The 72,089-nt window shown below is 40.2% G+C and overlaps 4 protein-coding genes across 5 annotated transcripts; 2 read left to right on the top strand and 2 right to left on the bottom strand.

The window, feature by feature from the left end:
- Nucleotides 1-20,923: 20,923 nt before the first annotated feature.
- On the bottom strand, nt 20,924-40,247 carry gba2 (glucosidase, beta (bile acid) 2). Its single transcript, XM_080897642.1, has 18 exons — nt 39,888-40,247; nt 39,094-39,761; nt 34,068-34,159; nt 33,684-33,799; nt 32,741-32,959; nt 31,733-31,972; nt 31,449-31,551; nt 30,063-30,216; nt 28,612-28,737; nt 28,089-28,273; nt 27,691-27,795; nt 27,486-27,593; nt 26,950-27,101; nt 26,736-26,842; nt 24,500-24,642; nt 24,150-24,265; nt 23,073-23,264; nt 20,924-21,821 (listed from the first exon to the last, which is right to left on the bottom strand). Exons 2-18 carry the CDS (start codon nt 39,285-39,287, stop codon nt 21,621-21,623), a joined length of 2,553 nt encoding a protein of 850 aa, XP_080753768.1. The 5' UTR covers nt 39,288-39,761; nt 39,888-40,247; the 3' UTR covers nt 20,924-21,620.
- A 495-nt stretch (nt 40,248-40,742) lies between these two features.
- Nucleotides 40,743-45,940, top strand: rgp1 (GP1 homolog, RAB6A GEF complex partner 1). 2 transcript variants are annotated; one of them, XM_080905574.1, is made up of 9 exons: nt 40,745-40,905; nt 41,099-41,214; nt 42,115-42,248; nt 42,565-42,648; nt 42,833-42,982; nt 43,327-43,473; nt 43,740-43,867; nt 43,982-44,159; nt 45,607-45,940. In XM_080905574.1, the coding sequence occupies exons 2-9, from the start codon at nt 41,099-41,101 to the stop codon at nt 45,828-45,830; spliced, it is 1,161 nt and encodes a 386-aa protein (XP_080761700.1). In that variant the 5' UTR covers nt 40,745-40,905; the 3' UTR covers nt 45,831-45,940. The 2 variants fall into 2 exon arrangements, with proteins under 2 accessions (XP_080761701.1, XP_080761700.1); XM_080905575.1 differs by lacking the exon at nt 41,099-41,214 and having other exon boundaries at nt 40,743-40,905.
- On the bottom strand, nt 45,832-47,996 carry msmp1 (microseminoprotein, prostate associated 1; the record flags this gene model as incomplete). Its single annotated transcript, XM_080899895.1, has 4 exons — nt 45,832-46,744; nt 47,512-47,620; nt 47,745-47,847; nt 47,949-47,996. The coding sequence occupies 4 exons, from the start codon at nt 47,994-47,996 to the stop codon at nt 46,552-46,554; spliced, it is 453 nt and encodes a 150-aa protein (XP_080756021.1). The 3' UTR covers nt 45,832-46,551.
- Nucleotides 47,997-52,280: 4,284 nt separating this feature from the next.
- Nucleotides 52,281-66,254, top strand: pik3c3 (phosphatidylinositol 3-kinase, catalytic subunit type 3). Its single transcript, XM_080875754.1, has 25 exons — nt 52,281-52,701; nt 54,140-54,328; nt 54,503-54,646; nt 55,706-55,835; nt 57,527-57,613; nt 57,821-57,916; nt 58,014-58,085; nt 58,195-58,299; nt 58,904-58,996; nt 59,130-59,315; nt 59,639-59,769; nt 60,215-60,296; nt 60,404-60,471; nt 60,564-60,669; nt 61,147-61,263; nt 61,564-61,695; nt 62,549-62,677; nt 62,846-62,915; nt 63,017-63,081; nt 63,161-63,245; nt 63,334-63,408; nt 63,855-64,023; nt 64,496-64,586; nt 65,686-65,811; nt 65,964-66,254. The coding sequence occupies exons 1-25, from the start codon at nt 52,637-52,639 to the stop codon at nt 65,976-65,978; spliced, it is 2,628 nt and encodes an 875-aa protein (XP_080731880.1). The 5' UTR covers nt 52,281-52,636; the 3' UTR covers nt 65,979-66,254.
- The last annotated feature ends 5,835 nt before the right edge of the window (nt 66,255-72,089 follow it).

Below are 72,089 nucleotides of genomic sequence, written 5' to 3'. Positions count from 1 at the left end.
TATAAGATAGTTGGTTATAACATGCTTATGACATGGTTTAGTTATAACATGGTTATAACATGGTTGGTTATAACATGGCTGGTTATAACATGGTTGGTTATAACATGGCTGGTTATAACATGGTTGGTTATAACATGGTTATAACATGGTTGGTTATAACATATTTATAACATGGTTGGTTATAACATGCTTATAACATGGTTGGTCATAACAAGGCTGGTTATAACATGGTTGGTTATAACATGGTTATAACATGATTGTTATAACATGGTTAGTTATAACATGGTTATAACATGGTTGGTTATAACATGGTTATAACATGGTTGATTATAACATGGTTATAAGATAGTTGGCTATAACATGCTTATGACATGTTTGGTTATAACATGGTTATAACATGGTTGGTTATAACATGGCTGGTTATAACATGGCTGGTTATAATATGGTTATAACATGGTTGATTATAACATGGTTATGAGATAGTTGGTTATAACATGCTCATAACATGGTTGGTTATAACATGGCTGGGTATAACATGGTTGGTTATAACATGGTTATAACATGGGTGGTTATAACATGATAATAACATGGTTGGTTATAACATGGTTATAACATGGTTGTTATAACATGGTTATAACATGGTTGATTATAACATGGTTATAAGATAGTTGGTTATAACATGCTTATGACATGGTTTGGCTATAACATGGTTATAACATGGTTGGTTATAACATGGCTGGTTATAACATGGTTGTTATAACATGGTTATAACATGGTTGTTATAACATGGTTATAACATGGTTGTTATAACATGGTTGGTTATAACATGGTTATGACATGGTTGATTATAACATGGTTATAAGATAGTTGGTTATAACATGCTTATAACATGGTTGGTCATAACAAGACTGGTTATAACATGGTTGGTTATAACATGGTTATAACATGGTTGTTATAACATGGTTGGTTATAACATGGTTATAACATGGTTGATTATAACATGGTTATAAGATAGTTGGTTATAACATGCTTATAACATGGTTGGTTATAACATGATTATACCATGGTTGGTTATAACATGGCTGGTTATAACATGGTTGGTTATAACATGGTTATAACATGGTTGTTATAAAATGGTTGGTTATAACATGGTTATAACATAGTTGGTCATAACAAGGCTGGTTATAACATGGTTGGTTATAACATGGTTGGTTATAACATGGTTGGTTATAACATGGTTATAACATTGTTGGTTATAACATGGTAATAACATTGTTGGTTATGACATGTTTATAACATGGTTGGTCATAACAAGGCTGGTTATAACATGGTTGTTATAAAATGGTTGGTTATAACATGGTTATAACATGGTTGATTATAACATGGTTATAAGATAGTTGGTTATAACATGCTTATAACATGGTTGGTTATAACCTGGTTATACAATGGTTGGTTATAACATGGCTGGTTATAACATGGTTGGTTATAACATGGTTATAACATGGTTGGTTATAACATGCTTATGACATGGTTGGTCATAACAAGACTGGTTATAACATGGTTGGTTATAACATGGTTATAACATGGTTGTTATAATATGGTTGGTTATAACATGGTTATAACATGGTTGGTTATAACATGGTTATAACATGGTTGATTATAACATGGTTATAAGATAGTTGGTTATAACATGCTTATAACATGGTTGGTTATCACCTGGTTATACAATGGTTGGTTATAACATGGCTGGTTATAACATGGTTGGTTATAACATGGTTATAACATGGTTGTTATAAAATGGTTGGTTATAACATGGTTATAACATGGTTGGTTATAACATGCTTATAACATGGTTGGTCATAACAAGGCTGGTTATAACATGGTTGGTTATAACATGGTTGGTTATAACATGGTTGGTTATAACATGGTTGGTTATAACATTGTTGGTTATAACATGGTAATAACATTGTTGGTTATAACATGGTAATAACATTGTTGGTTATAACATGATAATAACATGGCTGGTTATAACATGGTTGGTTATAACATGGTTATAACATGGTTGGTTATAACATGGTTATAACATGGTTGGTTATAACATGATAATAACATGATTTGTTATAACATGATAATAACATGGTTGGTTATAAAATGGTTGGTTATAACATTGTTATAACATGGTTGGTTATAACATGGTTATAACATGGTTGGTTATAACATGATTGGTTTTAACATGGTTATAACATGGTTGGTTATAACATGCTTATAACATGGTTGGTCATAACATGCTTATATCATGGTTGGTTATAACATGGTTATAACATGGTTGGTTATAACATGATAATAACATGGTTGGTTATAACATGGCTGGTTATAACATGGTTATAACATGGTTAGTTATGACAAGATAATAACATGGTTGGTTATAACATGGTAATAACATGGTTGGTTATAACATGGTTATAACATGGTTTGTTATAACATGGCTGGTTATAACATGGTTGGTTATAACATGGTTATAACATGGTTGGTTATGACATGATAATAACATGGTTGGTTATAACATGGTTGGTTATAACATGGTTGGTTATAACATGGTAATAACATGGTTGTTATAACATGGTTGGTTATAACATGGTTATAACATGGTTGGTTATAACATGCTTATAACATGGTTGGTCATAACAAGGCTGGTTATAACATGGTTAGTTATAACATGGTAATAACATGGTTGGTTATAACATGGTTATAACATGGTTGTTATAACATGGTTATAACATGGTTGATTATAACATGGTTATAAGATAGTTGGTTATAACATGCTTATGACATGGTTTGGCTATAACATGGTTATAACATGGTTGGTTATAACATGGCTGGTTATAACATGGTTGTTATAACATGGTTATAACATGGTTGTTATAACATGGTTATAACATGGTTGTTATAACATGGTTGGTTATAACATGGTTATGACATGGTTGATTATAACATGGTTATAAGATAGTTGGTTATAACATGCTTATAACATGGTTGGTCATAACAAGACTGGTTATAACATGGTTGGTTATAACATGGTTATAACATGGTTGTTATAACATGGTTGGTTATAACATGGTTATAACATGGTTGATTATAACATGGTTATAAGATAGTTGGTTATAACATGCTTATAACATGGTTGGTTATAACATGATTATACCATGGTTGGTTATAACATGGCTGGTTATAACATGGTTGGTTATAACATGGTTATAACATGGTTGTTATAAAATGGTTGGTTATAACATGGTTATAACATAGTTGGTCATAACAAGGCTGGTTATAACATGGTTGGTTATAACATGGTTGGTTATAACATGGTTGGTTATAACATGGTTATAACATTGTTGGTTATAACATGGTAATAACATTGTTGGTTATGACATGTTTATAACATGGTTGGTCATAACAAGGCTGGTTATAACATGGTTGTTATAAAATGGTTGGTTATAACATGGTTATAACATGGTTGATTATAACATGGTTATAAGATAGTTGGTTATAACATGCTTATAACATGGTTGGTTATAACCTGGTTATACAATGGTTGGTTATAACATGGCTGGTTATAACATGGTTGGTTATAACATGGTTATAACATGGTTGGTTATAACATGCTTATGACATGGTTGGTCATAACAAGACTGGTTATAACATGGTTGGTTATAACATGGTTATAACATGGTTGTTATAATATGGTTGGTTATAACATGGTTATAACATGGTTGGTTATAACATGGTTATAACATGGTTGATTATAACATGGTTATAAGATAGTTGGTTATAACATGCTTATAACATGGTTGGTTATCACCTGGTTATACAATGGTTGGTTATAACATGGCTGGTTATAACATGGTTGGTTATAACATGGTTATAACATGGTTGTTATAAAATGGTTGGTTATAACATGGTTATAACATGGTTGGTTATAACATGCTTATAACATGGTTGGTCATAACAAGGCTGGTTATAACATGGTTGGTTATAACATGGTTGGTTATAACATGGTTGGTTATAACATTGTTGGTTATAACATGGTAATAACATTGTTGGTTATAACATGGTAATAACATTGTTGGTTATAACATGATAATAACATGGCTGGTTATAACATGGTTGGTTATAACATGGTTATAACATGGTTGGTTATAACATGGTTATAACATGGTTGGTTATAACATGATAATAACATGATTTGTTATAACATGATAATAACATGGTTGGTTATATCATTGTTGGTTATAAAATGGTTGGTTATAACATGGTTATAACATGGTTGGTTATAACATGGTTATAACATGGTTGGTTATAACATGATTGGTTTTAACATGGTTATAACATGGTTGGTTATAACATGCTTATAACATGGTTGGTCATAACATGCTTATATCATGGTTGGTTATAACATGGTTATAACATGGTTGGTTATAACATGATAATAACATGGTTGGTTATAACATGGCTGGTTATAACATGGTTATAACATGGTTAGTTATGACAAGATAATAACATGGTTGGTTATAACATGGTAATAACATGGTTGGTTATAACATGGTTATAACATGGTTTGTTATAACATGGCTGGTTATAACATGGTTGGTTATAACATGGTTATAACATGGTTGGTTATGACATGATAATAACATGGTTGGTTATAACATGGTTGGTTATAACATGGTTGGTTATAACATGGTAATAACATGGTTGTTATAACATGGTTGGTTATAACATGGTTATAACATGGTTGGTTATAACATGCTTATAACATGGTTGGTCATAACAAGGCTGGTTATAACATGGTTAGTTATAACATGGTAATAACATGGTTGGTTATAACATGGCTGGTTATAACATGGTTGGTTATAACATGGTTATAACATGGTTGGTTATGACATGATAATAACATGGTTGGTTATAACATGGTTGGTTATAACATGGTAATAACATGGTTGGTTATAACATAGTTATAACATGGTTGTTATAACATGGTTGGTTATAACATGGTTATAACATGGTTGGTTATAACATGCTTATAACATGGTTGGTCATAACAAGGCTGGTTATAACATGGTTAGTTATAACATGGTAATAACATGGTTGGTTATAACATGGTAATAACATTGTTGGTTATAACATGGTTATAACATGGTTGGTTATAACATGGCTGGTTATAACATGGCTGGTTATAACATGGTTATAACATCGTTGGTTATAACATGGTTATATGGTTGGTTATAACATGGTTATAACATGGTTGATTATAACATGCTTTTGACATAGTTTGTTATAACATGGCTGGTTATAACATGGCTGGTTATAACATGGTTGGTTATAACATGATAATAACATGGTTGGTTATAACATGGTAATAACATGGTTAGTTTTAACATGGTAATAACATGGTTGGTTATAAACTGGTTGGTTATAACATGGTTATAACATGGTTGGTTATAACATGGTGATAACATGGTTGGTTATAACATGATTATGACATGGTTGGTTATGACATGGTTGGTTATAACATGGTTGGTTATAACATGGTATAACCAACATAACTGTCATAAGAGTTGCACTGCACGTTTGTGCAGCATTCTGAATTACCTGGCAATAACAGTGATATCGTCCCTGGGTGGGCTTGAACCACCAACCTTTCGGTTAACAGCCGAACGCGCTAACCGATTGCGTCACAGAGACTGACAACTCGTAACACACAGGTGTAGGGAGTTGACGGGGGAGTGGGGGAGGGTGTTCCAGTCTTTTTGGTTGTGGGGTAAACAATTGTGCAACAGAGACTGAATAAAGCCAAGCAGGGGCGTCGAGAGAGGACCGGGTGAAAGGCAGAGAGACGCAGACTGACGGAGGATACAAAAACGCAGCGAGACACAGATGAATGCAGAAAAGCGCGGAGGCTGGAACAGGCGAAGCTGATGAGGACGCTGAAGCGGAGGCTGGACCAGGCGATGCTGAAGCAGAAGCTGGACCAGGCGATGCTGATGAGGACGCTGAAGCAGAAGCTGGACCAGGCGAAGCTGATGAGGACGCTGAAGCAGAAGCTGGACCAGGCGAAGCTGATGAGGACGCTGAAGCAGAAGCTGGACCAGGCGATGCTGATGAGGACGCTGAAGCAGAAGCTGGACCAGGCGATGCTGAAGCAGAAGCTGGACCAGGCGAAGCTGATGAGGAAGCTGAAGCTGGACCAGGCGACAGCGTGGATGAAACTGCTGCTGCAAGCGTGGATGAAGCTGCTGATGGAACAGCTGGTGGCTGGACGGGCTCCTCGGACCCCCCAGCGAGAACAGTCTCAGGACCAGTGGGCACAGGGGCCTCTGGCAGGCACAGGACAGGACCAGCAGGCACACGGGCCTCTGGCAGGCACAGGACAGGACCAGCAGGCACACGGGCCTCTGGCAGGCACAGGACAGGACCAGCAGGTGCGGAGACCTCTGGCAGAGACAGAACAGAACCAGCAGGCGCGGGGACCTCTGGCAGAAACAGAACAGAACCAGCAGGCACAGTGGCCCCTGGCAAACACATAGCAGACTTCAGCTGCCCAGAGCGTTGACTCTGCTCAGGCAGTGACAGCTGGGTGCAGTCCTCAGCTGGCTTCTTGACCTCCAGGGATCCAGAGTCAGCTGGGGGCTGAACCCCGGCCTCTGGGGAGGCCCTGGAGTGTGTCGCAGTCTCAGAACTGGCCAGCTTTTGAGGACTGTTGACAGTATTGTTAGATTTGTCTCTCTGCTTGGAGTGAATGGGCGAGGAGCAGTGTCTTTCGGGTAGAATTGACTTGTATGGTTTTACAGGTGGAACAACTGACACAGGATGCAGGGCTGGTGGCTGCTGAACAGGAGGCTGAACTGAGGGTGACTGACATAGTGGTTGTGATGACAACGGTGGTGGAATTAGAGACTGAGCTTGAGGCCGTGCGGCTAACTGAGCTTGAGGCCGTGCGGCTAACTGAGCTTGAGGCCGTGCGGCTAACTGAGCTTGAGGCCGTGCGGCTAACTGAGCTTGAGGCCGTGCGGCTAACTGAGCTTGAGGCCGCGGTTCAAATGAATAAACAGTCCTAGTATTATCAGAGCTGGTGTTAATGGTCTCTGGGTTATATGTCACAGTTTTAGCAGACCCTGGGTTGGCTGACACGGGTTTAACAGTTTCAGAAGAACAACAGCCCTTTGCTTTCACTGAAGTCTTAAAAATGCCAACCTGGGAGAGATCGGTTACCACGAAGGTAGGTAGGCTTAGCGAATTAGCTCCCACTGACACACCCCGAACAATCCCGGAAGAAAAAGTCTTAAGGTTCGAATTGGAACCGTTATCCTTCCTACTCACCTCAGTCGGCCGCTCTGATATCCTGGGGTCCGACTGTGGCGAGGGGCGTCGACGGCGTGAGTGCTGTTCCCCATTTGAAGGCTGGACCGACGGGCCGGGCAGGACGCTCTCCGTCGGGTCAGGGAGTGAAGCATGAGTTGCAGGGTGGGTGGTAGCAAGGGGGAGAAGATGAAGCTCGTTCAGAACAAAATTCTGTGTGAGCGGGTGAAGTGAGCTGAGCAACCAGGGGAGACCAGAAAGTAAGCACTGTAGCCGAACAGCTATGCTTTGGCGGAATTCTCTCCCCTCATGCTCCAGCCATAGGTTAATTAATTTGTCCACTGAGTACATAATGTCCTCCCGGAGCTCCTCGGGCGGGTTGACTGCTGCTGGGTCCATAGTGGCCGGTTCGTACTGTCACGGCTGCCGAGGCGAGCCGTGTGGAGTTGGAAAAAGGACCCAAGAGCAAGCAGTGTATGAAAAGATTAGTGGAGTTTATTTACAAGGTGTCAGTGGCAGGAACAGAAAACGAATAATGAGACAAACTAACGGAAACCTAAACTGGGAAAACTAAAGAGCAACTAGAAATCCACAGGACACGGGGTGAAAGGCAGAGAGACGCAGACTGACGGAGGATACAAAAACGCAGCGAGACACAGATGAATGCAGAAAAGCGCGGACTTACATGGAGTAATACAGACGAACCGGCAACAGGTAGGAGAACACACAGGGCTTAAATACACACACCAGTAATCAGGGGATAAGAGACAGGAGGGCAACACAGCTGGGAGAAATCAGAGCTGACGGGACAGGGGAAATGTAAACTGAACACACTCACATCAGACATGAACCTTCAGAATAAAACAGGAAATTAACAGACAGAGAACCAGACAGGACACTGAACTTGACAGGCAGACTCATGAGCAGACACAATAACACCGTGGACAGACAGAGGGAACACAGAGAAGTGGGAGCAGGCAGGCAAAGAACAGAAACCTAACAAATGGCAAAAATCACAACAGAATACACACTCTGAATGAACAAAAGCATAAAGAAACACAAAACACTGAGTCCTCAGACTCAGGACCATGACACTTGGTGGTTATAACATGGTTGGTTATAACATGCTTATAACATGGTTGGTTATAACATGGCTGGTTATAAAATGGTTGGTTATAACATGGTTATAACATGGTTGGTTATGACATGATAATAACATGGTTGGTTATAACATGGTAATAACATGGTTGGTTATAACATGCTTATAACATGGTTGGTCATAACGTGGTTATAACATGATTGGTTATAACATGGTTGGTTATAACATGACTGGTAATAACATGGTTATAACATGGTTGATTATAACATGGTTATAAGATAGTTGGTTATGACATGATAATAACATGGTTGGTTATAACATGGGAATAACATGGTTGGTTATAACATGGTTATAAAATGGTTGTTATAACATGGTTGGTCATAACAAGGCTGGTTATAACATGGTTAGTTATAACATGGTTATAACATGGTTGGTTATGACAAGATAATGACATGGTTGGTTATAACATGGTAATAACATGGTTGGTTATAACATGCTTATAACATGGTTGGTCATAACATGATAATAACATGGTTGGTTATAACATGGGAATAACATGGTTGGTTATAACATGGTTATAACATGGTTGTTATAACATGGTTGATTATAACATGGTTATAACATGGTTTGTTATAACATGCTTATAACATGGTTGGTCATAACAAGGCTGGTTATAACATGGTTAGTTATAACATGGTTATAACATGGTTGGTTATAACATGATAATAACATGGTTGGTTATAACATGGTAATAACATGGTTGGTTATAACATGGAAATAACATTGTTGGTTATAACATGGTTATAACATGGTTGGTTATAACATTTTTGGTTATAACATGGTTGGTTATAACATGGTTATAACATGGTTGGTTATGACATGATAATAACATGGTTGGTTATAACATGGGAATAACATGGTTGGTTATAACATGGTTATAACATGGTTGTTATAACATGGTTGATTATAACATGGTTATAACATGGTTTGTTATAACATGCTTATAACATGGTTGGTCATAACAAGGCTGGTTATAACATGGTTAGTTATAACATGGTTATAACATGGTTGGTTATAACATGATAATAACATGGTTGGTTATAACATGGTAATAACATGGTTGGTTATAACATGGTAATAACATTGTTGGTTATAACATGGTTATAACATGGTTGGTTATAACATTTTTGGTTATAACATGGTTGGTTATAACATGGTTATAACATGGTTGGTTATGACATGATAATAACATGGTTGGTTATAACATGGGAATAACATGGTTGGTTATAACATGGTTATAACATGGTTGTTATAACATGGTTGGTTATAACATGGTTATAACATGGTTGGTTATAACAAGGCTGGTTATAACATGGTTAGTTATAACATGGTTATAACATGGTTGGTTATAACATGATAATAACATGGTTTGTTATAACATGGTAATAACATGGTTGGTTATATCATTGTCTGTTAAAAAATGGTTGGTTATAACATGGTTATAACATGGTTGGTTATAACATGGTTGGTTATAACATTCTTATAACATGGTTGGTTATAACATGGCTGGTTAGAAAATGGTTGGTTATAACATGGTTATAACATGGTTGATTATAATATGGTTATAAGATAGTCTGTTATAACATGCTTATAACATAGTTATAACATGGTTGGTTATGACAAGATAATGACATGGTTGGTTATAACATGGTAATAACATGGTTGGTTATAACATGCTTATAACATGGTTGGTCATAACATGATAATAACATGGTTGGTTATAACATGGGAATAACATGGTTGGTTATAACATGGTTATAACATGGTTGTTATAACATGGTTGATTATAACATGGTTATAACATGGTTTGTTATAACATGCTTATAACATGGTTGGTCATAACAAGGCTGGTTATAACATGGTTAGTTATAACATGGTTATAACATGGTTGGTTATAACATGATAATAACATGGTTGGTTATAACATGCTTATAACATGGTTGGTTATAACATGGTAATAACATTGTTGGTTATAACATGGTTATAACATGGTTGGTTATAACATTTTTGGTTATAACATGGCTGGTTATAACATGGTTATAACATGGTTGGTTATGACATGATAATAACATGGTTTGTTATAACATGGTAATAACATGGTTGGTTATATCATGGTTATAAGATAGTTGGTTATAACATGCTTATGACATGATTGGTTATAACATGGTTATAACATGGTTGGTTATAACATGGTTATAACATGGTTGTTATAACATGGTTGATTATAACATGGTTATAACATGGTTTGTTATAACATGCTTATAACATGGTTGGTCATAACAAGGCTGGTTATAACATGGTTAGTTATAACATGGTTATAACATGGTTGGTTATAACATGATAATAACATGGTTGGTTATAACATGGTAATAACATTGTTGGTTATAACATGGTTATAACATGGTTGGTTATAACATTTTTGGTTATAACATGGCTGGTTATAACATGGTTATAACATGGTTGGTTATAACATGATAATAACATGGTTTGTTATAACATGGTAATAACATGGTTGGTTATATCATGGTTATAAGATAGTTGGTTATAACATGCTTATGATATGATTGGTTATAACATGGTTATAACATGGTTGGTTATAACATGGTTGGTTATAACATGGTTATAACATGGTTGTTATAACATGGTTGGTTATAACATGGTTATAACATAGTAGGTTATAACATGCTTATAACATGGTTGGTCATAACAAGGCTGGTTATAACATGGTTGGTTATAACATGGTTGGTTGTAACATGGTTATAACATTGTTGGTTATAACATGGTAATAACATTGTTGGTTATAACATGTTTATAACATGATTGGTTATAACATGGTTATAACGTGGTTGGTTATAACATGATAATAACATGGTTTGTTATAACATGGTAATAACATGGTTGGTTATATCATTGTTGGTTATAAAATGGTTGGTTATAACATGGTTATAACATGGTTGGTTATAACATGGTTATAACATGGTTGGTTATAACATGCTTATAACATGGTTGGTTATAACATGGTAATAACATGGTTGGTTATAACATGGTTATAACATGGTTGTTATAACATGTTTGGTTATAACATGGTTATAACATGGTTGGTTATAACATGGTTATAACATGGTTGATTATAACATGGTTATAAGATAGTTGGTTATAACATGCTTTTAAGATAGTTGGTTATAACATGCTTATGACATGGTTGGTTATAACATGATTATAACATGGTTGGTTATAACATGGCTGGTTATAACATGGTTGGTTATAACATGGTTATAACATGGTTGGTTATGACATGATAATAACATGGTTGGTTATAACATGGGAATAACATGGTTGGTTATAACATGGTTATAACATGGTTGTTATAACATGGTTGGTTATAACATGGTTATAACATGGTTTGTTATAACATGCTTATAACATGGTTGGTCATAACAAGGCTGGTTATAACATGGTTAGTTATAACATGGTTATAACATGGTTGGTTATAACATGATAATAACATGGTTTGTTATAACATGGTAATAACATGGTTGGTTATATCATTGTCTGTTATAAAATGGTTGGTTATAACATGGTTATAACATGGTTGGTTATAACATGGTTATAACATGGTTGGTTATAACATGATTGATTTTAACATGGTTATAACATGGTTGGTTATAACATGCTTTTAACATGGTTGGTCATAACAAGGCTGGTTATAACATGGTTAGTTATAACATGGTTATAACATGGTTGGTTATAACATGATAATAACATGGTTGGTTATAACATGGTAATAACATGGTTGGTTATAACATGGTAATAACATTGTTGGTTATAACATGGTTATAACATGGTTGGTTATAACATTTTTGGTTATAACATGGCTGGTTATAACATGGTTATAACATGGTTGGTTATGACATGATAATAACATGGTTGGTTATAAAATGGGAATAACATGGTTGGTTATAACATGGTTATAACATGGTTGTTATAACATGGTTGGTTATAACATGGTTATAACATGGTTTGTTATAACATGCTTATAACATGGTTGGTCATAACAAGGCTGGTTATAACATGGTTAGTTATAACATGGTTATAACATGGTTGGTTATAACATGATAATAACATTGTTTGTTATAACATGGTAATAACATGGTTGGTTATATCATTGTCTGTTATAAAATGGTTGGTTATAACATGGTTATAACATGGTTGGTTATAACATGATAATAACATTGTTTGTTATAACATGGTAATAACATGGTTGGTTATATCATTGTCTGTTATAAAATGGTTGGTTATAACATGGTTATAACATGGTTGGTTATAACATGATTGGTTTTAACATGGTTATAACATGGTTGGTTATAACATGCTTTTAACATGGTTGGTCATAACAAGGCTGGTTATAACATGGTTAGTTATAACATGGTTATAACATGGTTGGTTATAACATGATAATAACATGGTTGGTTATAACATGGTAATAACATGGTTGGTTATAACATGGTAATAACATTGTTGGTTATAACATGGTTATAACATGGTTGGTTATAACATGGTAATAACATTGTTGGTTATAACATGGTTATAACATGGTTGGTTATAACATTTTTGGTTATAACAAGAAAGCTAAGCAGGCACACCAGACATGGAACCGCTGGGCTCCACCTGCTGAGAGGCGAGATTGTGATCGTCGACTAATGGAGCTCGAAACCTGCCTTCCAAAGTTGGTGTCAGGGAAGGCAGTCCTGATCAAAGCAGAGAGGCTGCCAACCAAGCAGTTGTCACAGTCCGCAACGCAGCCTCGGTCGCAGCCATAAAACTGAAAGCCACAGCTTTACCAAAGTTCACCGGCAGCCAGCGTGAGTTCTACAGATGGCGGAAGGAATGGGAGGCTCTGCAAAAGCAAGGTGAACCAACCGGGTCCGTGGAAGTAAAGAAATTCCAACTTCTCGATAGCCTCGATGATAAAGTGGCCAAAGATCTGCGCCTGTCCACATACACCTCGGCCGATGAGATCTTCAGAGTCCTCGAGAACCGCTATGAAAATCAAGCCACCATCGCCATTGAAATCATTGAGGAGCTTCAAGCTATCCCTCCTGTTCGTAGCAACCAGCCTAGAAGAATTATAGAGCTTATCCACGCAGTTGAAAAGGCCCTCTATGATTTGAGTGAGCTGGATGAAGCAAATGCCATAAAGAACCTCTTGGTAATAAAGTCTATTGAAAGCAAGCTGCCTGAGTCCCTAAAGAAAGACTGGCTCACCCACGCTGCTGATCCAAAGAATGCTGTGACTCATCAGAACCGGTTTGACAAGCTGCTCGCTTACCTCCAATCTCAAGAGTCCATCTACGAGCAGTTAGACCAACTGAGAGACATCGACCCTGCCAAGGAGAGAACAAAGTTCCCAGTAAAGTACGCCCGTACCAAGTCAGTTAAATCCAGTACTGATCCAGCAGGCTGCATCATCTGTGGGGACCCAAAGCACAACAGAAAGCTCTACATCTGCAGACGGTTTAGAACCAACACAAAGTTACAGGAGAAAAAGGATGCAGTGCAGCAACTTGGAGCCTGCAAGAGATGCCTCGAGATCCACGATGAACCCTGCAGAAAGACGACTTACCTGTGTGGAAAACCAGAGTGCAAAGACCAGCATCATTACCTTCTTTGTCCCTTGCCACGACCCTTATCACAAAGGCCCAAGTCTGGTCCGGCGAGAGCTGAGGGGAGGAGGTACACAGAGGTTCAAGAAGAGTTAATCTCAAAACTATCGCCAGAGCTAGCGCAGCAGTGTCGGAAAGCTTTCTGCAACGTCTCATCACGAGCCTTCAACTCCATGGCAGCAGAGAGAGGTCTACTGGAGGAGACTGGTCTAAAAGAGTACCCTGTGATCCTGATGCTCCTTGACGTCATCGCCAATGATGGGCAGAGAATTGGGACACTAATTGATCTAGCATCTGACACAAACTACATAACCCATAAAGCTGCAAGTAAGCTCAACCTCCGCAGTGAAGACGTCATGCTTGTCATCCAGGGTATCGGAGGTATGAAGGTGTCTGTGGCAACCAAGCGCTACCTTCTCAAGATCCATGTCAACACCTCAAAAGGAACTTTAAAGCCTCACCAGTTAGTCTGCTATGGTCTTGACAGGATTGCTGAAGTGACAAGACATGTTCCACCTCAAAAGCTACAAAAGATCTTCCCTGACATCCCTCTCCAAGACCTCATCAGACCCAGAGAGATCCAGCTTCTAATCAGCCATAAAGAAGGCCAGCTGGTGCCCCAAAAGATCCGTTCCATCGGTGACCTGGTTCTCTGGGACGGTCCACTTGGCAAGACAATTGGGGGCGCACATCCAGACCTCTTTGAGGAAGTCACCTTGATGGCCCACACCTCCAAGACTCACTTCGCAAGATCAATGAGAGCTGCTGCATTCAAGTACCAAGAATTCACTAAAGACCTAGCTTCCTGTCAGCATCCTGATCACCCTGAGACTCTATCCACCACAGCTACAAGCAGCAGAGACTTTCTGAAGTGGTGGAGGTGGGAAAGCATCGGAGCCGCTTGCCAGCCGAGATGTGGACGGTGTCGTTGTGGGAGCTGCCAGCCAGGTGGCAAAGAAATGACGCTCGCAGAAGAGAGGGAGATGGAGATCGTGAGGAACGGCCTGACTTATTCAACTGGAGATGACCACAGCAGTGAACCACATTGGCATGCCAAATACCCATGGGTAGAAGATCCAGCAACCTTACCAAATAACAGGAAAGCGGTAGAAGCAACATTCATCAGAACCGAGATGAAGCTATCTAAAGAACCTGAATGGAAGACGGCCTATGCTGCACAAGTTCATGAGATGGTAAACCGCAGAGCTGCAGTGAAGCTGTCCAAAGAAGTCCTGCAGAGTTGGACTGGGCCAGTATGGTATATAAGCCACCTCATCGCGCCAAATCCACACTCTGTCTCTACCCCAGTGAGGTTGGTGTGGAACAGCAGCCAGAAGTACAGAGGCCTCAGCCTGAATGACATCCTCATCAAAGGTCCTGATGTCCTGAACCCGATAAGAGCTGTCCTGCTGAGGTTCCGAGCTGGTGTCTACGCCGCCCTTGGTGACATCCGCAAGATGTACAACTCCGTCTGGCTGGAAGATCGAGAAGTCCACTTGCACAGATTCTTGTGGCGTGACACAGAAGATGCAGACATAGAAGACTATGCCATAACAAGAGTCAACATTGGAGACAAACCTGCTGGTTGCATAGCCCAAGTCGCCATGAGAGAAATCGCAAACCTACCTTCATTCAGTCACTTCACAGAGGAGAAACGTGTGCTGGAAGAAGATGCTTATGTCGATGACATCCTGACATCACACAATGACCTCGACCATCTGAGACGCCTAACAGCCAACATTGAGCACATCCTGAGAGCTGGAGGATTCTACATGAAGCCTTGGGTCTACTCCAGTCAAAGTGGGAGGGAGGAGTCAAAGAAAGAGTTGCCTCGATCAGAGCCAAAGACTATGATCCTGCCGAACCAGCTGACAGAAGATGACAACAAAGCCCTTGGCCTTGGCTACACCATCAATGATGACAAGCTTCATGTCATGGTTGCAATGAACTTTTCAAAGAAAAGGAGGAAAATGCTCCTTGGTCAAGACCTGCTCAGAGAAGAAGTCAGAGAACAAACACCTGATCCACTCACCAGGCGAGAACTGCTAAGCCAAGTCTCCGGCCTATATGTGCAAAAGTAAAGCGCTGCCTCGAAGACACATGGGACGCAGCCTTGTCTAAAGGTCTCCGAGAAGACGCCATAAAGCTTCTGGAAGGAGGAACATGGTTATAACATGGTTGGTTATAACATGGTTGGTTATAACATGCTTATAACATGGTTGGTTATAACATGGCTGGTTATAACATGGTTGGTTATAACATGGTTATAACATGGTTGGTTATAACATGATAATAACATGGTTGGTTATAACATGGTAATAACATGGTTGGTTATAACATGGTTATAACATGGTTGGTTATAACATGGTTGGTTATAACATGGTTGGTTATAACATGGTTATAACACAGTTAGTTATAACATGGTTATAACATGGTTGGTTATAACATGGTTGGTATTAGATTATTCTGTTATTATATGTTATCTTATATATGTAGTTAAAGTAGTTGAATTATGTTAACTGCTGTAGGTCATATATTATCCTTTAGTTTAGATGGTGTGCTGTGTATGTAGTTTAGTTCTCATTATACTTTTGAGTTAAAAGAACATATTCACTTATTAGTTTATTAGATAAGTGTGCATCACTCTGTATCCTTGATCTGCGGTGAATGTATTACACTGTTTTCTTGACATGCTTTATTGTTGAATCATAAAAAGAAGGTTGTAAGCAGGAGACTCTGTGTCTAAGACAGGGGAGATAGACCACATTCCATACCCCCACCTTTACAGAGAGCAGAGAAAGACAGGGAGCCGAGGTCGTAACTTGGGCGCCGTAACAGAGAAAGAATGTTAATGTTTGGGCTTTTACGACTAGGTGGGGGCCACTAGCGGCTATAAGAAGCTGAGTAACACGTTACCATTTCGAGACTCGCTGTGACCCTCTGCAGGCAGGTCTCCCCATCATGATGGTTCTAAATGCTCTTTGTGTTGAATTGTATGGAAATAAATGATTGTTGATTGAGCATTTATACACCGAGTACTGTCCTTCCTTCAGCCCAAAGATTCAAAGAATTGGGAGATGCCAACATTGGTTATAACATGGTTATAACATAGTTGGTTATAACATGACTGGTTATAAAATGGTTATAACATGGTTGGTTATAACATGGTTGTAACATGGTTGGTTATAACATGGTTATAACATGGTTGGTTATAACATGGTTATAACATGGTTGGTTATAACATGGTTATATGGTTGGTTATAACATGGCAATAACATGGTTGGTTATAACATGGTTGGTTATAACATGGTTGGTTATGACATGATTGGTTATAACATGGTTATAACATGGTTGGTTAAAACATGGTTATAAAATGCTTGGTTATAACCTGGTATAACCAACATAACAGTTGCACTGCACGTTTGTGCAGCGTTCTCCAATACCTGACAATAACAGTGATAACGTCCCTGGGCGGGCTTGAACCACCAACCTTTCGGTTAACAGCTGAACGCGCTAACCGATTGCTTGGTTGGTTATAACATTGTTGGTTATAACATGGTTATAACATGCTTGGTTATAAGATGCTTGGTTATAACATGGTTATAACATGGTTGGTTATGGTTGGTTATAACATGGTTATAACATGGTTGGTTATATAATGGTTATAACATGGTTGGTTATAACATGGTTATAACATGGTTGATTATAACATGTTTATAACACGGTTGTAACATGGTTGATTATAACATGTTTATAACACGGTTGTAACATGGTTGGTTATAACATGCTTGGTTATAACATGGTTATAACATGGTTGTAACATGGTTGGTTATAACATGTTTATAACATGGTTGTAACATGGTTGGTTATAACATGGTTGGTTATAACATGTTTATAACATGGTTGTAACATGGTTGATTATAACATGGTTATAACATGGTTGGTTATAACATGGTTATAACATGGTTGGTTATAACATGGTTATAACATGGTTGGTTATAACATGGTTGGTTATAACATGTTTATAACATGGTTGTAACATGGTTTGTTATAACATGGTTGGTTATAACATGTTTATAACATGGTTGTAACATGGTTGATTATAACATGGTTATAACATGGTTGATTATAACATGGTTATAACATGGTTGTTATAACATGGTTGGTTATAACATGGTTGGTTATAAAATGGTTATAACATGGTTGGTTATAAAATGGTTATATGGTTGTTTATAACATGGTTGGTTATAACATGGCAATAACATGGTTGGTTATAACATGGTTATAACATAGTTGGTTATAACATGGTCGGTCATAACATGGTTGGTTAAAACATGGTTTTAACATGCTTGGTTATAACCTGGTATAACCAACATAACAGTTGCACTGCACGTTTGTGCAGCGTTCTCCAATACCTGACAATAACAGTGATAACGCCCCTGGATGGGCTTGAACCACCAACCTTTCGGTTAACAGGCGAAAGCGCTAACTGATTGCACCACAGAGACTGATTGTTTAAAATATGTGACTGGTGGGTAATGAACTTGGCAGTAAGAATGCAGTTGCGGACGAACAACACCACCCGAAAGATGCATATCACCCTTGATAGAACGGTTGACTGCGTTCATCAAATGACCGTCCTGATTATAACTGGTTGATTATAACATGGTTATAACATGCTTGGTTATAACATGCTTGGTTAAAACATGGTATAACAAACATAAGTGTTATACAGTGGGGCAAAAAAGTATTTAGTCAGCCACCGATTGTGCAAGTTCCCCCACCTAAAATGATGACAGAGGTCAGTAATTTGCACCAGAGGTACACTTCAACTGTGAGAGACAGAATGTGAAAAAAAAATCCATGAATCCACATGGTAGGATTTGTAAAGAATTTATTCGTAAATCAGGGTGGAAAATAAGTATTTGGTCAATAACAAAAATACAACTCAATACTTTGTAACATAACCTTTGTTGGCAATAACAGAGGTCAAACGTTTACTATAGGTCTTTACCAGGTTTGCACACACAGTAGCTGGTATTTTGGCCCATTCCTCCATGCAGATCTTCTCGAGAGCAGTGATGTTTTGGGGCTGTCGCCGAGCAACACGGACTTTCAACTCCCGCCACAGATTTTCTATGGGGTTGAGGTCTGCAGACTGGCTAGGCCACTCCAGGACTTTCAAATGCTTCTTACGGAGCCACTCCTTTGTTGCCCGGGCGGTGTGTTTTGGATCATTGTCATGTTGGAAGACCCAGCCTCGTTTCATCTTCAAAGTTTTCACTGATGGAAGGAGGTTTTGGCTCAAAATCTCACGATACATGGCCCCATTCATTCTGTCCTTAACACGGATCAGTCGTCCCGTCTCCTTGGCAGAAAAACAGCCCCATAGCATGATGTTTCAGAGATTCCAGAGATTTTCCTTGTTTGAGGTGACCAAATACTTATTTTCCACCCTAATTTACGAATAAATTATTTACAAATCCTACCATGTGAATTCATGGATTTTTTTTTCACATTCTGTCTCTCACAGTTGAAGTGTACCTCTGGTGCAAATTACTGACCTCTGTCATCATTTTAAGTGGGGCTGACTAAATACTTTTTTGCCCCACTGTAACAGTCGCACTGCACGTTTGTGCAGCATTCTGCATTACCTGGCAATAACAGCGATATCGTCCCTGGGTGGGCTTGAACCACCAACCTTTCGGTTAACAGGCGAACGCGCTAACCGATTGCGCCACAGAGACTGACAACGCGTAACCCACAGGTGTCGAGACTGGACGGGGGACTGGGGGAGGGTGTTCCGGTGTTTTTGGTTGTTAATAGCCGAACGCGCTAACCGATTGCGCCACAGAGATTGACAACGCGTACCCACAGGTGTCGAGACTGGACGGGGGACTGGGGGAGGGTGTTCCGGTCGTTTTGGTTGTGGGGTAAACGATTGTGCAACAGAGACTGAATAAAGCCAAGCAGGGGCGTCGAGAGAGGATCGGGTGGCTGGATGGAGGTGCTCTGGTACTTCCTCTCCATACCGCCTTGATTGTTTAAAATATGTGACTGGTGGGTAATGAACTTGGCAGTAAGTATGCAGTTGCAGACGAACAACACCACCCCAAAGATGCATATCACCCTTGATAAAACGGTTGACTGCGTTCATCAAACGACCAAGTCTAGCATTGAGAGTATTGTGAAACAACACTATCGCATTCTGAGGCAGCAGCTGCACTGCACATTTTTGCAGCGTTCTGCATTACCTGGCAGTAATAGTTATATGGTCCGTGGGTGGCAGTCAGTATGCAGTTGCGGACAAACAACACCAATCCAAATAAGCATATCACCCTTGATAAAACGGTTGACTGCGTTCATCAAACGACAGCGTCTAGCATGGACGCTATTGTGAAACAACACCAGTGCTTTCCGAGGAAGTAGTTGCACTGCACGTTTGTGCAGCGTTCTGCATCACCTGGCAATAATAGTGATATCGTCCCTGGGTGGGCTTGAACCACCAACCTTTCGGTTAACAAGCGAAAGCGCTAACCGATTGCGCCACAACATCCAAATGTTAAGGAGCTGAACAACCTAAACACTTCATCCAATTTAAATGTGCATCCTTTGAAGCAAAAGGTGAGAGGCTTTAATCAAAAGATGTTTCAGTAAACATGTAAATAAATAAAAAAATAATTCTGTTTTAAAGATATACCCAACTATACTTAATTAAAAGGAAAACAAATATCTCCTTGTATGTTATTCAGTCATTTATTCAGCATGATTGTCATGAATATTCTATTTTTACAAAACGGAAAATTTTGCTGCCACATTTATATACTGTAGATATAGTTGGTCAACATACAAGAATGCACCAAATTCTATATAAAAAAAAAGATATATCTTTTTTTTTCTTTTTTCACTACAGGCTTAATCTCCAAAACCACTCATCAAAAATTACACCACTTAGTACAGCAATCAAGTTGGGATGAAGGGAGGGGATAAAGAAAATCAGATAATAAACATGTTGCAGGTATTATAGCCATGACTGTGAACAGCGAAGTGTAGTGTTTGCTTTTTTATGTGTATGCAAACAGTATTTTGATGTTCTGTAACAAAGTAATTTGTTTAATAGACACAGGCTATGATTTATTCATTTATTTTTTGCTATTACCTGGCTAACACTTCATACACAGAAAGAAAATCAAATGTGCTTGCCTAACAATATGATCACTATTTCACACCTACTGTCTTTGTAGAGGAAAATGTACAATCCGGTACCATAGCCTCAAACATTTACAGTGAAACAAACTTGGGAAAATTTAATTCTGGGTCTGTAAACAGTTAAACAGCACCTCAAAGTGTCAGTCCAGATCAAAGTGGTGGCTACAGCGGAGTTTCTAGGAACTCCTGTTCCCTCCTGTAATGACTCGGGTCTTAGTTCAGTATGTGACTCCAGTCTAAGCTGTTGTGGTCTGATCCTTCTGTGAAGTGTTCAGGGCGAGCTGCATGGCCCAAATGCTCAGAGGCCTCATGTAGGCTAGAGAACGATAGATATTCTTCTCACAGTAGGCTTCTGGGGTCTGAAAGGCCATGCCCAGCTTCTCCCACACCGTCCGGTAGCAGCCCTCCGCTGTACGCATACCTTCCTCCTGCATTCCCTGAGGAAAAGGCAAATAGTTGCAGGCTTGAGGTAGTGTTTAATTCAGGATCACAATATCTCCACAACTTTAGAAACACCCACACTGTCAAGTATTATCAAGTCACTTTTAGGGTAGTAAATGTTAATTGTGCAGCTTGTACCTCAGTCACACATGGCTAGAAACTGATGGGCAACCTCTTGTCACTATGTAAATCACCATCTCCTGAGTGGATGGCTATTGGTTGCTGGGTATGGTCACAAAAAGGGCCCTGCAACAAAAACCTAATGATTGCTCTGGCCTCTAGCAGATTTTCACGGTTGCCTGAGAAAGGCACCAACATATCTGAAAACACACACTGAGCAGGAGTGAAACTAAAGCCCCTTTTTCATTAGCACTCACTTGGATCGACTTGGCACAGGTTGCCACAGTTTTAAGGGTTTTCCATTAGGTGATAGTACCTGGTACCAGGTACAAAAATAGTACCTGCTCAGACAGGATTCTAAGCAATCCGAGCAGGTAGAACAACATGACAACATGTGATGTTGTCAGACTCCATGCCACAAAAATCAAAACCACAATTTTTTTAAATGGCTACAAAAATCAACAACAACAACAACACCACTTCCACGGTCCCTCCAGCAATCGCTCTAGTGACTAGCGGTTGCCAGGGGGTTGCCGACCAGTCTTTAGGCCTGTGTAACTGAGACATTTTCATAGAAGACACTTAATTGCCTCTTTGCTGAGATTTAAGTAAAAAGACTGCATTAGAAATCAGGAAACAATCACATGAATCAAAAAGTATTCCATAACATAAACAGGTTTCTGCTTTAACAGAAACCCGTTTATCAATTCCAGTAACTCCTTAGCTTGTTATAAAAGCAAGAAAAAAGCACTTCACATGTTTTGTTGGGGGAAAAAAGAAAAAAGAAAGAAACAAAAAGAAACAAAAAAAAGAATTTATGTATTTTGTGATCGTCACTATATGATTATTTTATTTTATTAGTTATTTTGAGCTGGTATACACATTCACCTAACAAGCAAAAGATCCCTGGTTTGATCCCAGGAGACGACAAATCCCTTTGGAGGTTGCATCAGGAAGGGCATCCAGCATAAAAATCCAACAAATCAAACGTGTAGGTACATATGATCCCTGCTGACTGAACAACTGTCCAGTGTATCCATGACCCAGAGTGACATTTTGAAAATGCTGCTTTTAAAAAAATGATATAAGAAAAAGAGAAAAGATGAAGATTGATAGATCGATCATACCTCATGGATCATTGTGGCTGCCAGACCGTATACAACTCCAATCCACACTTCATCAGACTGAACACTGGAGCGATCAGGGACTCCTTCAGGGCGCATGCCATTGACTGCCCCCATCTGGCCTCCAGCAAAGCTCATTACATTCAAGTCAAACACAGATTTTAGTGCACTTTGGATCTTTTCTTTTGGAAAGGCCTAAAAGAAGAGAAGAAGCAATGATTAACCCATATAACTTCCTTCAGTAACATTCCTCGAGTAACATACATGTATTCTGGAGTCCCGCAGACAGAAAAGACATGATATTATGTTTTATTTATTTGCAATTGTACTTATTTTTAATTCGTTTTTAGGGAGTTAGTACAGTGCAGGCATTACAATTAAAAAAAGAAACCATTAAAAAAAACCCAACATCTTTTGATAGTTTAAATCAATAATGTAAAGTCAGAGCTGTTGTGGCTTTTCAGCTACAAAATGTGTCAAACTTAGGCCTAGTCATTTAATGTCAAAACCCAAGCGTTCCCTTCAATCTTCCGGACATAAAAAGACATTCCTCCCATAATAGCTTCTCTTCATGGCATCCTGTTAAATTCAGAATGGAATTTAAAATATTAAGATTAAAAAAAAAAATCTTGAATAGAAAACTGAAAGTTGATTCTATTCATCTAAATGTAGAGTTTTTAGTGGGAGAAATCACTAGGATGAGTGATGAAATATTTCATCGTGAGCCTGGTTCTGTTGGAGGTTTCGTCCTGTTAAATGGGAGTTTTTCCTTCCCACTGTTACCACAGAGATTCGTTTGATTGTTGGGGGTTTCTCCAGTATAAAGTGGCTTGGAAATGAAGTTTGAACATTTTTAAACTCTGAATGAGCTTTACTTTAACAACAGTTTCCAGCAAGGTGTGATTTTTCCAGAAGGATTAGGAAAGATTTCCTCCACTCTGGTGTACATGTTTCAATTTAGCTCCTCCCACATTAAGCTTGCAAAAGTCTAGAGCACAAAACAACAATAAAATAATAAACACATTTTTACAAGCACCGCTCTTGAACTGAACACTAATGCTAGCTCAATAAAAGACTTGCCTGAAATTCTCCGTCTCCCAGCCCAGATGCTCTCAGGAACCAGTGGCCAGCACACTGGTCCGACATGACACTGTTAGAAAGATCTCTCCCACTGCTGTCATAGTTGTAGTATTTGCCTGTGTTTGATGGGATGAGAAACAAAAAGGGAAGTCACTTTAGGTCTTCAAGCAGTCCACTGTCAAACATTATTTAAAAATAGCTAAAGACAGATGTGACATCTTTGAATACCAGCCACACATTACTTTTTATTACCAGCCTAAGAATAAGCATTTGTTTGTGCATTTTATCATCATCACTGACCAAAACATAAGAATTACATTTTAAGTCAGGACTACATTGTTTGGACTCACCGTTCCACAGTAGTTTCTCAAAAGCAGCACTGCCTCTGTCCAACAGGTCTTTGTAGTGACGGTACAACTCCTCGCTGTCCAACAGTCTGGCCATTTTACACATCACACAGAGCGATGCCACCCACATACCACCACAGTAGGCACTAAAAATACAAATTAAAAAAAATTATACTGGAGTCAATATTTTTTTACTAATATTACTTCTTTGTTAGATGCAAACTACTTTGGACCACATAAAAGAAAAATCTGGTTATCAAGTCTGATTCAGTACTTAGATTTACCCAAAACCTTTGCATGTAAAGCCAAAATATGTGTCTCTAAATTTTATTCTCACTATATTTGATTAAAAGCCAAATTATTACGAATATGCTTAAATTACTGATGGTATACAAGAGAAACCTGGTCTGAGTAGTCTCAATTTCTGTTGCAACATTCAGATGGCAGGCTCTGAATTTGGTGTAAAAAGCATGGAAGGCAGGCATCCTCTATGTATCATATTTATTTTATTGCAGAACAAACCATTTCCTGGGCTTCAATCAGATTGTTGAGCTATATAAAATTTGGAGCACAATTGATTCTGGAGATATGTCCAAATGTGCAGTTCTTTATTGAAATAGCTGGGAAGTCCCAGGAGTTGCCCTGCGGGCAGCCCTGTGGAAGCACTGCTTTCAAGATCACCCTTTGGTAAAGGTATTACCCCTAAGATCTACCATTTAATGCAAGATCAGATAGCTGACCCTCTTTCCAACGTTAAAGGTTGCTAGGCCCAAGATCTGGCAGTGGACATTTCTCCAGCTGAATGGGAGTCATGTCTTCATAATATTATTACCATGTATAAGGAGATAGGCAGCAGATTCATCCAGTTAAAGATAATCCACAGGTGGTATTGAACACTGCAACAGTTGCACAAATGAACCTTGATTCCTATGGACAATTGCTGGAGATGTGATGGCCAGAGTGCCTTGATTCTACATATTCTATGGAGCTATCCAGCACTTTGGGACTGGTGGGAAAATATCCTGGAGGTCATTTTCAGTGTTCTGAAAAGAACATTTCGCGTCTCACCAAAACTTTCCATGGTTAGTATAACCATAGAACATTCTGACTGCGACTTCTCCCCCCATATAAAAAAAGCATCATCCTGCCTCTTACCAAGGCTAAACGGGTCTTGCTAAGACCAGGAAAGACCAGGAAAAGTGCCCCCTTCCTTTGAAGAATGGTTAATGACGTTGGTTAAACATACTACGAAAAAGTGACTCATGGTCTGTTAGACAAACTTTATCAGTATAACTGTATTTGGTCTCCTTTCACCAGCTGGCTTTCTGAAACTTGAGGTACAGAATGAAATACAAGTTTGATAAATGTTGATTTTCTTGTTTTGTTTACATCTAAAGTTTAAAATAAAAATGTTGAAACAAACAAACACAAAAAATCAGCATGGAAGGATAGCTCCATCTTGCCTTGTATCAACAGTTCAGGTTGCTGGTGGTGTACCCAATTAAGTGTTTGGCCAGTATAAATTTCAAAATTACTACTCCTGAATTCATCTTGCAAAACAAAACAAAAATCAACAACTTTCAAGATTTAAAAAAAATGGACTAGTACATCTGATGTGTGTTTAGTACTTTGCCTACTTTCTTTCAGTGTCATCTTGAAGCACAAAATTAGCAAGTGAAAAATAAAAACAACCTTATTTTCCAGCTCAAATGAAGCCAGTTCAGATCTGTGAGGAGCTTCTGCATCGCAGGTCATCCCTGACCCCCAGTTTTCAAGTACAAAGACACATCATTGATGTGATACACATGTGCAATAATGCTATTATGCAGCAATAGGCCTGGGCTGCTGTGTTCTTACTTGTGTATAAAGACATTCTGTCTGTTTATACATCACTCAGCATTTAATCATTAGTTATTATTAATCTCTGACTGTCTTCCACAGTGTGTCTTTTGTCTCGTCTCCCTCCTCTCATTGCTAACTGCTTACAGCAGATGGCTGCCCTCCCTGAGCCTGGTTCTTATGGAGATTTCTTCCTGTTAAAAGATTTTTTGCCTCCCCTTTTCATTTGTCACCAAGTGGTTGCTCAAAGTGGGTCATCTGCTCATTGGTTGTTTCTCTCTATTACTGCATGGTCTTTACCTTAAAATATTCAACATTTTGAGGTGCCTGTTTTTGTGATTTGGCATTAAGTAATAAAAATAAAACTGAATTGACATGACTTTAATTGTCCAACTCTCACCTTGGTCCAGTCACTATCCAGCCATCATAGGTCTGGTCAGCATATCCAGAGTTCTCTATTAGGCCATCTCCATCCAGGTCAAATTTCAACTCGGACTCCATCACTGCCTAATAGATAAACAAAAAATTTTAATATACATCCACCTTTGTATGCGATGTCTAAAATGAATTATCCTTCGCAGTCAGTGTAATTAAGAATATGTCACCAGTTATACCTGGCAGATGGGCCACATGTCCTGGAGGTATTGCCTGTCCTGGGTAAGATGAAAGTCCCTGTATACCTGCAGGACAAACTTCAGGTTCAGGTCCTTCCAGTGTGCGGTGTCATGAATGAGGTAGGCATTCACCCTCACCCAGGGCTCGTCATCTAAAGAAAAAAAGTTTCAAGAAACGATAATAGAAAGTGTCAGGAAGATGATTTTAATTCTGCTAAGGGCTGAACTGAAAAATAACTGCCTAAAAGGTACTCCAGCCATCAATCTTTTATTTATTTTTTTAACAAGAGCACTCAAAGACTGCAACTCCCCGCAAAGGGCAAGGAAGGGGTATACTAAAACTCTGGTATTTAAGATTATTTTAATACAATACAACAATATCATCCGGTTACAACATGACTGTGACATCGTCGGGTGTCATATTTAATAAATAAAGTGTGTTGCACAGCTCTCTACATTCCATTTCATAGACATGCTGCTTCCAACAGGCCTTTGTTGGAAATAAAATGTAAGTAAGGTTTTTGCTTTTGTCATACCTGGGTCTCCGATGTCATGAGGCACCACATTTTTGGTTTTGATGGGAGAATAAAGTCCGCTCATTAGGTGGAGTCTCTCCGTGAGGTCTTGCTGAACCACACTGCCAGCTGAGAAGAGGGTAATGCTGTAAAACTAGGTCTTAGGATGGCTCTTTATGAAACACACAAGCTTAAGACCACAGATAAAAATGCACACTACACTCACCAATGTCGTACTGCAAACTCAAGGCAAGTTTGGGCCACAGCATGATAAGTGCAAAAGAGGCGTAGAAGTGCACATCATATGTGTTGTACATTCTGTACTCCTGACCTGGAAAACAGGTAATGTGTGGTCAAAGCACAAGCTTATATACATACACACACACACACACACACACACACACACACACACACACACACACACACACACACACACACACAAAATAGCCCAGACTGTGAGAGTAACATAAAACTGGAAATGTTTTGTTTAACAAAAAAACAAATGCTAAACTGTAACACTTTTATGTTAGTATGCACTTAATTAATTGTTACCATCTACATGTCACAGTTGAAGGATATGAGTTTCATTTTTCATAACTTCCCTGCACCCCTTTTCTTGCCTACCTTCTAGGTAAGCGAAACGTCCATACTCCTTGATGACAGTGGGTTGAGCTGGCAGACCTCCGTCCTCGCTACGTATGCCGCCACTGATGTCAACATCCTCCATTATCTCCGTCCACACGGTCCCACCATCCGCCACAAAGTATAACTCGTTAAACAGTGCTGACTTATACCAGGAAGGTAGAGAACTGCAGCGCATGAGAGACATAGAAAGTAAAAAAGTGCTTAGCTACTGAGGTTCTGAACTAATATACCACATTTATTTAATATTAGCTGTAGATGTTTCTGACCTGCAAAGCTTTCAGTGCTATAAAATCTAATTTTAGATAAAGCTAGTTAAATATAGAGCTCAACAAAATAAAATACACTATGACAAAACAAAGAGCCCAATAAGGAAGAAATTGTACTCAATAAATTCAATGAAGCAAATTAAAACACCACAAATGGCTTTCTAAATATACTACAAGAAGCAAACTCTGCCATTAAACTGTATCTGTCCACAGTGCAATAACGGGCAATAAAGCACCTGTCCTGCAGTATGGGTCTCTGCCACTCCTCAATGCTTTTCTCCCACTGCTTGTAGTGTGTTAGGGCATAATGGCTGAGTGTGGGGGATGCATCTCCTGTGGTCCCAAAGTAACGAGTGTATCTCCTGCAAACAATAAAAAAAACCTAAAAAAAAACCAAGTTTCAAAATCCTACACACTCATCAAGACAATCAGTGTGTGTGTGTGTGTGTGTGTGTGTGTGTGTGTGTGTGTGTGTGTGTGTGTGTGTGTGTGTGTATTTATTAGGGCTGGGCCATATCATACCGTTCACGGTAATACCGGTATAATGTTGGGCAACGATGAGAAAATGAAATATGGCGATAGAATATGGGTAGAACGCGCATGCGCAGTGCCTTTGTTTTCATACGCACATGGCGGCGACGCAGAATGAGAAGAGCGAAAGCCGGTCGTTGAATGAAACGGATGAACCAGAATTGGTTTGTAAAAATGCTGCAACTTCAGTGGTGTGGAACTGGTTTAGCTTTCGTCCGTCAGATACACAACAAAGCACTATTTTTGGTAGAGCATGCTAGCGGGCCGTCGTTATTACCGTGTTTTTTGGAAAATACGGCACACTTTAAATCAATCCTTTGATTTTTCTGAAAATCGACAGTGCCCCTTACCTTATAATCCCGTGTGCTTTATGTATGAATTCTGGTTGTGTTTAATGACCTCGAAACGATTTTATGTACACGGCGCTCGAAAATCTGTCAAACGTTTCAGTACGACTTTGCTAAGCTACGAACCCGCACCACTTGATGGATTGTCGGAGCGTTACAGCCATCGTAGGCAGGAGCCTTGCAGAGTGATACGTACTGTGCTTCAACATAATATTACCGTATTGTTTTTAAGTTTTGTGGATATTATACATGGTTATGCTGAGGACATGTTGGCCAATTCCCACTGGAAATGCCTTTTGGTTAAACTGTCAGTAAGGAATTTGCATTTTAAAATTTTTATATAACTTTAATGCACATAAAAAACAGCTGCTTGTTTAAGTGAAAATACGTTGATTTTTTTTTTTTTGCACAAATAAAGTTGTGGAGTTGTAAAGTACTTTGTCTAGTGTCAATTATATCGTCAGTTATATCGTTATCGCAAATTTTCAAATGTATATCGTGATAAATATTTTTGGTCATATCGCCCTGCTCTAATATATATGAATGTATATTTTGTTGCCCATCACCTTCAGAGATGCTTTTTTGCTGTAGTTATAATAAATAAGCAAAATTCAAACAAGCTGTTTTACATTTAGCAACAGCAAAGACTCACAACACAGGAAACACGCTAAAAAGATAAAGTGCTTCTTTACAAAGTAGCCCATAGTTGAAAAATGCAGTATTAAGCCTTCCAGCACATTTTGGTGACATTTTTGTCTTTTATAAAAGCAACATACTGTCTGTGTATTTCCTTTTTGTGTTTGAGCTACCTCATGTGCTCCTTCTCCCGAGACCCAAAGGTAATTTTGGGCATGTCCCAGGCCAAGCAGAACTCCAGTGAGTTATGGCCCTGAGCTGGCACCGAGCAGCCCACAGCTACTGCCGCAGCTACCTTTTCTCCTTTAACTGTTGGTGGACTGGATCCTGCAGAGGGAAGACAGACAAGAGGTTAATGACTTGTTGTAAACTCTAATATTTCAGAGATGACTTTAGAGAGAACGAAAATAAAATAATATAATTTGTTTTCAGTGTCTTAAAGTAATTTTGTGTTTTTTTAAAGAGAGAAAAGTAAAGAAATGACAGCAAGTGTGAGAAAAGATATGAAACTAATCCAGGGTTGTACTTGGAGGACTGGAATGTGGCTTTAGAAGACCATTTGTCCTACAACCATACATGCCAACCCTCCCGATTTTTCCGGGAGAATCACCAATTTCAGTAACCCTCCTGAAAATCTCCTAGAGCCACCGTTCTCCCAAATTTCTCCTGATTTTCCACCCGGAGAACAAAAATGAAAAAAATGAAAAACCGTATCCCAGAATTCATTCATTCATTCATCCCAGCCAATTCCAGTTTCCAACAATGGCGGAAGCTACTTAGTTTTAATATTACTATTATTTGTTCCTGAGTAAATCGGTTTGGCTGAGATTAAAGTTATTAGATTAGATTAAATAAATCTTTATTAATCCCTCAGGAGGGTTCCTCCGGGTTTTCACACAGCTGAATAAACGTCAAACAGAAAACTGATTAAACAGAAGTGTAAGATAGTCGAGAATTTACGTCAGCGTCCGGTTATATTTAGATAGCAAGGAGCAGACAGCAGAGTTTCACTCCACCAAGAGAGCTCATGACGTAATTCTAAAGGCGAGATCGTCACAGTCACTCACTACTGGCCTACCCGGCTTTCGGAGGACCCGGCCCACTTAGACCACAAAGGCCGGGTCCACAGGTGGATGCAGCCTCTGAATTTGGACAGCCCCAGCTGGGGGACAGTAGGCTAATAACGGTGACATTTAACTTACTTTAAAAAAAATTTGTATATGTGTATGCATATGTATATGTATGCCCCTCCCCCTCTTTTTTGAATGTCTCCCTAATTCTGAGGTCTCAAGGTTGGCAAGTATGCCTGCAAAGATGACTCACAATTTAATAAATAACTATAATCAAATAAAATTTGATTCACACACTACTGTTTTCTTTCATTCCACATCTTTTTAAGCTACTTTAAATATGGTTACACTAAAATCTATAAAACATTTTGTGTTCTCTTCTACTAATTTTAATGCCACAGTGGGGATTTATTTAGCATTAATCTTGTTTCATTCTACTTTTTAGACATCCGTCTCCTCTCTGCACAGTATATTTTTCTAAGTGTTGACCTGTAGGAGAGTCCAGCCGTCCATCATCGATGAGGTCGTTCCACAGACTGAAGCAGGGTCCCTTTGGACTGAACGCTGTCTGGTGGCTGATCTCCCTGTCAGACTGGTAACGTGCACACAAACACACTCTTGTTGGCAAATCTAAAGATTAATACTCATTAATACCAACAGATTACATTTCCAAACAACAGAGACTATTGTTAAAAGTCCAGAGTTCATTCCCAGGGAAATACTTGTACGCCTAGTTAGCACAAAAACCTTCTTACAGCTGCTAAAAATCATACCTGCTCTCGGGCTGCGATGCACAGAGTGTAAGGGTTCACTGCAGTACAGTGATGAAGTAGGACCCCAGACACCGCCTCCCCCTCCTTCTCCAGGTGAAATGGTTCATTCCAGTGTCCGCCACACTTGTCGTCCTTTTGTCCTGATCCGTTGACCATGGTAAACATAATCGAGACATCAAGATCGTACTCGTTCTTGTTCTCTATGTCCCACACCAATACTGCAACTGGGAGACTTGAGTCCTGAGAGGATGTAGATGTAGATGATGAGTTAACCTTAACCTTAACACATCAGTATTATTCCTTATTAGAACATATAATCTGCTAATGAACATCCTGTTCATCCGTCTTTTTATGCGTGGTTTCACTGTGCAGCACCTGTGATCATCCCTGTTTGTTTTTTTATAAATACCGTGGTGTGGTATGGTGTAGTTCAGCAGTCCCCAAGCTTTTTTGTGCCACGGACCGGTTTAATGTCAGACAATATTTTCACGGACGGGCCTTTAAGGTGTCGCAGTTAAATACAACAAAATAAAATGATACGACCAAGATAAAAACTGTATTTTGTAAATATAATAATAAGCACAAATTCACTGTGTAATTGTGTAACTTTATTAGCAGCGTCCTCCTGAAACACGCCAACAACACTGAGAGTAACATCCTCTTCTCTGAGCCTTAATGCTCTCTGGTCGCTATGGTATCGTGTAAATATTTATTTCAAAATAAGACACACAACTACAACACAGGAAAGACCGAGGGAAACAGAGTTAACGGTAAAAACTCTGAAAACCATAAATTTCCCACCCGAGCCTCAAGTCTCACGGCCCAGTACCAAACAACTCACGGACCGGTACCGGCCCGTGGCCCGGGGGTTGGGGACCGCTGGTGTACTTGATTTGTTGGGTAATAGTGGACTTTTTTTTAAGCACTTTAACGGCAGTTTACCAGCTTTTTACCTTGTAAAAATTACAAATTGAGTGCAATAAAGGAGGGAGTTCAACTGTAGGTTACCTGATAATCATGAGGGATGACTGGGGAAATCTGTCTGCAGGTCAGGGTGACGTTCTGTCCTGGCAGGTCGTAAACCGTCCAGGCGCGAGGATACAAGGCGTGATAGAAGGCGTACTCCCCGCAGTAGCCCCAGTTCCAGCCTTGTAATGTAGGTGGACGCTCTACAGATAACACCTGCTGGTAAACAGTTTTTCCTTCACGACGCAAACACACAGTGAACTGTGAACACAGAAAAATGAGAAGAGGGACATGTTGACAGATAATCGTTTTATGGTATGTCTTTGGAGACAAAACATTTGCACAGTCATTACAAAAAAAAAAAAACTCAGTTTGTTCAGTGTTGTAGGCATTAGCCAGAGATGCCCAAATGTAAGCTATTAGTAAAGTCTTGATGAGAAGCTTTTAAAACCTGGAGCAAATACACCAAACCTTTTAAGCATTTTTAAAATCAGGTTTGACTGATTCTACGAGTGCAGTTTGTTTCCCAGTGACCACTGAAGTTACAGCTCAAATATTTTTCTCATGTCATCTAAGCAAGGAAGTGCTTACTTTGTCTGCCTTGTCATTCTACATTGTGATATTTCTCAAGGCGAAAGTGCTCCCAGCTGCCATTTGCACACTGAGATGAAGACAACAATAGTGCTCGTGACAATAAAAACACGTGTGCGGGTTGTTCCAGTACCGTGGAGTCACACCCTCTCTCAAAACATTCTAGCTCAATGTAGTTACTGCATGAGAAAATGGATTGTACAGCTTTTTATGTTTTTATGATATCTACACCAGCTGATAAGCAGGTACTTATTTGTAAACTGAGACTCTGCCAGCAATAGGAGGAAATTATTTTCTGACTTCCAAAGAAACAAAAATGCATTGTAATCCAATTTGTTTTTGTTTTTTCAGTTCATTACAGAATTCATCCTGTCATGTCAGCCACTGTAATCACCTGATTGGGTATGACTGTTTTGTAGTGGTACATCCCAGGATTAAGTTGCCATCTGCAGAACTCCCCCCTCCAACCTCTTGTGATGGTACCTCCTCCAATGCCGCCAAGTGGAGCACCTGTAAATCAGAGAACAGAGTCAACATTGCAAAAACTGCATAATCCTAAGCAGCATGACAGGAAAGTCTACAAACACACTGGTCGCTCTCCGTGAGGTTGCAAAGTATTTCCTACTGTGAGACTTCAACAGGTTCTCAATGATCCCAATTTGTTTGCACACTATTGATCATGATTATATTTAAAGTAAACAGAACTGTGTTTTATGTTAAGATTTATCATAAAAAAGTTGCAAAAAAAATTTGAGCCTCAGTCTGTAAAAACACTCACCGTAGATTTGGCGTAAGGGTTGGGCACCAAACATATCAATGAACGGAGCCTTCTTTTCCACCTGCGTCTTCTTGTACCAAAACTTTAGATACCTGGATGAACACAAGCAACAGGAATATCTAGAAATACTGAGACACTGATCTGGTTTTGTTGAAGAGCATTGATTGGGAATGCTTTAACAATCAGAGATTTAGAAAATTACCAGGTCAGTCACATGAGCACACCTTTTCTCCTTGCTCGTTTGTTTTTGTGTTAAAGGCACCTTTTCAGCCAAAGCTGAATCAAACAATTTGCACACACCAGCATGCTGTGAGAAAAAAAGAGAGTTGTGCAACTGCTTAACGGAAGTGCCTGCAAAGATAGTCGAAGTGACAGGTCTGCTTTGATCTTGGTCACGTTAACAGTTGGATTCTAGCATGTGTAAATGTGTGGGTGGGCCCCGCACTTCCTTTCAAGCAAGAATACATTGTCAAATAATTAGGCCATGTTACAAAAGAATTCAAACTGCTTTCAGAGCCTGAGAGTTGAGTCATTAATCTGTTTGCACTCTGATCTAAGATCTATAGCACAAGACTGTTTGTTTAGCACGAGCCTTCGTTACATTTAACATACATTTACAGCTAAGACATCTTTATTTACGGTCTCTAGCTTTTAGCTCATTTTCTTAATGCACAGTGGGTTTTTATGCTTTTATTTTAAAAGTCAAGACTTTTGAGCCTCGAGTGTTCTTGAAGGGTCTTTGAAGAGCTTTGGGGAAATGACCATGATAAATCTGCAGCAAGCTGACGGGTTGCTGAACAAAACCAGTGACTCTGTGATCAACTCTGTACACGCTGCAATTTGTTACATTTTATTGGCTTCTCTATTTGGATGCCTGAGCACAGAACCCTCTCTGAGGGGAAGACAGCAATCAGCAAAGCAGCACCCTGGCTGAGTCTTTTATGTTGTTTGAGATATAGGCATCTGCAGTGGCAGTCATCAAAGAATACCTTTTTAAGCCAAGGTGGTGAGCCGCAGAGACCCCGATGATGGGATGTCACACAAGTTGCAAATATGAGTTTTTTAGCACAAAAGACCACCTCAGTTCTTTGTCATAAAGGTTAATGTTTTACATCGTTATGATGTCAGTTTAGGTGGTCTTTAATATAGGAAGTTGTTCATTTAAAATCATTTTCCACAGTGTGTGTCTTTTCTTCTATCTCCCTCCCCTCAGCCCAAATGGTCGCAGCAAATGACTGCCCCGCTGAGCCCATTCCATTTCAATTCCATTTTATTTATACAAAGCTAAATCACAGCAACAGTTGCCTCAACAGGCGAGTTATACTTTAAGGTAAAGACTACGATAACAAAAAAAAAACAAAAAAAGTCATATGAACTCCTATGAGCAAGTACTTTGGCAACAGGACTGTTTTGAAAACACGGACTGGAGCGTGTTCGAACATCAGGACCTTGAAGAGCACACAACATCAGTGCTCTCATATATTAACTTCTGTGTCAACAGTGTCACTGTGGAGAAACGTCTCCGGGTGTATTCCAACCAGAAACCCTGGATGACTAAAGAGGTCCAGGTCCTGCTGAAGCAACGTGACACCGCTTTTAGATCCGGTGATGGTATGCAGTACAGTGCAGCCAGATCTGAGTTGAAAAGAGGCATCAGAGAGGCCAAGGCAGCGTACAAGAGAAGGATCGAAGACCACTTCAGCACCAAAAACTCACGACAGGTATGGCAGGGAGTTCAGCACTTAACCAACTACAAACCTGGCAATACCACGTTGACTGAGGGTAACGCGGAGCTTGCGGAGGAGCTGAACCACTTCTTCGCACGCTTTGAGGTGAAGGGACCAGAGGCAGCAGCAGCAAAAACATCGGACAGCAGCAGCAGCCCAAGCCTCATAGTGCAGGAATATGAGGTGAGGCGCACACTGAGGGCAGTAAACCCCAGGAAGGCCGCCGGACCAGATGGGGTAACCGCAAAGGTCCTAAAAGAGTGTGCAGACCATCTGGCTGGGGTCATCACTAAGATCTTCAACACTTCACTGTCCCAGTCCTGCATCCCGCCGTGCCTAAAGTCAGCCACAATTGTCCCACTGCCAAAGCGTACTAACATTAGCAGCCTCAACGACTACCGACCAGTTGCTCTAACACCTGTTATAATGAAGTGCTTCGAGAAACTGGTCCGACGTCACATCATGTCCTGCTTGCCACCCACACTTGACCCGCTCCAGTTTGTATACAGAGCTAACAGATCAACTGAAGATGCCATTGCTACAACGCTCCACACCACCATCTCTCACCTGGAAGTGCAGGGCCGTTACGCCAGGCTGCTCTTTGGTGACTTTAGCTCTGCTTTCAATACGATACTCCCGGACAGACTAATAGTTAAACTGCTGGAAATTGGACTTCCTTCCACCACCTGCCGCTGGATCAGAGACTTCCTCTCAGACCGTGTACAGAGAGTTAGAGTGGGGCCTCATCTTTCCTCAGCCCTCAGCCTCAACACCGGCTCTCCACAAGGCTGTGTACTGAGTCCCCTACTGTACACTCTGTACACACATGACTGTGTTAGTTCCCACCCAGACAACACAGTCATCAAGTTTGCAGATGATACCACCGTGGTGGGGCTCATCTCAGGGGGAGATGAGACGGCGTACAGAGCTGAAGTTCAGAGGCTGTCAGATTGGTGTGCAGACAACAACCTGGACCTCAATACCACCAAGACAAAAGAACTGGTAGTTGACTTCAGAAGGAGGAAGTCCGAGCTGCAGCCTGTCAGCATCAACGGGGAGTGCGTGGAAAGGGTCTCCAGTTTCAAGTTTCTGGGTGTGCACATAGACACAGACCTCCAATGGAGCTCTAACACCTCTGCGGTCTTAAAGAAGGCCCAACAGCGTCTCCACTTTCTGAGAATCCTCAGAAAAATGTACCTGAAGAAGGAGCTGCTGACCGTCTTCTACCGCTGCTCCATTGAAAGTGTGCTGACATATTGCATCGGTGTGTGGTTCTCCAGCTGCACCACAGCACACAGAAAGGCGCTCCAGAGGGTCATCAATATGGCCCAAAAACTCATTGGACATCCTCGTCCCTCCCTGAAGGACCTGTACAGCACTCGCTGTCTCAAGAGGGCACGCAGCATCCTACGGGACTGCACACACCCAGGACACCGGGTGTTTAAGCTGCTGCCGTCTGGCAGGAGGTTCAGGCTGCTGAGGTCCCGAACAAATAGACTCAAGGACAGCTTTTACAACAGGGCAATAGCCCTGATCAATGTAAATAGCTGACCTGACTGGATACCTCCCTGGACTTTTTTAGGGGGGAGGTAACAATGTTTAAAACGATAACAATAATATTTATATTTATAACAAGGTGCAATAATAATTAATGTGCAATAATAACAGTGTGCAATACACATACACTTATTCTTCTTTTTTATACTAAGTTAATATACTGTGTTGTGTTGTTTGTTGCGTTGTGATGTGTCATATCGTGTCGTGTTGTGTTATATGTAGTGCCGACGTAGGACAGTTTTTCCAATTTCATTGTACTACTGTACTATGTGTGACTGTGCAATGACAATAAAGAGTTATCTTATCTTATCTTATCTAACAGTGGGGAGAAAAAACTCTTTTCTTTATCAGGAAGAAACCTCGGGCAGAGCCAGGCTCAGGGAGGGGCAACCATCTGCGGTTATTGTTTGCAGTCAGGTGAGCTATATGAATACATTTTTAATTGAATTACAAACAACACTTGTGCAGCATTAAAATAGGAAACAGACCAGAATTATTGTTAAGGTTTCAGCCACAGAGAGCTTTCTACTTGCTGTGAGGAAGATCCTGTGCAACAGCAGAACTGCTGTGCATGACAGTGTAGTTCCAAACAATAACTTCAGAGCAGAGTTCAAACCAGAGGTAGAACAATGGTCTATCAATACAGCTCCAGTCAGGGTGAAAAGGATTTGTTAAACAATGTTATTTGAAGCTACAGCAGGGTAGGCCATTGTCAGGATTTTGTTATTCTGTACAAAAGCAAACAATGGCCAGACTCTGGTGCAGATCTATGAATGCAGACCAGTCTGTGAACCTCAACCTAAGCTGTGTGAGCTCAAACGGGCATCTTTTCCACAGTGAGTCTGAAAAACAGTCCACTGTGTCACACAGTGTGCCAATTAAGTTGTAGGGAAACTAGCTAGCTTTTCTTTTCTTTCCCAAGTCAAGGAGCAGTCCTAATGACTGGTGAGCCTCGCAGAGTCACTCTGACAGACACATACTCCTTCGTCAAGGCACATTGTCAGGATTTAAACAGTACCACAGCTGGCTGTACAGTCCACTAAAGCTGCAGAATGTACTACTTTGCATCTCAGATATCAGCAGGTTTCAGAAAAAACAGTCACTACAGGCGTTGAAGGCCAGGCTGGATATTTCTCTCTAGGTGGAGGCAACATTAAGAGCATTAAGATCATGTTTGTGGGATGGTGAATGCTTAACCTCGCTCGCTGCCTTTATTGCTACAGAGGTTTTAAAGTCAAAGAGCCATAAATGACATGCACTTTGAACTTGGCACTGACCTGGAACCAGAGTTGACAGACCATAGGAAAAGAGGTTTAACTACTATATTTATTAACACAGGAAACCCTTAGAACATTTTGCATTACTGCTGAACTTGTATGTATTGCAACAAAAAAGTTCAACTTATGTAAATAAGATTTTTGTGAGCATCATTTGGGATTTTGCTCCAGAGTAAACTAAACTGATGGGCTGGGAGCACTGCAGAAGAAACTAAAAAAAATGGACTCCTGCAGCTGGCCGTCTTGATGCTTAATTTTCAGAGAAGCACCAGTAACATTTTCAGGTCAACACTGCACTTGCAGGCTTGCGCTCAGGTGTGATCTGAGAAACGTGACACTATAGTCTGATGCCTCCCATGGCTCTCCACCATGTTAACATGAATATTGTAAAGTGAATAATAAAAAGGCTGGCTGCATTGAGGTGTAACATGAAGCAGGCAGGGTGTGCTGAGAAAAAGATCTAACCTGACTCCAAGGCCGATATGCCCCCAGATGTTGGCCAGAGAGACGTCTTTTGCTTGAAAGGGCTTTCTCTTCTCCTTGAACTCGTGCGCCAGACAGATACGCCAACCTTCCTTGGGCACATTGTATCCCATTTCCTTGGAGACATACCTGCTCATGAGGTCTGCTGTGGATTTCTCACTCCACTCTGAAGTCATTTTGCAGACTTTTAAACAATGACAATGAAACTTCAGGTCTTGAAACACTTACAAGCAGGGAGTTGCCAACAACTATTGTAGCCAGAGCCAGCTTACAGTGCCCTCACCACGGACCAAAACCACTAATGTGGTAGTCAGTCACAGGTTTCAGGAGTAATAAAAGCGCCGGTGTCATTCCAGTGGGTTAAACCTGTTCTCCACTGATAAGCTCTTAAGGCTTGCTCAATGAATGAATCCAAATTTAAGTTGGAAGTTCCTGTGCCATTCTTTAGTTGTAGCATTCATCCAGTGTTTTCATATCCTCATGGGCGTCTTGATGCAACCCCCCACCCTTTGATTTCTGTTTTGGTCGACCCCCTCCCCACCCACTCCTCAGCACTGAGTCCGGATGTGGATATGCAGCTGTCAGCACAGACGGATGGGTGGATGGATAGCTGACGGCGAAATACCAGCAGAATTTTTTAGCCGGAACACCTAAGAACAGAACAAAAAGCAATGGTTAAAATGCGGCAATCACATTTACACTGTGCACATTCAGGGGGCCAACATCAAGTAACAGCCGGTTAGCTGCAACGCCGAAAACACACAATATAATCGCACCTTAAACGCTTCTAAGAGCAAGAGACGCATAAAAATGAGTTTGAAAATGCCAGAGGGACAGCGTTATCCATATCCAGACTCGAGCGGATCTCAGTGAAGTGCCTGTAGCTTCTGCTAGCTCGGCGCCCAGTATGCAAAACCTTTTTGCCTGTCATAGATATCGAGAAACCTTTGCCCCTTTCGTTGTCTATCAGGCATCAATATTCTCAAGCCACGTTCTGATAGCGCCCCTTTTTATAAACTCGATAGCGCCAAGCTTCAATCAGAGCACTAACTTTTTATTAGATCTAATAGAGGAAGCGTTAACTGTTACGATTACACGGAGTAATAAATAGCAGTTAATAATGCCTGACAAAGCTGACTCTGGGTATAGTAGGAACGAGAATGCAAGCCAAAAAAAAAAAGCCTCCGGTGGAGACCATACCATTTAGACGGAAAAGGGGGAGTGGAGTCATTCTGGTCTTCAACTATTCATTTAAGTTCTACTTGACACTGTATGCATGGTATAATATGAATATGAAATTCAACAGAATATTCAAAATTTTTGTCTGTTATAATTTAAAACTTTCAACATAAATTCTACAAATCAAAGATTCTTTGTAATCACTGAGTTTACCCCTTCCGTATATGTTACCATAGCAACGTCACACACTCGCTTACTATATTTTTTAATATATCCAAATTTTAAATAACGTATTATTTTAAAGGTAATCTTAAAATATCATACGAAAGGAAAATATCATACGAAAGGAAAAATATATGTATATATATTCTTATATGTTATTAATCTTATTTCTGTTTCCCGTTGTTCGTGATTGGTAAAACAGCACCGGAAACAGAATGTCTACGTATTTTTTATTTTTGTTTACTGTAGCCAGCTGGAATGCTAGCTAAGTAAGCTATGCTCGGATTGGCATGAATTGAGAAATTTGGTATACTTTTATTCAAGAAGTGTATTTAGGTTTCTTCGGGGAGAACATTGCGTATTTGCTTTGCCGCAGTATCGCGTGAAGTGAAGGTATGTGATAAACTTGTCCTTAAAACTACAGTCATTAGCAAAGAGGGCCAACAAGTGAAATTCATACTGGCTGTATGTAGGTCAAACTGTAACGACAAAAAAAGTACATCAGATAGAACTGCAATGTGCTCACGATATTATCGTTTACGTTTTTCATTTTCTAAAGTAGCGTTGTCGGTTCGTAACGTTATAGATGATCGAGGTTGTGGCCTCTATGGCCCGAGGCTCAGTGTTTCTGGCCGGGGAGCTCATGGAGTGTCTTGTAACTTTCACCAACCCGATGTCTCATCTTTCCACCTCGGCGAGCAGGTAGGATTTTACAAGTTTGCTCCTTGTTCAATGAGATTAAAAATAAGGGAATATCAGCCATGTGTTATTCTTTGTTTTGACTGTCGTATGTTAATATGCGGGCTTTTAATTAGAGTAGGTTTTGTTTTGGCAAGATTTACAGAAAAGGATTCTTAATAATAACACGTTTCTGATATCCTGCTGTTAGAATATTTTGTAATCTAAATGATTTCTTTATTTCCTTGGGAAGTATAGAGAAGGTTAGAAGGATTTACACGTCTTCTGGAAGGATCTAGAAAAAGCGTGCGATGGTGGTGAAATATATGAGGACAGCAAAACAGTGGTGAGGTGTGCAGTAGGAGAGACAGATGGATTCAAGGTAGGGGTAAGATTACAACAGGGATCTTCTCTGTGCCCCTTCTTGTTTGCAGTGGTGTTGGTCAGGCAAGAGTCCCTGAGTACTGAGGTGGTGGTATGCACTGGAGGGAAGAAGAATGAAAGTCAGTAGAAGCAAGACAAAATGCATGTGTGTGAATGAGAGGGAGACAGATGGAAAAGTGAACATTTAAGGAGACAGGTGAGTGAAGGAGCTTAAATTCCTGGGATCAACTATCCACCCAGGCAGGTGGAAAAGAGGAAGACCTTAGAGGAGATTCATGTAGTGAAGGAGGAGGGTTGGGTTAACAGAGGATGCTGGAAATGGGGTGAGGTGGCGGCGGGTGATCCACTGTGGTAACCTGTAAACGGAGCAGCTAAAACAGGAAGGAGTTGTTTTTTTTTATTTCACTTCTTTTAACACAGTTATTAGGATTTATATGGTGTCTTGTGACCTAGTGTTGTTGGTAGACTGTAACACAGAGGACACTGAAATAATTGTACCCTTGTGTAAGCCTTGTTGTCTGATTCTGATTTTTGTTCCAGTGAGATGCTGGCATGGGCCAGTGCCCAGATCCACTGTCAGTTTCATGCAAGTGAGAACAGAGTAGCCTTGCCGGCTCAGGGCAACAAACAGGATGTCCAGGCTGAGAGCGAGACTGTGCTCATCCCAAGCAGAGGTAAGAAATAAAATATGAAATCTAAGACTGGCAGAAATAGTATAAACTTATCTGGGTTTCCCCAATCTTATAAACAGTACATTTGCATATTGACACCACTTCAGTGGATGTATGGGTCATACATCCAACTGCCTTACAGCCATGCAAGGTTCACAAGGTGAATTTAAAAAAGAACATCCCCAATACTGGATAAATTTGCTGCTGTGTCTGCTAACAAGTCTTCACACACAATGAAAAGTAGCAACATATTAGTAGCCTTTTTTCCATAGCTTTCTTAGTGTGTAATACATTTAACATCTCCTGCTTTGTTCTCCAGGAGAACGAGGGCAGTGTGTGCTGGACACTCCTCCTAAGATATTATTCTGCGACCTGCGCCTGGACCCTGGAGAGAGTAAAACATGTACATGTCTTTACATTTGTGGGAAAAAGTTAACAATAATGTGAAGTGAAATATCTACACTGCTGTTAAAGAATGAAACACTTAACACAATAATGATGAGGTTTCTAGATGGTTTCCCATACATAGCATTATCTCATTTGTGTGTGTGAGACTCAGTCTTGCAAACATTGTCATTCTTTCACAGACTCATACAGTGAGGTTGTTCCCATTGATGGGCCTCCCAGTTTCCGTGGTCAGGCGGTGAAGTACGTCTACAAACTGACCATTGGCTGTCAAAGGGTCAACTCGCCCATCAAGCTACTTCGTGTTCCCTTTAGAGTGTTGGTTCTGCAAGGTGAATGGACTTTTGACCGACTCTGGCTTTCATTTTACAGTTGTAGCCACAGAGAAACAGGGGTTGAAAGATCTTTGCTTCGGCTGTAGTATAATATTAGAACGACAGCAAAACCAGAGAAGTATTGGCAAAAAAAATACTGTGGATATAAACTTTTGTTGTGGTCTCTTAACCAGGCATGTAGATTTTCATTTTTCTCTGGACAGCAAAAAGAGTCTGATTATGTCACAGTTACCAGAGCTCTTTGCTTTATAGAAAGTACTTAAAACGTTGCCAAGAAAATTGACTTTAAAAAATGAGAATCTTTTATCTGATGTTGGTGTTTTTTGCATGTACCCACATAGGCATGCCAGAGCCTCCATTTCCCCAGGATGAAGAGGTTTGCCCCTCCAACCCTTTCCTGGAGGAAGAGGAAGTGAGCCGCAGGGACTCTCGGCCTTTGGAGAGAGCACTGGACATGTTAATGGTCACCACCTCGAGGCGCTACCCCCGTGAGTCGAATTCTCTGCCCTTCTGCTCTTTGCAGGAGTTTAAACTCTAGTTTGTGCAAATTGTTTTTAACGTAAGCGTCACCCCTTTTTTCTTTGGGAATATTTTGACAAATTAAACTGTTTTCTCACTATTTTAGTTGTTACATTCACATAAGCGTGTACATCTATAAAATGGTGGCTTCATTCGGTACCTGAAAGGCAAAAATAAAAGCAGCAGATTCTTTTTGTGTCTCCACATCTGATGTGTGTGTCTTTGTTTTTTCCAGATATGTTTAATATCACCAACATGCGTGGGAAAGTAGCAAAGTTCTGCATCTTTAAGACTGTTTACAGACTCGGGGAGGACATCATCGGCACGTTTAACTTTTCAGAGGGAGACATTCCCTGCCTGCAGGTGTGTTTGCTCTACAATTTTCATACGATGCACTTTCCAATTCAGTCACCCTTTGAATTTTCTCTAAAGCTGTGTGTGTGTGTGTGTGTGTGTGTGTGTGTGTGTGTGTTTCAGTATTCAGTGAGCCTTCAGAGTGAGGAGGAGATCCAGCAGCAGTACCAGCGTAGACCAGGACAAACTCCCAGTGTGACTGGACACGGGCGACATCTGGAGTCTTGCCTCCACACGGCCTTCAGCCACTTCTCTCTTCCCATACCCCTGAATGTCACGCCGGGTTTCAGCAGAGACATTGGTAAGTCACTCAAGCTGAATTATGTCTGACTCACGGCTCAATCATATCTCAACAATTACTTGTAGATCAGTGTCATACAAACTAAGTAGGCATAGTTCATCAATTGCCTATATAAGCTAAGCACAATTCCAGGTTCCTACTATCATTAGTTTTCTGAAAAAAATTTCAAGCGATGAATGTCAGGATGTTTTTAGATGTTTTCCTTGCATACATTTTCAGAAGGCATCTAAAAATGACATAATCTTGAAAAGTCCTTCAAACTTTTCTGAGTGTCTGTACTATGGCTCCATATAGACTCTCAGTAGTGTGGATGAAGTTCAGATAGAATGAATGTCCTATTGCTGACAGCAGATTCTGCAGCACAGGCCTGTAGAAACATAGTTTTGCAGGTAGAGGACTTAGATATTGTAGCTTCTCATATGCAAGGCACAAAATATGGTTCAAAATAAGTAAAGGATTTCATAAATACATTGCAGCTGTGACTACAATGTAGCTTGCCATCGCCAGTGTGTGAATGTGTGTGTGAATGGGTGAATGACTGAATGTAGTGTGAAGCGCTTTGGGGTCCTTAGGGACTAGAAAAGCGCTATACAAATGCAGGCCAAGGATTTCATAAATATTAAAGTTTGAATAAGAAAGTTTCATCTAAATCGAATACGATATTCCCCTGGTATGACACCACATCCTAAACCCATATTAACCTCTTTCAGAAAGCGTGAGTTTGTGTTAGCCATATCAAATAGATGTTCTCCATCATTTTCGTATGTAGTTTTCAAAATATTCATATTTATGTATGACAGCCAAAGATTATAATAAATTCTAATACTTGTAAAATTTAATGTTTTTAAGATAAAGGGGCTAAACTTCACCCAATGCTTCTTACTTACTTCTCACTCATAATTTGTAGCAGATGTTCCAAGGCAGTATTTTAACGTTTTTATTAAAGTACCGGCCAGGCTTCCCAGATGAAGTGTGAGTTTTCATCCATTATTTGATGGAGTGCAGGATAAAATGATCAGTTGTTATGCACGATGCACATTTTGTTTCTGAACCAAAACAACACCCTGTGTAAGCTGGGCTGAGTCATAATCGGGCTGATGCTGTGTAGTCTGAACCTGGATAATGACAATATCAATTACACGTAAACTCAATGTGCTAACCACAGAAGAGAAGGACACAAAAACCAGTGTGGGTTTACAGTGCCTTAAGGCAGTGACTAAATTTTAATAAAAATGATTCACACCTATTAATATGGAAAGTTTTACAAGCATGTGGGTGACGAGCATTCCTTATTTTTCCTTGTGGCTGCACACTAAGAAATGTAGGAACGTGCCGGCAAAAGAGTAAAAAAGGACACGACCGGGAACATCTACACATAAACCTAGGTACTTTTCATAGAATGTATATGAAAAGAAAATTACTTACTCCGGCTCTTTTGTTTATTTAGTGACCCTGAGGTGGCGCCTGCACTTTGAATTCGTTACTGCCCGGGAGCCTATGGAACCGCCCACTGTCCTGCAGAACCAATCAGAGGTCACAGTGTGGGCTGGGGCGGAGCATGTGGATGTGGACACCTTCAGCTGGAATCTACCGATCAAAGTCCTGCCCACCAACCCGGCTTTGGCTTCCTACGTGTCCCAGTTTACAGGGACCAACACCATTACCATTTAACGTGTGTGTGTGTGTGTGTGTGTGTGTGTGTGTGTGTGTGTGTGTGTGTGTGTGTGTGTGTGTGTGTGTGTGTGTGTGTGTGTGAGTGAGAGAGAGATGTAGATGCACATTTCAAGAACAAAGACTCTCCTCCGATGGTTAATCAGAGCTTTTTCTTTCATCTGGAGCAAAACGCTCAATCAAGATGTAAGAGAAAATTAAAAGCGTGACTTAAATCTCTGTCATTTCTTCATGTAAACAACACTTTTATTTGGAGGTTAAATGAGTTACAGCAGCAAACAGGTCAAACTGAACAGACATTTATATTAAAGTACATTTATATATTTACAGAATGTCATCAGTGGGTTAATTAAAGATAGCAGTTGGATTAATATCAGGATCTTTGAACAAAGAAACACTTAACGGTTTGATGTTATTTAGCATTTTAAAATCCTGTAAACTTAAAAGGAGTTTCATAAGAAGCTCAGCTGGGATTAGACAAGTTGCTAACTGATATAAGCGTAAACAGAAATTAAAATGCTTCTAAAGCAGGCAGGGACCTATATTTTCTACATCTGTTAAGACTTCAAATTATTTTGTGTAAATTGCTGCACATTTGCTTAAAAATTGCTAAGCATCATATTCCCTACATGAATAATTCATATACTGAAGATGAGTAATGGTTATGGATATCTAACTGTAATGAGTATCGGCTCCATGGGCAGGCAGAGTGGCGGCAGAGTTACTCAGTGCTAGTTGCGTTCCAGCCTTCGAGATGCTGCTGCAGCTGAAGCGATCCATGGCTCGGGTCCTTGTTCGCTTGACCCGGGGAGCAGGGCAGGCGGGGGTCAGCTGACTGGACTAGAGACACTTTGCAGGTCACTTGCTCCACCTGCACTTCACACCATGCGGGGAAATCCACCGGCCGATGCACTCTGGGCAGTAATTAAGAGGAAGGTAAAGCGTGTCAAACCTTCTTTGCACTTCTCACTTCACGCTTTAAAATGTAAACTTTTTCAGAATCAGAATCTCATTTTTATTGTTATTTTTGCCAAAAGCACAACGATATTATATGCGGTCCCATTCAGTACAAAGAAAGCAATCTAAGTACTCATAAAATACAAAAATAAAGAGTTTCTAACAAATAAAGTATAGAGTAAAAATAGAATCTAAAAACATAGATATGTACATATCTATGTGTGTTTGAGTCAGAGATTGCACAGGTTAGTGACATTCTTGCTACAGCCCTGGGATATTTTTTTGGGTACCCACAGAAAACTCGAAACACTTTGTCAAATCTGAATATTTTTATGTGCCCAAATGAAAACATGTAATTTGTTTTATTGAAAAAAAAAACAGAAGCTTATAAAAGTTGTGATAAAATGTAATTAGAAACATTAAATATGACCATATTTGGCTTCTAAAGCATTACCTAAAATATTTCAAAGTATCTGCAAAGTAAGGCGCAGCCACCTGTAATTTACAATAGTAAAACTAGAATAATATCAGTAAAAAAAAACCACACAGACAAGATTCCTGCAGACTAACAACATTTGTGGCCACTTTCTTTATTCTTAAGCAAAATATCTGGTGAAACTGCTGTTCCACCATGAAAACAAAGTCACTCAGTCTCTTTAAACCATGCGGTTTAGAAAATGTTGGCATCTGGACACCAAATCACACCGTCTGTTTGTGTACTCACGTCTCACAGCAACCGACCCCAACAGGGTGCAGACAGGTGCATTGCATGCAAGCGTTGTCCATCCAGGTTTCACCCAGTGAGTAGTGCCTCCCCTCGTACACACACAGAGCTGGATGAACACATGGTGGGGGGAAGAGCTCAAAATAATAAATTTTTTTATAAACTGATGGGGTTTTTTTAAAGGTAAATGTTTGGGTTTATTTTAAAAAGGGTTATAAAGAATTGGATCTCACCTCTGGAGCTGAAGTGGCACTCCATGGGTGCAGCAGAGCCACCGCTGGTCCACAGAAGAAACCCTACGGCTCCAAGCAACAAGTGAACCCTGGAGAGCTCCATCTTTATCACGTCTGGTCAGCTTGTGATTCCTCTTCTCCTTTTCTTCCCTCATTTATATGCTTTGAGGGTTCATGACCATGGCGTGGAGGTGTGGCTTGCACCGTCATGTGGCCCACAGACTTGGCTGTGGAGAGTGTCAGCGGTGCCATCCGTTGGGAATGAGGAGGTGGAGGTGTTGTGTAGAGGGGAGGGTAAAGTTGTATCTTGGCACGCTTTTGGCACTCTGGAGATCTCCTCGATGCGCTTCAGCAGGCATGAACCTCCGAAGTGTTAGAAACAATGACACATCCACGCGGTGACTAAGAGAGGGAAGGGTAGCAGAGAGGTGAGATGGAGGGCAGAGAGAGAGAAAGAGCGGTTACGTCCAAGGAGAGAAGGAGGTGGAGAGAGAGGGCGATGGAAATGTAAAACATGATTCATCATCATTCAGCCTCCCTCTTGGTTTTTGTGAGGATCACCGCACAGCCCCAGAAAATGTGCCGAATATAAATTTTAAATATATAATCATAATTCTGCGAGGTCCTTTCAGCTCTGGCAGCTACATATGTCCATAGTGTCCATATGCCACAACTGTGTGTCGTTCAATGCGGTCTTCTCTCTCCATGGTTGTTCTGCTTTTGAATGGTTCTTCCTGTTATAAGGAAGTTTTTCCTTCCCACTTTCACCAAACTGCTTGCTTTTCGGGAATTCTTTGATTCTTGGGGTTTTCTCTCTCATGTGGTGAGGTGTTTACACTACAATCTAAAAAGCACTTTCAGGTGACTGTTTTGTGAACTGCTACCATACAAATGAAATTCAATACTGAAAGGAGTCTAAATGTAATCAAATTAAAAGGGAAGGAATGAATTGTCAGATGTGGGAACAACATATGTGAATGTAGATCAAGGGCTTTTGTAGATTTAGATTTCTTTTAATCTGATGTAAACACTTACATGGGACTTTGGATGATAACATATTTCCTGCTATATGATGGAAGTATGTTTGGGGAGTGTCTCCGAGAGACCAGGAGTTTAATGAGCCTAAGGCACAATTCCAGCTTCAGTATCAATAAATGATGGATACTGAAAGCTAAATGAGAAAGACGTACACATTTCTTTTGGAGGGATTTTTTATTGGGTTTAGTTGATTTTTGGGAGAATTAATTAAGTAACAGTTTGTGGAAAGTGGAGGGACAGTGGGAGACTGGCCATCCTAACTGTATCATAATGAAAACCTTAGTTACAGCTGCTTACAATTTCTAATTATTTGTCATTTAAACCTAAATTCTGTGTTGCAGAGTTTATTAAAAGAGTGTGTGTTAATGTAGATGTTAGCTGTTCTCACTTTTTCCTGATTGCTTCCTTAGCAGGATGTGGAGCAACATAGGGAACAGAGCTCAGTCATCTTGATTAAGAACCCCCCAAGGGGAAACGGGTAATGATGATGACGGATTTTATTATTTCAGCCTCCTGCTCTTTTGCACAAACCTCAATTTACCACTGACCAAGCCGACGCTAACATCAAGTTTGTTTCAAATTCTTTTATATACATGACATGTAAATCAGTTTATAACTTTTAGGGAGTGTGTCTCTTCTGGAATTTTTGTTGATATTCCGTCTCTCTCCAGTAAAATGAGCCTACCATAAAAATATGAAACTGTTCAGCAGGGGATCAAATAATTATTTCCCCACTGTAACTAAGCTAACATTTAAGAAAAAGATTTGACTGAAAAAAAAATCCCAAAAGGTCCATGTCAAATCATTTAAACAACAATCAAAGATAAAGTTTGAACTGCTCCTCTTATCACAGTTGGTCACTGGAAACATGTGTCTTCATATTCATAACGTCTGTAATGCAGACAGGTGTATTTCTTTGTTGCCCGGTTCTTTTGCAATTTTTCATGGATTGTTCATCCAAGGAAAATGGCGTTAAGTCAAAAGTTAAATATGTCATCTGAGCATATGTTGCAGTGTGGTATCAATCCACACGCCAACAAAACCTTATCTCATCTTCTTCCACTTGTTTACTATCTGCAGGCTGAGCTCGAGGTCATAGGAAAAATCCTCTCATGCCTCTCACAGGAGCCCCCGGGGCCCTGTAACATGGCGCTTTACATGCCTTCTCTCTATAGTTTAAGAGTGTTGATAGGTCTCCCTGATCGACCAAGGGTGCTTCTTCTTTCACTCAGTCCAACTCACAGTTGCCTCTGTCGGGCAGCGCAGAAGACTAAGGTGTCAGTCAGGCTACGTAAAGGCCTGATTGAGGTCAGTATTTAGATGCAGATGTTTTTCCATAGTTCAGCCTGGGTGGCGGAGACCTCCTCGGAGCCTATGGGGTCCCATATGCTGGCAAAGAGTTCACAGCCTGATCTGACAAATATGTTGTCGTCAGTGCTGATGGAAAGGGAGGACCTCTGAAAACAAAAGATTTTCCTGTCACACACCTCTCGTCCTTCATGGATATGCACTTAATTGGGTACAAGTGTTTTTTAATTGGGTTGGGAAAAGTTCACAGAGCATGAAATCCTTGTCTTTAGCATCGTCAGTGTTTCACAAGTGGATTGTTTGTATTGATTAAATGGAAAAAAGCTAAAAAAAAAAAAAAATAATCAAAGGTGCATCAGTCTCTTTTTTCTCATTTTTAAACTAAAATTTACACTAAATACTTAAAAATTTTAGTGAATATCAGATTAGAAATAGACAAAAGTAGTAGTAGACAAAAATGGCCACAATAGATGGGAATAAAGTCGTAGCCCTTCCTCAACGGTTTTCAGATGAAAACTGTAATCAATCAGGTAAACATAAAGGTGCTGGGTCACCTGCACTTTACACCTACAGGAGCTGCTCAGGCACAGAAGAGGAAGGAGTTTTGGAGCTCTGCAGTTATAAAGTCAGCAAAACTTTTACCCACTATGCACCTCAGCACTCAGTCACCTGCTCTGTAGTGGTCAAACACTTCATGGCTCAGTTATTGTGGTTTCCTGAACACTTCCACTTCTGCTTATGATATGTTTTGTGTGCAGCATTTTTATATTTGGTGGTGTGCTCTTTAGTTAGAGTGCATTTGACCCCTTAGTGAGACTTGTTAAAAAAAGCTTTAAAACCAGCTCATCTTGTATGTTACGTTTAAATTGATTTGCAGCTTCACTGTTGATTTTTTTAAAACTGTATTTTGTTTTTCTTTAAAGTTCTGCTTTTATTTTAAATACTTTGGAATTATATTTCTGCTGTTTTGCCTTTCTTTCTGTGCCATATGCAACATTTCTGTATATATTTTGCCAAAAGCGTTTGCGTGTCTACCTTCAAACGCATATGAACTTGAGTGGCATCCATTTTGTAATCCACTGGGTTTAATATAGTGTCAGTCAAATCTTTGTAGCTATATCACCTTCAAGTCTTCTGGGAAGGCTTTCCACAAGGTTTGGGAGTGTTTATTGGAATTTTTGATCATTCTTCCAGAAGCACATTTGTGAGGTCAGACATTGATGTTGGACAAGAAGGCCTGGCTCACAGTCTCTGCTCTAATTCATCCCAAAGGTTTTCTGCTGGCTTGAGGTAAGGACTCTGTGCAGGCCAGTCAAGTTCATCCACACCAAACTCGCTCATCCATGTCTTTATGGACCTTGCTTTGTGCACTGGTGTGCAGTCATATTGGAACAGGAAGGGGACATCCCCAAACTATTCACACAAAGTTGGGAGCGTGAAATTGTCCAAAATTTCAACGGCCAAACCCAGACTCGTCTATCAGATTGCCATCCGGCAAAGCGTGATTAGTTACTCCAGAGAGCACATTTCCACTGCTCTAGAGTCCAGTGGTGGCGTGCTTTACACCATTTTGCATTGCGCTTGGCGATGTAAGGCTTTGATGTAGCTGCTCGGACATTCCATGAAGCTCTCTATGGTTGTTCCTGAGCTAATCTGAAGGCCACATGAAGTTTGGAGGTCTGTAAGACTGACTCTGCAGAAAGTTGGAAACCTCTGTGCACCATGTGTCCACTGACCATGCTCTGTGATTTTACGTGGCCTACCAGTTCGTGCCTGAGTTGCTGTTTTTCCCAATCGTTTTCACTTTGTTATATTTCCACTAACAGTTGACTGTGGAATATTTAACAGTGAGGCAATATCCCGATTGTACTTGTTGTATAGGTGGCATCCTGTCACGGTACCATGCTGGAATTCAGCATCCCTTTGAGCGACCCATTCTTTCACAAATTTCTGTAAAAGCAGTCTGCATGCCTAGTAGCTTGATTTTATACACCTGTGGCCATAGAAGTGGTTAGAACACCTGTATTCAGTGAATTGGATGAGTGAGTGAATATTTTCCCCAGTGTATTTGTGTAGTTCTATTGATGTAGTTCGTGTGCACTGCTCCTTTAATATAAACGTTCCGCCTCTTTTTTTACTTCCTTCTTTTCCGCATCAGACTCGGTTAATCAACCCCACGATATGACAATCCCACGTTCAGTCGTCTCAGTCACTATATCGCAATTCGACTGCTCTCGCCTGACTGTAGGTTTCGGTTGCTGCTGTGTTGTGTAGGTAGCTAACAAAAACACCAAATCATGCCCGGCGAGACAGCCGTTAGAATTATGTCTTTATCGTGAATGTAGGCAGTTAACATCCTTTTAAACTCGTGTCCGGACCTACAGCGTCTCCAGCCGTGTGGCGGGACCTTTAGCTGAGCTCTGCGGGGTGCTGATCCGAGGCCTGGTCGCAAACACAACCGCTCGCAAAGTCTCCTATAACTGTCCGGGATTTCATGTTGAAGTCATCCGGTCTCTGGTTGGAATTCAGAGTTTCCCCGTCGGAAGATGGACACTGATAAATTCAACTATGTTTACAGCTGTGATATGGACATCAATGTTCAACTTAAGATGTGAGTTTTTCACTGAGTCTCTTTGGGTCAAGGCGGCGTAAACTCCTGTATCTTGTGACCTCACGCGATGCTTTCCTTTGTGTGTGCGCGCGCGTTGTGTCTCGTTAACACGTTTTTCTGACTTTGAAGTTTGTCCAACACATTGTTTGTCGCGCACACATAAACCAAACAGTCAAACAGGAGACAGCAGACTGCCATCACAAGCCCCAGAGTTACGATTTGCTGTTCTTCTCTTACTTTATGTGCAAATGTAAGATTATCATGCATTTGCAGTAATTTTAGGTTATATGAAAGTATAATTACATTACATTTGTACCTACAGAAAAGGAAGAGACAAGCCTTCTTCTGTTCATCAAGACTCAGTCCACATGTATTAGAAACACTGGTTCTGCTTTACGTCGTTCTGATGAATTACAGTGTTGTATTGTGTTTATTGTCCTTTTTGGGGTGGGAGGAGAGACAGAAGCACTGTTAGGCCAGTCGGTTGCTTAATGTTACCATCATGACTCAGGTAGCATATGCCCCCCTGAGCTAAACTCTTATTATCTGAGCTCAGTGTGTCCTATATTTAAATCCTGTGTGCAGCTCATGAGTTTTATTATTGCATTATGATCGTATTATTATTAAATAGCTCCACAATTTGGTCAGATTTTCACTGGAGTTTTCTGCCTCCAAATGGGGGTGACTACACCTGCAAGATAAACAGATCATTTATTGTTTATCCCCAACAGGGGGATTTATTGTGTAGCAGCAGCAGGATAATGAATAAAAATAGTACAGTCGACTGTACTACTAGTAAGACTGAGATAATGCAAGATTATTGCAATGCATTCATAAATAATATGCCCCTTGTGAGTCTAAGAAACAGCTGCAATAAGCTATAATGCAGAAATATGTGTGTGGACTCTTATACCTGACAGGTAAGAGTTATTGTAGAGTTTTATAGAATGGTAGGAGTGTGTGTTACCTTATTTAACAGCAGTCTGTGTATCTTTCTGTCATTTCTGGCCATTTGTTTAAACACAAATGTACTTTGAGCATGTTATAAATCATGGCCGGGGTATATTCCCTTTTATTGAAGGCCAGAAACCTCTTTGCTGGTGGGGGGAGCTAGTGCTGCGGTATTGAAATTCTCAGTAACAGCAAATATCTTTTTTTTTTTTCATGGTATCTTGACTAAATACAGTATTTGCACTCCATACTTGGAGGGTTTTCTTTATACGAAGAGCAAAAAAGGTGAGTTAAATAAAGGTTTGCAGCATTGTTGGGGGATATTTTGACTCGGCAGGCTTTGAAAATCTGTTTTGTAGGAAACACAAAAGAAATATTGACTTACTTGTGAGAAGAGAAGCTAGACAAGTTGGAGCACTCTTGATAACATCAGCAAACAATCAGACTGCAGCTCCACACTCTGACCTTCTCTTCTCCCCTCTTTCAGAGGCAGTTTAGAAGGAAAGCGAGAGCAGAAGAGCTACAAAGCGCTGCTCGAAGACCCGATGCTGCGCTTCTCTGGGCTCTACCAGGAGAACTGCTCGGACCTCTATGTAACCTGTCAGGTGTTTGCTGAAGGAAAGCCTCTGGCCCTTCCTGTTCGCACCTCGTACAAAGCATTCAGCACACGCTGGAAGTAAGAACCATGCTGGGTTTTAGTGTTATTATAATATGATGTAATGCACTGATTATGAGGTTGTAAAAGTCAAGCAAAGGAATTTTTTTCAAAGTTCTGTAGCAAAATGGCCATCAGCTACTCACTTCTACATGTGCATTTTATTTTCTCTGTTTATCCTGTTTTCCGGTGCAGCTGGAACGAGTGGCTGCGGTTGCCAGTCAAGTACCCCGACCTTCCCCAAAGTGCCCAGGTTGCTCTCACAGTGTGGGACATTTATGGGCCCGGCAGAGCCGTTCCAGTCGGTGGAACCACCGTGACTCTGTTTGGCAAATATGGGTAAGTGTGTCCTTGCTCTGTTACTTTTGGCAGTGGTTTCCAGGTGATGTGTCAAGGCACGCTGGTGAGAGAAAAGTCTAGGTTTGCCTTGCAATTTTTTATGACATTTCCCTATTATTACAACACACAGATACATGTAGGTCCACATGTTTTATGTAATTTTACTAATGTACTCCCCTGCAGGGAATTTTAAATCAAACACGGTAAGAAGTGATTGAAGTGCAGACTTTCAGCTTTTATTTCAAGAGACAGCATGGACACTCAAGTTTATGAATGTGGTAACTTGAGAACGAGGCTATGTAGGATTTTGAAGTTGATACCTGAGGTGCATCTACCAAAAATCTCGAATGACTTTGAATGTCAAGTTCAGAGGTCAAGTTTTCTGAAAGTCTCGTGAATGCGATACTTCAAGGAGAAGTTTTAATCTGATACCATAGGTGCACGTCAAAGTCAGAGGTCAACTTTTATGAAAATCAGAATTTTAAATGTATACCATAGGTGTGTCTACTAGGAGGCTGAGGCGTAGCACAGGCGGTCGTCAGCCAGTGTCAAAGTCTACAATCAAGAGACGCCTTCATGAATCTAAATATAGAGTTTAGAACGAGGTACAAACCACTGGTTACGCAAGGAGGTCAGATTACACTTTACCAGAAAACGTTTAAGAGAGCCGACGCAGTTCTGAGAAAAACAGAACTTCGGTGCATCTACCTTTGACTGATGAAGTGAAGATTAACTTGTAACAGGATGATAGAAGAGAAAAGTATGGAGAAGGTAAGACGGAGGAGAAACATCAATGGAAGCAAAATCTAGTGTCATGCTAGGCCCTTGTATTGCACTTTTGGGCCACCAAAAGCTCAGTCTGAAAAGAAGAAGTGATAACATGGCAGGTGACAGTGAGGCTATGTTGTGTAGTTGTGAATACAGGTGGACCTTGACATTTTGCCTTGTCCTTTGGTCTGCTGTGGTCTCCAAAAGCTGCCGTGCTGAAATCAGTGTTTAAAGGTCTGAGTATGTAGTAGTGTGCGTGAGTTTAAATACCTTCCTCCCGTCCTGCTCTAGCATGTTCCGGCAAGGGATGCATGACCTGAAGGTTTGGCCAGGCGTGGAAGGGGATGGAGGAGAGCCCACAACCACACCGGGACGCACCAGCAGCAGCCTGGCAGAGGACCAGATGGGCAGGCTCGCCAAGGTATAATATTGTATACATGTGTGTGGATAGGAAAGAGGAGGATGATGATGAGGATGAGTGATTAAAGGACTGAAAGGAAAGGATTGGGCAATGAAGTAGAGTCAAAGGTGAACAGGAAACGTTGGATAAAAAGAAACCATCCAATGCAAAGCACTGTCTAAACCATCATCTGTTCCAGGGCCCTGACCTGGAGGTACTCAGTGATGTGAGTACCACTGCAGGAGTTAGTGTTGGCAATGCAGATTATGTGTGTGTACTGTATATGTATGAACAAGGCCATGGCCAAAATGTATCTGCAAATAGATTTCCATTTGTATAACACGGTATGAAAATGATGGTTACCACATCAGGACAATTCAAACTGTGGCAGGGACATTAAGTACTCACTTCCTCCTCGTGTCAGACCTCTGTTCACTTTGCACTGTTCTATGTGGGAAACCTGTAAACAGCATAAATCTGTTCAGTGTGTTTACAAATACATTTTGATCCAGGTTTTGGTGTGAAAACTTTTTTTTTTGTCTGTGAAGATGTATGGCTGTGTTTTTTTTAAAGCATTTACACACATCAGTTTTCTGCTTGTTATGGAGGATTAAAACTGTCAAAATTAAGAAATGAATGACTTGAGATACATTAATAAACACTTAATTCAAATATCGTTCAAATATGAATATTGTTTGCTAAATATTTAAAGAAATGCTTAGGCAAAATAATAAATATATGAAATAATATAATAGTCAAGTATGTCAGTATTTTGTGAAAACCTTCTTTTTGACATAACTGTATTGGAGAGTCACCATACCGGACTGGAGGCTAACCTTTCTATCATGAGCCAACTACACACTTAAAATGACAATAATAAAGCCTATTTATCTTCATAATGAAGTATAAAGAAATGCCAAAATAAAAGAAATACGTATGGGAAACACATTAAGGACATATAATACCTAAATAATATAATACAGTACTTTTTAAAAATAAATTAGAAAATTATGTGAAAGTAAATAAACAAGTGAATTGTTACAAAGGTAAGAAACAGGAAATAGAGTGCATATTGATTTGTTTATCAGTTTTTTATTTTACTCTATTTTTGATTTTGGCACTTTCAGTCCTCCATATTTCACATGTTGGTGTGTTTTCATGTGTGTGCATGGATTTCATATTTATGTGGACACACAATTATATTCATTGACTCGTTGTAGCTTTATGGGATACTTAGAAGAGGTTATCAGGGAGTACATTTTATTTCAACGTTAGCTAATTTTATTTTTAAATTTTGTTTCCTAAAACAACTACACTGATTCCCCATGTTTTATTATTATTATTATTATTCATCATAAATGCAGCTGGCTTAAGTATATTAGAGGTTGTGTTCAGGCTGCTACCAGTTCATATGTTGTTTTAAAGAGTAAGTATTTATTCTACGCAGCTGAGTTGTGGGCTTCCTGTTCGTGGCCAAGTGTGTGCTTACATTCCCAACACCCACACTCACTAACTGATGAGTGGACTGGCTGCTGAGTGTGCGGAGATGCTGGATTGGCCGCTGGCACTGTGCATGATCGGTCGGGCTGTTTGCACACCAGCCGCCATGCTGTGATCAGTTCAACAGAACGGCCGTTTCTGTATTTTTCTCTTTTGATTTTGCTAAAATTATGTGCTCATTTCTCTGCAAACCTTCCCATCTCTCCATCCAGCTGACAAAGGCTCATCGGCAGGGCCACATGGTGAAGGTGGACTGGCTGGACCGGCTGACCTTCAGAGAGATTGAGATGATCAATGAAGTGAGTTTGTTAAGCTCGATTCTGGTTGCACAGGCCGACTCTGCAGTCGAGTCGAGAAAGCATCAATAAGATGTACTATGTGAAGATTAGTCTCAGAAGGATATGAAGGCTTATTTAGGAGGAATTGAATCATCAACTGTATTTGCGGTTCAATTCGCGCTTATTTACATTTTTCAAATTGAAAAATGTGAAATTGTCTTTCTGCAGAGTGAGAAGCGCAGCTCCAACTTTATGTACCTCATGGTGGAGTTTCCTCGTGTCAAATCAAATGACAAGGAGTACAGCATCGTCTATTATGAAAAGGTAATTTCCTGATTATTAGTGGCAGCACACAGCAGGTAGATACCACGTGTTGGAACGGTGTCGGCTGATTGGTCTGTTCTCCTTTGTCGCCATTAAGGATGGAGACGATGCATCACCAGTTCTTACCAGCTGTGACATTGTCAAAGTTCCCGACCCACAGATGGGGATGGTGAGAAAATGATTTCATGATGTTGAAGAAATATAAATGTTGTGTGCTAGTTTGCTCACACATCATTTCATTCACATGCTGTAACTTTGGCTTTTCTTTTCCTTCACAGGAAAACCTGGTAGAGAGCAAGCATCACAAACTGGCTCGTAGCCTTCGCAGTGGGCCCTCAGATCATGACCTGAAGCCTAATGCTGCCACACGTGACCAGCTCAATGTGAGTAGCTAGCAGCTACTCAAGTTTTAGAACTACAAAAAAGCTATGACGCTGTGTAAAACATAAATCAAAATAACATGCAATGATTGGTAAATCGCACAAACCTACAGTTTATTTACTATAGAACAAAGAGAGCATTAAATCTTATCATTTACAGCACATGATATCAAAAGATTGAGAGTATATGGAGAAATCTCTGTGTGCAAGGGACAAAAATCAGTATTGTATGACTGTGATCTTATAGCCTTCATGGAAAAAAACACGATTCTGTCATGGAAATCAACACATGGGCTCATGAACCCTTCCATAAATAAATCCTGTCTGTGAACACAGTTCTCTGTCAGCATCCACAAATGCAGGATAAAGCTCCATCATGAGAAAAAGAATCCATATGTGAACACGATCCAGAAACCCATTTAAAATGTACTGAACTGGAAACTGTTCTGTGTTATGTTTATACACTGTTGCTAAAAGAAGACGGATGCTTTTGAGTGTAGACATCACAAAAGATCAGTGAAAAAAAAATGAAAGAATCGTTAGAACAATTATGTTTCTATAATAACTTTGCTTGCTTTAATCTAAAATTGTTTGTTTGCATGTACAGATCATCGTTAGCTACCCTCCAACCAAGCAGCTGAGTTCTGAAGAGCAGGACCTGGTGTGGAAGTTCAGATACTACCTCACCACACAGGAAAAGGTGTGCTGCTGGTGTCTTCCCCGTTACAACCAAGTGTACATTACTATGTGTAACTTCCAACTATTCCTCCCCCAGCGACTGCTGCTGCTACGTCTGTATACATGTTCAATGATTCCTCCTCCTCTGACTGCAGGCCCTGACAAAGTTCCTCAAGTGTGTGAACTGGGATCTGCCCCAGGAGGCCAAGCAGGCTCTGGAGTTGCTGGGAAAGTGGAAGCCCATGGATGTGGAGGACTCTCTGGAGCTGCTGTCATCCCATTTCACCAACCCCACAGTGAGACGCTATGCGGTGGCTCGGCTACAGCAGGCTGATGATGAGGTAGGAGGACAGGTCGTGTGTGGGTGGAAAAACCTTTTAAAAACTTGAATACAAATATGTGTTTTTCCATTTTATTCTTTCTTTCAATTACTTGAAGTCTGACTGTTATTTGTTCGTGTGTTGTATGAAACTTTCCAACACGATCAGCTCCACTTCCTCTGTAATGGCAGAGCAATGCAACCAGAAGTATAAAAGCCACCAACAATCCCTATCACTACACTATAGGCTCGGCGGGGAATGCAGGACTCTAAATCAAGCTTAACCAGGAGTATTAAATCAATTACATTGAAATCATAATGATAATTCCTGTCTCTCCTCTCTAGGACCTGCTGATGTACCTGCTTCAGCTGGTGCAGGCGCTCAAGTATGAGAACTTCAGTGATATTCAGGGTGGTTTAGATCCAGGCAGCAAGAGAGATGGCCAGGGACTTTCAGATGACGCTGCATTGGACAGGTCAGTACTTTAAAGCCATTCTGGTTAATAAATGAGTCAACACCGCTGATCGCATTAGCTTCTCTTCTGGCTCTGAAACTGAAAATGTCTAAAAGTGGCTTTGAGATGACTCAAGTATGTGTGTGGTTTTTTTTGTTCACTTTCTGGGTCTAAATTTACCCCCAAATGTTCCCCAGCTGAGAGAGCATCAGCCGATCTGCAGGATCTGATTATTTCTCTTTCAGAAACCGCGATGAACTCATTGAATGTTATGATTTTACTGGCAGATCTGCAGCTGGATCCAGACAGCTGCAGATCTGCCACAATGCTGTCTTACACGTGGAATGAAATAAGAATGAACAATGCACACATTTTAAAAAGAAGCTGTCAGTTTTAAAAATCAGCTGTCAGTAACATATACACAATCCTTTTAAGTAGATGTGTAAAACTGTCACATGCTTTGCAGTTCCCAAATTCTTTCTGGCTCATCTGGATCATCCACTACGCCACAGAAGGGAAAGGAGGGAGCTGACAGTGAGAATCTAGAGGTGAGCAAATAAAAATCCCCATAAAGGACCTGTGGACAGTGCGTTGCTCTGTCATGTTGTCCTATCAGTTGTTCGTAACACAGCATTGTGTCCTCATGTCTTTGCAGCAAGACCTTTGCACGTTCCTGATCTCTCGTGCTTGCAAGAACTCTACACTTGCCAACTATTTGTACTGGTGAGTCCTCTTTACAGTGCTTTTTGTTTTCTGCCTGGACAAAAAGAAGTTAGTCATAAAAATGTGTGTATAAATCCACGTTTCTTCCTCAGGTATGTGATTGTGGAGTGTGAAGATCAGGACACACAGCAGAGAGATCCAAAGACCCACGAGATGTACCTGAACGTCATGAGGAGGTTCAGTCAGGCTTTGCTAAAGGTCAGATTTTTAACTTACTTTGGCAAAGTTAGCTGATGTCTCATCGAGTGCGAGTTAGTGTTATATATCATGTCACCCTGCTACTCTGTAAAAATCTATTTGCATCCCAATGCTTTTACCAATAAGGTGTCTTGTTTTAATCACTTTCTGCCTTCATTTATCAAAGAGCATACCCAAAATAACGCTGCCAGCTGTGTCATAGTTGGATCATAATGTTATAAAAATAAGTCTCAGTGTATTTTCCTTTGTTGGACTTATATTATTAGATGAGATTTAAGGATATTGTCAAGAAAAAGAGTTTAGAGTTGAGTGTAAATGGGTCATTTTTAAAATTCTGGATTGTTCCAAAGTTGCCCCGGTCTGATAAGCCTGTACAATAAAAGCGGCTGACTGATGTAATATGTAGCAAAGCTTTATAGAACTGACTGTGTGTGTGTGTCTCCACTGCTGTGTGCTCACACTTTTTCTTTTCTCCAGGGTGATAAGACCGTGAGGGTGATGCGGTCGCTCTTGGCTGCCCAGCAGACGTTTGTAGACAGACTGGTGCAGCTGATGAAGGCTGTCCAACGGGAGAGCGGAAACCGCAAGAAGAAGGTAGCAAAGATATTCAAAACAGCTTCGGTGTTAAATGTGCTTTTAAAAAAACCCACCTGTGTAGGCTCCCATGTTTTTTTTATATCTGAGTAAATCAACAGATATTTCCTGAACATGGTTTATTTATGAGAAGTGTTTGTATTTATTTCCTGTTTTAATACGCAGCAGTACACTGTCCTTTTAATAAAAGCACTCCTTATTCACACATACAAACACTTAATTGACTTCGGTGTGTGCTCCTGGTGACACTGATCCTGCTTACTTGTGTTAATGTCAGCAAACCTTCATGTGTGTCTGCAGACAGAGCGACTTCAGGCCCTGCTGGCTGACAACGAGAAGGTGAACCTGTCAGAGATCGAGGCGATTCCGCTTCCTCTGGAGCCTCAAATCAGGATCAAAGGCATCATCCCAGAGACAGCCACACTCTTCAAGGTACAGAAGCCTTTACCTCATCCTTTCGCTGTCACGACCAATTAAAAGGCATTAAAAGTGCTCCCCAGTCTCGCCGTTGTGAGACTGGGGGTGTAGCTCAGGAGGCCATCTACTAATCTGAAGGCTGGTTGTTTGAACCCTGGCTGCTCCAGTCTGCATGTTGAAGTATCCTTGGGCCAGATGCTAACCCCAAGTTGATCTCTGTGTTCATCAGAGTGTGAGTGTTAGATAGAAAGGAAACAGTGCTTGTATGAATGTGTGTGAACGGGCGAATGTGATATGTTTGAGTGCTCAGTTAAAGTAGAAAAGCTCTATATAAGAATCAGTCCATTTACCATTTAAATAAACTGCTAACATGAGAGAATAAATGGTGATTTGTGGCACTGTAAATTCAATGATCAGGCAGGTGGAGTAGCTAAACAGCAGCTCAGCTACAGCCTTCAGACAGTTTGTAAATGTAACCGCGGGTGTGGTCATTACTCATCAAAAGTGCAAATTTGCTCACTTCATCGTTCATTTCCTCCATAGCATCAGATCTCACACAGAGCCTCTGCAGGCACTTAAGAGGAAATAGACTGTCTTTTCTCTTACTAACAGTGTGTTTGATGCACATTAGAAAAACAGGGGTGCTTTCATGTTTAATTTCACTATCAGGTACTTATTTACTTGTACTTGATGTGATCCCCTGACCACTGTGTTATATCCCTTCAGTCGTCAGTGGTGCTGTTAGAAAGGCAGAGGCTTGAATGTCCGCCTTTGATTTCAGTGCAGTTTGCTTTGGTGCAGATTGTCCTGATTACGAGCAGTATCTATGCAAAAATAAAAGGCTTTTCTCTGTGTGTTTGTGTGTCAGAGTGCTCTGATGCCCGCCAAACTGATCTTCAAGGCTGAGGATGGAGCTACATATCCAGTCATTTTCAAACACGGAGACGACCTGAGACAAGATCAGCTCATCCTGCAGATCATCTCGCTCATGGACAAAGTAAGAAGTGCTCGTTAACAGACGGGAATGCCCCCAGGAAGTTGAAGACGATGTTTTTTGCTTAAAAAAATATTTTAGCTCATCACTGACGAGAGACAAAGTCCAAGATTATCTTCATAAGTCAGGAGTCTGTGTCAGTGTGTATCATCATTTTTTTCTGTCTTAAAGCTGTTAAGAAAAGAGAATTTGGACCTGAAGCTGACACCCTATAAAGTTCTGGCCACAAGCACCAAGCACGGTAAGAAGAATGAAGTAACTCAGCAGCAGCGTTTTAAGCTGTTATGATTTCAAAGTATTAAAGATGTTCAGCCTAATGCAGAAAACGTGTTGCGTGCTTAGGTTTTATGCAGTTTGTCCAGTCGGTTCCTGTCGCTGAAGTTCTGGCTACTGAAGGCAACATCCAGGTGAGCAGAGTTTGTCAGAGACACGGCGCGTCAGGGCGCTGCTTTGATTTAAGTGCTCATTTTAATCCCGTGTTGACAGAGCTTCTTTAGGAAGCACGCGCCAAGTGAAAAAGGGCCGTACGGCATCAGCTCAGAGGTGATGGATACCTACGTCAAGAGCTGCGGTGAGACGCTCGTAACAGATCGGTGCTCATTTAGTTGCTGGAGGAGCCGATTGAATATCTGATCAATGTGCCTCTCGTTATTTCCCAGCTGGTTACTGTGTCATCACGTACATCCTGGGAGTGGGAGACAGACACCTGGACAACCTGCTGCTGACAAAGACCGGTGAGGCAAACACACTAACTTACTAACATCAAGCCTGTGTGTCATCTCTAATGTAGCTTTAGGTAGCTGTGTGACTTCCATATGTTTACAGGGCTTATTTGTTAGATTATTATCCACTGGCACTGTATCAAAGCTTAAAACGACTGGACTTAAAGGACAACCTTGCAAGCGCCCCAGTAGATGTATCTGTTTTTCTTAGAAATCAGAGGCTAAGGAAAGCTCGTTTCTGTCAATTGGGAAAAAATGTTTTTTTCTTGATTGGTAGACCTAAGTTGACATTGGAAGTTAATATCTCAAATTTCTGACTTGAAAATTCACGTTATTTTCTCAGAAATTTGAGTTAAGAAGCTTCCGTAGTTCCACGCTGGAGGATTTCATGATCTCAGAAATCAAAACCTCCTACTTTCTAAGTTTTTTTTTTTTAATTGTCACATTTCTCCATCCAGGGAAGCTCTTCCACATAGACTTCGGCTACATCCTTGGCCGAGACCCCAAACCGCTGCCTCCGCCCATGAAGCTGAGCAAAGAGATGGTGGAGGGTATGGGAGGCATGCAGAGCGAACAGTACCAGGAGTTCAGGAAGCAGTGCTACACCGCCTTTCTTCATCTTAGGAGGTACATGCAAACACATAAAAGCAAAACGATGATTCTGAGCCAAGCAAACTGTGAATATGGACAGTAACAACACAAACATACCAACATGGTTTTAAGTGAGTTTATTTAATCAGTGGATTAAAGGGATATTAAACAGGACTAATCCATCATCAGACTGGTTTTAACTTTTAAAAAGCAAAAAATCTAAACTGTATAGCAGCTTGAAAAGTCTTTAAATTTGTCTGAGAAAGACGTTTAATGACGATGATCATTGCTGTGATTGGAAAAAACACTTTGATGTGAATTTTACCAAATATTGTCTTTGATTAATCATCCTTGGGAGTTATATTTTACTTTTACTTGCACCTTTAAAGCTTGAAAAGCTACTTTCAAGTAAAACTGCAAACATGTAATACAAGGAAAGCATTGTCAGTTTTTAATGGACACCACTGTAGCTAATGTGCAATATGCTCCTCGTCTTCCACTTCCTCAGGTACTCCAACCTGATCCTGAACCTGTTCTCTCTCATGGTGGATGCCAATATTCCTGACATCGCTCTTGAGCCTGACAAAACTGTTAAAAAGGTAAGGTGGTTGGTAGCTTTAGCTCTTTACCCTTTGAAAGTCTGCTAGGAGTCACCCTTAAAGCTCTTTTCAGGGCTGAGGTCATTAAGGGTACTGGGGAGATCAGATCGGTTGTCTTTGTAGCCTCCTACAGAAAGTCTTTTGTTTTCCTGAGGGGGATTAAGAAGACACTAGCTGTCATGAAACAAATCATGCTTTATTTATAATGAATATTGTTCAGTAAAGTTTAAGTAAATTTGAGACAAACTGAGTCAAAGAGCTGTTACTGCACTGCCATGAACCTGTGATTAAGATTACAGCGTGATCCTGTGGAGCATCCCATTATCTGTAACCAAGAAATGTCTGGTTAACCCTTAAAGTTCACATTACTTAAACCTTTGGGACCCAAATATCACACAGGATGAGTCATTTTGTAATTTTGGTTTTAACCTCCTAAGACCCGAACTCCTCCACATCATGCGTTTTTAATTTCTCTTTGATATTTGTTCTGATTGGGACCTGATGAATGTAAAGCAAAGATTTTTTTTTTTTTTGCCTAATTTTTGTTTCTAAGACAAATAAGAGGATATTCGTTTAAAATTTCAATAGCACAGTAGCAGTAGAATGTCCTCATAAGTAGATATCAGGCCCTTGTAGAGCAAAATTGAGTATTTTGGTCTAAATAACCCAAAATGTGATGTCCACATATGTGGACGGCAGGTCCTAGGGGGTTAAACTGATAAAATAACTATCTTCGTTCAGGAACCATTTGAATTTTCCCTCTAGCTCAAAATGGTTGGGGAGTTAAAGTAATGTGAAGAGCATCTGGTAAAATCCAGGTGGAGGTGAATGCTTTGTGCTACAGTGATATAATATGAATATACCTGTAAAGCTTGTCTTCTGTTCTCTGCATTTGAATTTTGTCTCTACTACAAACGGAGTTAAGGTCTTTTAAAGCGCACTTGTAAAATGGTCCTATGGTAATTCAGTTCAGTTTTATTTCTATAACAACAAATCACCACAACAGCTGCCTCAAGGCGCTTTACATATTATTTTAAAGACCCTAAAATAATACAATGATGAATAAAGGGTTAATGCGTAGATATTTATGTGGCTCCAGGTGCAGGATAAGTTCAGACTGGACCTGTCGGACGAGGAGGCGGTTCACTACATGCAGAGTCTGATTGATGAGAGCGTCGGAGCTTTGTTCGCTGCTGTCGTCGAGCAGATACACAAATTTGCACAGGTAGGTGTAAATAATTCAAAACGCAGAAGCTAAATAGCTGATAGCATAAGTTTACCTTTCTTCCAATACCTCCACCAAGATGAGACCCAGCTTTTCTGTTGTTCAGCGTTCAAACTGCTGATTTAAGCTCACTTTGTTCTTTCCCTTTTCAGTATTGGCGCAGATGAACAGAGGAGAGAGGCTGAACTGGACTGAACTTGAGCAGCAGGATCAAACTGCTCCGAGCCGACCGACGCCGTCTGCGTGGGTGTGAGTGGGAGAAGATGAAAGGAACCCAGTGACACTGTTAAAAAGGCCAAGATTGCACTGCCAACCTTTACTGCAAGACGAGGACGCTGACGTCTTTTATTTGCTTATGTATATATCGTGTATATTAAATCCTGAACGAATGATTGAAATCTAATGTATGGCCAAATAAAAGACTGTTGTTACAACTAAACGACTATTTGGATGGTCTGTGTATTTTTTCTTTTAGCGTTTGAGTCCAAAAAGGGTGCTGACATGCAGCATTTTTGACATGCAGCATGTTTCTTAATTGAGCATTGCTGCCCATCTGCAGACAGCCATACTGTCGACGCTGGGGGTGGAAACAAGTCGAACCCCAAGAGGGCCGATGAGTCACTCAACGAGTGACTAAGTATTTCCTGCCTGGCACAGAGACATGAAACATAAGCCAGTGTGTGTGATTCAAGCAGAAGATATACATTTATTAGTATTCATTTCTGATAAGTTGGTTATTTGTTTTACAAGTGTGTAACAACAAGTTAAAATATGTTAAATGACCCAGAGTGTTTGGTCTGTTAGTTATCAAGTTCAGCCTTACTCTAAATGAAATAATTATTTCATCACCTGCTCGATTTGTAAGTTTACTCATTTACAAAGAAATGAACAGTCTCAAACTTTTATGGGCAGAAATCTGTGCCATCAGAAACTGAATTTGAGTAAGTTAAATTTGAATTTGAATTGCTCAGATTGAATCTGAATTGTAACTTGAATAAATGCTTTTGAAAACTGAATTTGAATTAGTCTAATTTGAAATTGAATTTATGGTTTGAAAATGATCATCACTAAATTGAAATTGAATTTTATATTTTGAAACTGAATTGATTTGCTTTGAAACTGCATTTTATCCTTTAAAAATTCAGCTCTCGAATAATTTCAGTTTCACTACTCACCATTCAATTTCAGTTCCAAAATTCAGTTTTTTGGAACTTACATCCGGTTCCGGTTCAAGCGCAGATTAATAGAACTACGTTTTACTAGCGGACCGAAAGTGTTACTGACGGGAATCTACAGCGTCTTGAGCTGAAGTAAGACTTCAGAAGTCATTCGTCATGTCGAATGACCAGCGGATAAACTCTCAGGTTGGTAATAAATGTACTACATGTATGAGAACAAGCGTCATGTTAACAAATGATAGCCGTAAGGTAACTTTTATGCTTATTGTAGCTGTTAGCTAAAAACGCTAATTTAGCGTAGTTTGCCCTGGATTCAGCTTTGACAAACAAATATGATCGACTGTTTCTAGTAGAATTCCAAAGTTGTCATCTTGTACCCTCTCAGAGTACCCCCTCTGTATGCTTGCAGAGACCCCTACAGTAGGGAAACATGCAAAACGGTGTCCAAACCTTTGTATTTTAGCTTTATTTATGTCTTACACAGCATCCCAACTCTGTAGCTAACTTAATAACTTTAGCTAAAGTGAATAGTTAGTCTAATTCATTAGTGCAGCATTACTGGATCATCTCTGTTTGAAGTGATATAATATGATATACAACTATCAGTGTTTAACTACCATAATAATTCTTAGGGTACTGAGTGAATGCTTAATTAAATTTTTTTTTTTTTTAAGCATACTGCTCCATTAATATGTTTGACAGGCTGAAGTTGTCGGGTCACCTCCTAAATCGACCATCTTTTACAGGTGTTTTGTGCCAGAAATGGAGTGTCCACTGAAGACTGAAGATACTGAATCTCTACGCCTTGCCATCCATCCCTCTTGTGCCTTCATCTAGACAAGAGACTAACTTAACCACTCTCATATGCTCTGTACCTACATCACCTTCCCTGACAGTTGTAGCTTGGCTCATCTGAGGGTGAAATTATAAGAATGTGTTATTTTGCAAAGTGCTCTCTAGGGTTCCTAAATAAAATATGGCATTGAGGTCATTTCTTTTGAATTAATCCCTTCTTCTGAAATATAAGAACCTCTCCTGGTTTTAATGGCACTTTGGATTTCTTTACTTTCTGTTCCACTTCCAAACCCAAATAGATGCTGACAAGCTGACACAGTAACATGGAAGAGGGAAAGACGTTGGAAAGGACTACTACAAATAAACCTAATGCCTAACAATGAAAAGTGTAAAATAAGAACAATAATAATAAAGATAAAAGATGAAGTAACACGTTTTTAGTATTTTATTTATTCCAAATGATCATCCAGATGTCTGTGACATGTGATGACAAACACCATAATGGAAGGCCTTAGTCATCACATGCTTAAACTCATCATATATTTTTGCATATGCTGAACAGGCAGTCAGACATGCTGTAACTGTGTGGTAGAAAACAGCATGAACACCATACGGCAGGGGTCTCAAACTCCAGTCCTCGAGGGCATGGAAAAGTTGCATGACACTTTGACCTTTGAGGACTGGAGTTTGAGACCCCTGTCATACGGAATATGACAGGTGTGGTTGAACTGCATGAAGACTCTGAAGTTTCTCTTCTCTTCTGGCAGGACAGGAATGTGGCCTTGTCCTGTGAGCCACTGTAAGGATGTACTTAGAGTAGAACTGGACTGTCACCGGCCTCAGGCTCTTCACCCTTTTCAAAGACAAAGCAGTCATTTAAATAAAATATTAGATATTGTTTATCTGTAAATGCACAAAGTAAATTTAGAAATGTTATTATTGTCAAGAGTGAACAAGCACTGATAGTGTAATCTACAGCTGTGGCCAAACGTTTAGAGAATGAGAAGTGTTGTTTGCTTATTTACAAAGTTTGCTGTTTCAGTGATAGTTGTATATCATATTATATCACTTCAAACAGAGGTGATCCAGTAATGCTGCACTAATGAATTAGACTAACTATTCACTTTAGCTAAAGTTATTAAGTTAGCTAAAGAGTTGGGATGCTGTGTTATGCTGGGCTCACACTGTGCGATTTTTGGCCCATTTTGAGCCGATTTTTGAGTCGTGCGACCGTTTTGGCGATCGGCCCGATTTTGGCCTTCATCGTGCGTCGTGTAGTATACGTGGGGTAACGAGAAGCGATTAACACGACCAGCTCCCGATCATCAATCGCTTGGTCGTGAGGGTGTCACCGCAGCTTCTCACACTGCGCACGCGCAAACACAAATGTCAGCGAAAAAGACGGCGCAGCACGGCAGTGCAGCGTGTGATCTGGACACACAAGCGATGGAGGCACAACTTGTAGAACTATGGCAAGCTCACCCGAACCTTTTCGATGTGGCCTAACAAAATTATCACGACCACAACAACCGTGAAAATAGTTGGATTTACATTGCTGCTCAATCACAGCTGCCTGATCAATGTTTTTCATTAGCAATTTAGCAAAGTTGATGGTGGTGGTGTGTCTGTGTGAGTGAAAGACAGAGAGAGAGAGCGAGCAACAGAATTTCTCTTATAACTAGAGCTGGGCGATAGAACGATAACGATATGTATCGCGATATAACTTTTACTCGATAGAGAAATTAAGCTATCGCGATAGACCTCGCCGCTCTTGTCCTCTTTAAAAAAAAAAAAAAAAAAAAAAAAAAAAAGATCAGCCAATCCAAATTAAGTAGCGCAGAGCCGAACCAATCACAGCCGCAGCGTCACGTCGCGTGACTTGTAACGTACAGCACAAGTGCCAAGCCGCATGTGTGTTTGTTTGGGAAGCAGCCAGCGGGTAATGGAGGAAATGAGTGTGCCGACTAGAAAAATCAACCGAGCGTGACCGAAGAGAAAACAGATAATGGTTCCAACGCCGGAGAGATTGTCGAACGGAAGAGCCATAGAAGTTCCGTAGTGTGAAGGTATTTCGGCTATTTCAGGTCTGACAAAAAACAGAGTAGCGTGCACTGTAAATTGTGCCGAAAGCAAGTCTGGAAATACAATGAACTGGTGCATGCGTCACACTGTGCGCCACGTTATTGTTTCGGTGAAATGAATTTCTACAATACTGTTAATTCTACTCTCTGCAGTGTTTAAATGCTTACATATACACACAGTTACTGTCCCTCCACACATACGACTCGGTTCTGCTTCTATGCCCCAGCTTTGTTTACTTTTTCCCACCGAGGCTTCTAGACTTCTGATTGGCCAACATTTCTGCACGGTTAGGAATCTAGCGCCACCTGCTGCTTTGGCATGTTCATAGCAGCGTTTTCCTTCATTTCTGCCTTTATGTGTGGACGGGATTATTTTTTAAAACGGAAACGGAAAATCTCCGTTTTCAAAAATACCCGTGTACGTGTGGACGTAGCCTCAGTCTCTGACTGGAAGCGCTAATTCGTCATTCGGCTTTTGTCAGACTAAAGTAACCGTTAAAACTGTTTGAAAAGCTCAGCTATACAACAAGGAGAGATTGAGAATTTCCTTTTAGTTCTCAGTTTATTTGATATTGACAAAAGTTAGTCAGTTTTGTCTGTTCTTCTGTAACACAAACTAAGATTTATTTTTAGAATTAATATTTTGTTTCTAAGTGGAATTGACAATTTAGTAGTCTGTTTCGTTTGTTCTATTTTGAAACTTAAACGCTTTAGCGGCTGCCTTTTGTGTAGTTTGCAATATTTGCCTTTATTTATCTGAAAAAGTCTCATGTTCCTTAAGTACATCTACCCTGTTGAACTTATTATGGGAAATAAATAATATAATAAATAAATAAAAACAAGCTGCTGATTATTTCACATTTTACTTGTGAGCAACGGCACATTTAAATCTTACAAATATAGTTATTTGGCTTATATCGTGATAGATATCGTTATCGCCTGAAATGAAAAAAACATATCGTGATATGAAAAAATCTCATATCGCCCAGCTCTACTTATAACCTTCATTTTATGGACGCACAGTGTGAGCACTCGGGTCGCATCAGAGCATCGGGCCGTATAGTGTGAGACCCTGCATCGTGACCTACGAACTTCTAACCCCTGCGAGTCAATCGTGCAGTTTGAGCAGAAGCTGAATCGCGCGACTGAAAAAAATCGCACAGTGTCTGCCCAGCATAGGACATAAATAAAGCTAAAATACAAAGGTTTGGACACCGTTTTGCATGTTTCCCTACTGTAGGGGTCTCTGCAAGCATACAGAGGGGGTACTCTGAGAGGGTCCAAGATGACAACTCTGGAATTCTACTAGAAACAGTCGATCATATTTGTTGTCAAATCTGAATTCAGGGCAAACTACGCTAAATTAGCGCTTTTAGCTAACAGCTACAATAAGCATAAAAGTTACCTTACGGCTATCATTTGTTAACATGACGCTTGTTCTTATACATGTAGTACATTTATTACCAACCTGAGAGTTTATCCGCTGGTCAATCGACATGACGAATGACTTCTGAAGTCTTAATTCAGCTCAAGACGCTGTAGATTCCCGTCAGTAACACTTTCGGTCCGCTAGTAAAACGTAGTTCTATTAATCTGCGCTTGAACCGGAACCGGATGTAAGTTCCAAAAAACTGAATTTTGGAACTGAAATTGAATTGTAGAACTGAAACTGAATGGTGAGAAGTGAAACTGAAATTATTCGAGAGCTGAATTTTTAAAGGATAAAATGCAGTTTCAAAGCAAATCAATTCATTTTCAAAATATAAAATTCAATTTCAATTAGTGATGATCATTTTCAAACCATAAATTCAATTTCAAATTAGACTAATTCAAATTCAGTTTTCAAAAGCATTTATTCAAGTTACAATTCAGATTCAATCTGAGCAATTCAAATTCAAATTGAACTTATTCAAATTCAGTTTCTGATGGCACAGATTTCTGCCCATAAACTTTTATAGTAGCTCTTATTAAAATCTGTAACTATTAATTCGGTCTCTTAAATGTTAATATGAGAATTAAAGGTGAATATTAGTGTCATTTATCAGCAAGGTGATGTGTACACTTTAATACTTAAACTAAACTGAACCAATGTTTTGAGTCTGTAAGCACATCTGGGGGGGTTTTTGGTTTGTTTTGGTTTTTCCTGACATTATGCAACTTTTGGACTGCAGCTGTTGAATGGCTCTCAAAAACAGTCCAAATACATCAGGTTTAACCACAAACT

This window comes from Rhamphochromis sp. 'chilingali' (assembly GCF_963969265.1).
Source record: "Rhamphochromis sp. 'chilingali' genome assembly, chromosome: 1".
Lineage (NCBI taxonomy): Eukaryota > Metazoa > Chordata > Actinopteri > Cichliformes > Cichlidae > Rhamphochromis > Rhamphochromis sp. 'chilingali'.
Note: the sequence above shows the minus strand (reverse complement) of the source record. Positions and strands in the feature narration are given on the sequence as shown.

Coding starts and splice junctions, on each gene's coding strand:
- rgp1 (XM_080905574.1), top strand. CDS start 41,099: ATGATCGAGGTTGTGGCCTCTATGGCCCGAGGCTCAGTGTTTCTGGCC. Junction 41,215..42,114: donor CTTTCCACCTCGGCGAGCAG/GTAGGATTTTAC, acceptor TTTTTGTTCCAG/TGAGATGCTGGCATGGGCCA. Junction 43,474..43,739: donor CACCTCGAGGCGCTACCCCC/GTGAGTCGAATT, acceptor TGTTTTTTCCAG/ATATGTTTAATATCACCAAC.
- pik3c3 (XM_080875754.1), top strand. CDS start 52,637: ATGGACACTGATAAATTCAACTATGTTTACAGCTGTGATATGGACATC. Junction 57,917..58,013: donor GCATCGTCTATTATGAAAAG/GTAATTTCCTGA, acceptor GTCGCCATTAAG/GATGGAGACGATGCATCACC. Junction 59,770..60,214: donor GATGACGCTGCATTGGACAG/GTCAGTACTTTA, acceptor CATGCTTTGCAG/TTCCCAAATTCTTTCTGGCT.
- gba2 (XM_080897642.1), bottom strand. CDS start 39,287: ATGACTTCAGAGTGGAGTGAGAAATCCACAGCAGACCTCATGAGCAGG. Junction 34,160..39,093: donor CATATCGGCCTTGGAGTCAG/GTTAGATCTTTT, acceptor GTGTTCATCCAG/GTATCTAAAGTTTTGGTACA. Junction 24,643..26,735: donor TGGATAGTGACTGGACCAAG/GTGAGAGTTGGA, acceptor TTGTATTTTTAG/TGCCTACTGTGGTGGTATGT.